The sequence below is a fragment of the Artibeus jamaicensis genome, unplaced genomic scaffold (genome assembly GCF_021234435.1).
Source record: "Artibeus jamaicensis isolate MK-2021 breed Jamaican fruit bat unplaced genomic scaffold, CSHL_Jam_final scaffold_916, whole genome shotgun sequence".
NCBI lineage: Eukaryota > Metazoa > Chordata > Mammalia > Chiroptera > Phyllostomidae > Artibeus > Artibeus jamaicensis.
This window is the reverse complement of record NW_026522059.1, coordinates 46,149,767-46,221,855: the sequence shown is the minus strand read 5'-3', so window position 1 is coordinate 46,221,855 and position 72,089 is coordinate 46,149,767. Positions and strand designations below refer to the sequence as shown.

The 72,089-nt window shown below is 38.9% G+C and overlaps 1 protein-coding gene and 1 pseudogene across 1 annotated transcript; one reads left to right on the top strand and one right to left on the bottom strand.

Moving 5' to 3' along the window:
- Positions 1 to 16,486: 16,486 nt before the first annotated feature.
- Positions 16,487 to 59,392, bottom strand: BPNT2 (3'(2'), 5'-bisphosphate nucleotidase 2). Its single transcript, XM_037167658.2, has 5 exons — positions 58,727 to 59,392; positions 39,238 to 39,400; positions 37,818 to 37,913; positions 23,664 to 23,825; positions 16,487 to 22,198 (listed from the first exon to the last, which is right to left on the bottom strand). The coding sequence occupies exons 1-5, from the start codon at positions 59,111 to 59,113 to the stop codon at positions 21,930 to 21,932; spliced, it is 1,077 nt and encodes a 358-aa protein (XP_037023553.1). The 5' UTR covers positions 59,114 to 59,392; the 3' UTR covers positions 16,487 to 21,929.
- Positions 59,393 to 70,903: 11,511 nt separating this feature from the next.
- LOC119035223 (S1 RNA-binding domain-containing protein 1-like) overlaps positions 70,904 to 72,089 on the top strand; it is a 3,319-nt pseudogene continuing 2,133 nt past the window's right edge.

Here is a 72,089-nt window from a genome sequence, read left to right as displayed (position 1 = left end):
AAACTAATGCAGGCACAATGTCACCCACTTCAATCAGAGGAGTTAGGGCAGAACTCACACCAACCAGGGCTGTGGGCAAAGGTTGCTGATAGACCACTGAGTCCATGGAACTAAACAAAAATATTTATTTCTAAGCAACAACTGATAAGGGGTACCTCTCTGGAATTTTTGGTTATAGATGTGAAACTCAACTTTTTGACCTTCGAAATTGCTAATGCAGAAGTCAAGGATTTAAATAAACACATTTCCGACCAGGTTTTTAAACATGGCTTTTATTTGCTCACTATAATAAAAAATGTTTAGGATGTAGACCACTATTTTTTATTTTTCTAAAGATTTTATTTATTTATTCCTAGACAGAGGGTAAGGGAGGAAGAAAAAGAGGGAGAAAAATATCAATGTGTGGTGGCCTCTTGAGCACCCCTCGCTGAGGACCTGGCCCACAACCCAGGCATGTGCCCTGACTGGGAATTGAACTGATGACCCTGTGGTTCAAAGTCCAGGGCTCAACCCACTGGGCCACACCAGACAGGGCTATTTTTAAAAATCACTTCTAAATGTTAGTATTTTGAAAGTACACAAAACTCTTTGAGTGTCTTAACTATTTAAAGAGTTAACTCTATGGGTGGCTCTTAACGAAAATATCTCCGTTCCCACAGCTCTGCACCCTGGACTCCAGGCCTCCCAAAGGAGGGTTGGCATTGACTCCAGGGCATTTCTTCCCTAGTCTGTTACCTGTCGTCACAGGGCCTTTTTGTGCTTACACTTTATTAGATGAAGGATTGCCCACATTATTAGATGTGACAATTCAGGGACATTTTGGTTTTTTACCACCTCCATCTTCCCTAATAGTTTCTCAGAATGTCCCATCCGAGTGTCATCGCTGCCATATTGACAACCCACTAAAGTACGTCTCCTCTTGCCAGAATGGAGCCAACGGCTAGGGATAAGTAAGCAGGCCTGGGACCTGGGCCCCTGGGCACCAGTACCCATCACACTCAAGCCACAATATTCACCGTCTCCCACCTGCAGTCTGCCTTGCCCACCTCCCTCCACACCAGTGTCCACAGGCCAGTAGGGGGCATGGCCATCTACTACTCAGACGAACAGAGTAATAATGGCTTTGCTTTGACTCCTAGAAACCTACAGAAGAAGAATCAGGGGACTTGATAGGGATGTACATTCATACCACAAAAACAGAGGTGCAGTCTAATCTATAGATTTCCTGTTCATCTCTAGCCCAACACCTCATAGGAGAGTAAGGTGCCAAAAAAGGGTCCTGTATGATCTTGGGCAACAGGGAAGGAAATCTGTGGCTACAGAGCTGAAATGTTGTTGAGACTTGAGCCTTCAATCAGGAAAGAGCAAGTGAGGAGCTTGAGGAGATGATGGCTGTCAGCTGCTCTTGACCAGGGGCACTGACTGGGGCCGGGTGAGGTTCACCCACTTCATCGCCACAGATAAACCCCTGTTGACTGGGTTTTAGTAGCTTTTGTTTCCTCTGTCTAACCTTCCTTCTTTGTTTAACAGGCCCTGCCTTGACTCTTGGACAGGAGAGTGGCAACCAAACCACAATCCTTTCCAGGACTTTCTTGTGGAGTCGATATGAATAACTTTTTCATGTAGGTGGGGTCTGCGAGAAAACTGGATCCAGGATCACTGAGAGCTATAAACCCATCTCATGGAGAAAGACAGTTATAGAAGGGGACAATGAAGGGAACACAACAGCAGAGAGAGAGGAAAAGAGATGACCATGTCATTTAAACAATCGATCTCATCCTGAACCTCACCTTTTTCAGACACTTGAGCCAATGAATCATTTTCTGCTTAGGTTAATTTGAGTTACTTCCTGTCACTAGAAAGCAAGAGAGTTCTGCCTAAAAATCGCACTGTGAGGCCAAGGCTTTGGATCAGACAAGGACTCAGAAGAGAGAACATGCATCTCTCATTTTCAACACTGTGTGGTTTCCCTTATTTTATCTCATATCATCCTCGAAAAAAATACTATGGTTGCTACTATGTTTAGGTCTCTTTCTGGATGATTACCTTGCCCAGGACCATGAAGCTAAAAATAGATAGAGGGCTATTCAAATGCAGACACCGTTCCCTGGAGTCCTGGCAGTGAACTTCCATACTCAACAGCCTCATCTCTGGAGGTTCCTAATTCCTGTCCCCGACAGGGCTCAGTGATAAACCCCTGTTCTTGAACTGTTGAATTTAACACAGCCACTGGTTTAGTGATTCACCCCGTTACTCTCCAGGCGTCCGGGGCTGAGGGTGATTTATCACATTGGTAATTCAGCTCTTACTGCTGGCGGGGGGGGGGAACATTTTGTTGTCTGACAGACCTGAGAATTTTACATGTTTCCTTTTGGTGAGATATTTAATCTGTTGAAGTTTCCAAGATGCATTTGGCTTGCAATCCCAAACAACTGTTTGACACACTGAAGAATGTTTTATCACTTCTCCAGAGAATAAAGTGTTTTTGAGAGAGAACATTTCACTCCGGCCCCATGCCACTCCACCGCTTACCTACCAACAGCTGCTTTAGGCAAAATTACAGCCTCTTTAAAAAATATTTCTCATGACAATGTTCTCTTTGGAAAATTAGGTCTGGTCCTCTGCCAATCGGAGATTTGATGTAACCAAAGATCTTAATCCAGCTAGAGAGCTAAATTCACTAACAACAGAAAGAGAAACTTTCACAAATGTGCTGTTTGCATTCCTACTGTGAAATAAGATCTGATGCCTGTACAAATCTGGGAAGAACTCCCACCAGAGCTGGGGAAATTTTGTTTGGCGATCGGAAACCTGGTTTGGGAGAGAAACCACTCTGCGTTCTGTCCAACAAGATGGACTCCTCCTTTTCCGATGGTCTCATGTGAATCCCCAAAGCACCGTTGGCTGGCAAACAGCGACGGCTGGGAGGAAGGAAGGAGTTCTAGAGAAGTAAACGGAAACTCTGGAAGTGCTGGACTCCATGGATGAATTCACTGTGAATGGTGTTGCTTCCCATTTTCTCCAAGCTTCCAACTGTTCAGCAAGCCATACATTTTTTGGAAATGACAAAACAATGAAAAATCAAATACAGTCTTTGAGATAGCAGGAGGTGGTTGGCATTTACAGTGTCAGGTCATCCCTTTTTCTGGGAAAACTTGAATTCACGTTGAAGTGTTTGGGAAATTCTGTAATAATATTCTTGATAAGATTCACTCAAAAGGGTTAAAAGGGAGGGAAGAAAATAGTCCTTGAAGTTATTAAAGAGCAAAAGCATTGAAAACTTTTGTTGTGATTTCAAAATACTCACATTTTAGAAGCAGTTTTTAAGAGAATGGTCTAGCTCTTCATCTTTTATTAGGGTGTAGAATAGAATGCTTTAACACTGAAATAGAGAACAAGGGGACAGTGACCAGAGGGGAGAGGGAAGGAAATTTAAGGGGGAAAAGGGGGAGGGATTTGGGGGAACAAATGTGAGGGATGCAGGGACGAGGGCTGGGGGGGTGGGGGGAGGTGGGGAGCGCGGGACGGGGGGGGGGGGGCTTGGATGGGAGAAATAGACAAAAAACTGTACTTAAAAAATAACTAAATAAAAAAATGAGAAAAAAAGAATAGAATGCTTTATTATTTTAAATAGGAAAAAATGGAAGCATGAGTTTGACACCTCTGGCAGAGGGATGGGAGCTGAAGGGGAAAGCTGGGAGGACTTCTAAGGGCACTGGCTTCTTTTGGGGGATGGTAGTACTTTAAAAGCAACTGTGCTGATGGCTGCATGACTCTGTAGATACACTAAAATCCCCTCTGTTATGTACTTTAAATGGGTGATTTGGTGTGGTATATGTATTATATCTCAATGAAGCTGTTACAGTGAAAATAAAAATATGACTTAGAGATTTATATTTAACCTTGACTCCAATGTTCTCAAACATGAACAAACGTCAGCATCACCTGGCAAATGTGTTCAGACACAGATAGATAGATGGACACATTTACTGCTTCTGAGTCAACAGTTCTGAGAGTTCGCATACCTACATTCTGGGGTGCGCATGAGGCTCTGGTCTGGGGGCTACACTGTGAAACCACTGTACAAAAACAGCCAACTTTTGAAGCAAAAAGAACACTAGCCACAAACAAAGCTCTGCCTCCCGCCTATCGCTCCACAGCCCACGGATGTTCACAGGTTGATGCCCCAGAGGGTAAAGGAACTCGCAGGGTATCAGACACCAGCAGAATCAGACAATATCATAGGAGGGAATAAAATCCAGCTAGCCTCACACCGAAACACTGCCACACACTAAGGAGAAGCTTCGGCTTTGGGAGTTGTTTAGGAACAGCTGTGGGCAAAGCTGTGTAATGAGTAGTCCCCATAATTGGAAGAACAGACTAAGCTTTTCAGGGAATTTGCTCTCCTGACTCATGAGAGAAGCCCCACTTTCCTCATATTTTCTTTCCAGTAGCCCCACTTCATGAGAGAAGCCCCACTTTTCTTTCCAGTAAGGGGTTAAGGCCTGGCAGCCTTATTTGAACCTTTATTTAATTAAGTATATGTCTAGTCTTAGATTCAAAAATACATCATGGTTTAAAATAACAGCAGGTACTTTGATTATATCTCTCTCCCTCATTTTTTCTACCTTCCTGTGTCGTGGTTCCAAACTTACCAGCTATTTGACTTTGACCTTAGAAGCTCCATGCCTCAGTTTTCTTATCTATATAGTTGGGAGTATGATACTACTTCTGAGGACTGTAGAGAAAATTAGATGAGGTGGAGAATGTACAGTGCTTACAAGAGTGCCTGGCTCATAGCAATACTCAATATAGTAGTTTCTGGAATCTAAATTCCCTCAGGTTCTCCAGATCAGAGAGCTGCTGACCTGTACTTTAACACTCAATTAACATAGCTGCACCCCTCAATTTATATGTCTGTAAAAAACACCAACGGGTGGTTCTGGGAATCTAAGGGAAGTATACATGCTGTCTAAGTCAGTCTGATTGTCACTTGTTACCTCTTGCTCCAATCCAATTGGCTTGCGTTTGGGTCAGCTCTGACTATAATGCAGCCATTTCTCTTTGAACTTAACTGCTTTGCCCAAGGTGCCTTCCTTCCCAGGGCATAAACTGGAAGACAGGAAGCCCCTTAGCAATTGCCATCTGAGCTGGCCTGTTCCTTGAATCTGCAGAGTCCCTGAATAACAGATTAGCAATGGTTGAGGAAGTGTTTGATGGGATTCTTCGCTGAAAATAACCAAACACTCCTTAACACATTTCAACCTAAGAAGAAATTATTAAGGAATAATAGGGAGCTTCCAGGATCTCAAGAAGAGTAGCAATCAGGGTTGAAGGCCACACAGCCAGAAGCAATACCCAAAACACACTGCAGACCCTTCAGTAAAGATCTTAGAGCCACTGCCCCTGGGCACAGAAACCTTAGCTCACTGCACACGGTACGCCAGACGCTGCTGTTCAGAGCTTTGCCTGGGCTGATTGCACACACAGAATATTTCACTGCTACCTTCAATTTTACTATTTCACATCATACTGCCTCCTTCAGGTCACAGCTCTTCAAGTCAGAACCACATGTGAAATCACATATCAGGGTCCCGGTGGCAAAGGAGACTGGAAAGAAGAGTTTCTGCTTCTCCCATATGAAGGTGAAGCCACAAACAGAGGACGTGTGATCCAAAGCTCTGGGCAGCAGGGAATCCAAACAGACAACCCTACACACGCACCGCCTGTCAGTGACTCGCACAGCGGTAAGGTGAGGAGAAAGAAGCAGAGTTCCACACACCTCCAAGTGGGCACAGCAGAGCTTAGCAGGCTGGTGGACCCTGGTAGAAATGGGGGGGTGCAGACACACAGATTGATGGCCGGAGTCCACTGTGGGGATATCAGGACTTCTCAGGCATCAAGAACAAGTGCCAACACCCAAAGACCACAGGCATGGTGGTCTCAGCAGAGACCAGACTGTGGCAGAGGATGGTACTCAGACCAAATGCCCCTCCCCACTGCCAAGGTGGTATTAGAAGCCTTTAGGAACTTGGTCCATCACAGGAAGCTGAAAGCAGAAGCCGGGGAGAACTCTCAAATGGGACAGCCTGTAGACCCTAACAAGCCCAGTCCTACATCAAAAATCACTGTATAGTCTTGTGTGACAAGTGTGGAAACAAGGCAAAACAAGTAAAAAAATCAAAGTAAAGGCTATTTGTTCTGGCTACCATCACTCGCACTTTGGCAGAGATGCAAAGGCAGACAGAGGAGGGGGAAGGCTTTATAGCAGGAAAAAGGGAAGCTTCAGATGTGCCCTTATTGGAGGCTGTGGCCTGGGGAAGCTGTGGGCAGGCTGACCAGGAATGGAGCATCTGTATGTCTGGTTAGAGAAGCACAGTGGGCTTTCTCTGGTTGATCCTAAGCTAGAAGCAGGAACAAAAATTAGGGAAAGCTGGAAGTTATTAATGAACTCCTGGCCCTGTGGGGCTGATTATTACAGAAGTTAGTATTATGCTTCCTGGATTGTCACTGGAGAGACCAAACTGGCTTCCTCCAAGTCTGACTGAGGCCCACTGGCTTCCAGGATGTGTACTGTAGATAAGGGCTGGTTTTCTGCCCAGATGGCTGAAGGTTGTGGGTCAAAGTTCTTTTTTCATGTGGTCTAACCATGAACTGTTTGTATATTCAGTTTGTATATTCAGAAGACGTCCTACGTTGCCCTGTTACAATTTACATTTTTGCACATCAGGTTTATGATCTCAAATTGTAGGCCTTCTCATCTATATTGTTGATATTCTCTGGCCTCGGTGAAGATGGCCTTGTACAGAGTTCCTTGACCCGACTCCTCCAGATCCTGACACCTCCTCGAAGGGTAGAAATCCGCATAGGGAAGAGCCCCTCGGAATGGCTTTCCCAAATAAGAGCAGTGTGTTCCGAAGCTAACTGGAGCTTATTCCTCCGCAAGGCCGCCCCTTCACCAGAGACACTCTCCAGCATACCAGCTTCAAAAATAACCCTGTTATCACGCTCCCTAAAATCTTTCCTCCTACTCCCACTTCCCTCCAAATAAAAATGCCAGGGCTGTTAAATAATCCCCTTTTAGTTTCCTTTATACTTCCAGTACTCTGATTCTCACGTGAATTCTCCTGTTCTGTCTTAAAGAAAAGAGAGATTTCCACTCCTTTCTTAAGTCAAGCCGACTTCTTCTGTGCTCTGGACACTCCCTCTGACCCTCTGTGATCTGGCTCTTCAATTGTTTCCTCTTTTTACTCTTTGTGTCATTTTAGATCAGCAAACACGTCCTGGCGCCTCTCCTCTGAGTCCGGTGCTGAGCTGATCCCTGACCCTCGGTGGTCAGGAGTCCTTTCAGGGAAGAAAAAAAGAACGTCCCCGTGGTTTCAAACATGCTGGGAGAGACAACGCTGAGAGTTTTTCACTGAGGTCGCTGCCTGCCTTTGACCCCACAGCTGGCCCTCACCAGACAAAACCCAACTTTCCGGAACAGCGGCTGCCTGTCCAGGAGAACGATCCCTTCCTTCCCACGACCACCTCTACCAACGACTCCCCAGACCACCTAAACTTCTGCTGGACTTCCCCCTGCTGTAGCCTTGGAAACTGTTCCACTTTATCCCCAAGTCAAATGCTCCCTGAGGTCCTGCCTGTCCCTGGCTTTTTTAGATAAAAGTTTATGTTGATGGTGGTGTTGACTTTCAGTTTTTGGTGCTATGACTTCTACACAACTACCCTGACCTGCAGCATTAGCACCAAGACAGCAACTCTGGAGAGACCGTTGAACCAACTCTCACAGTTACCTACGGTCAAATCCCTATAAACAGGCTTCTTATTTTAGATATACTCACACATTCCTATATGTTTGCATGTCCAATACGTAAATGTGTTCCCAGCAGTTCTGCTTCTGTGGCTGATCTCAGAATGATGCAGGATTTGATACAAAAAATGGTTCCAGAGGAACAGACTCTTAAGGACAAGGTCTTAAAATTGATTCTGGATTATATAGAGCTGGTTTTTTCAACTTGATTAGATTTAAAGGTATTTATGTCCTTGTTTCCAGTGGTAAAAGGTACATGTGAAAAATGGCAAGCACTGCACAGTTACACAAATTACTACTTGTATATCCCTATAACCAAGTACCTATAGAAGAGAAGTCATTGGGAGTTTAAATACTCATCGAGAGCATTGTAGTTTAGGGAGCTGGTAAGATGGGGCAGGTGTGTTGCTTCTAGTGTGCTGCAGGGCTTTTGGGGAAGAAAGAAGTTCAGGGTTTTAAATTCCTAAGTCAAGGTCAGCATGAAGGATCTGAACAGCCACTGGTGAGGCTCCTATGAGGATGTGAACAATCACTGTTATTTAAATGATAAAATGACCAACCTTGGGTTGAGCTGCTGCAGACAGAAAGGATGTTTACACGCAATGTGAAGGGTTTTCGCTCTCTTACAGCAAAGAAACAAAACCTTCTCCTCTGTGATAATATCATGCTGAAAAGTGGATTCTAAAGAACAGAGGTTTGACAATAAAAAATTTTTAAAAATAAACAAAATACAAAAAAAAGAATGGAGGTTCAGAAAGACAACTCTTAAAGTGAAATAGAAGACTACAGGTTAAGAAAATGACACATTAATAATAGCTAACTTTTATAAGAGACTTTATTTTCAAGATTAGCCTTATGGGCTAATCATGCCATCATTATCCTCTTTTTGCACACATAAGGCATATAGGGAATAACTTGCTGTATTTTTTGGACCATAAGACACACTTAGGTCTTAGAGGAGGAAAACAGCAAAAAATTTTTGAAGCAAAAAATGTGGTAAAATATTTAATAACATAAGTAACATAATATTTCACCAATGTAAATGTAAACAGAACCTAACAGCAGCATTAACAACCATTATTCCTCCCAAATTTGGGGGCAGATGATGGTGGTGGCATGTGTTTTACAGTCTGAAAAATACGGTACTTGTCCAAGACCAACTAGATCTGAGTTTCCCCGACCTGATTCTAAGATGTGCGCTCACCACTACACACTCTGCCTCATCAAAAAAGAAAAATCTCTCTGGGCTGCTTTACCTGCCACAAAGGTTTGTTCTTGTTTGAATACTTCTGTGAGAGATAGAATAATAAATTACGTTGAGAACCCCACCACACAGCCTGTATGGTTGTTGTACGTGATTAACATACATTACCTACAACTTGCAAAGTTCTTGATCTACAGGGTAGGGAAGTAGTTCTTGGAAAGCTATTGTTGTTTGCATAAAGTACCCATGGAATCATTCTTGTTATTGTTGCATATAAATATCTAGGGGGTGCTCTTCCTGTGGACATTGTGGAATGAGTGGATCCAGTGCTCAGAGTGGGAGGGACAGGGGGTAGAAGACAAAGGCCATGGATCAGCTGGCTGGTGTCACAGGTGGTTGGCATGTGCTATTCTTTGTCCCGCTGCCCAGAATTCACTCAGTCTTGACTTTTTTGGACTTTGACCTTAACATTTGCTGTCCCAAACATCTTTCCCTGTGACCAGTGTACTCAGGCAGTATTACTCTCTTTCCCTATTTAGGCCAGGAAGTTTTGGTCCAAGAAGTAGCCTTGGGATCTTTGTGACTTACTCAGAGAGGTCTTTTTTCAGGACTTTAATATTTGAACTGCTAGGCATTATTGTCTGTGAGCAAAATGAAGATAAAAAATGGCATTCTTTCTGGGCAAAAATATATTTATTTTTTCTGGCTGGAAACAGTTGTTATTGCCTTCACAAATAATAGAACTAAATTACTAACTTCATTGTTATTTTCCTTATTACCATATAAATAGCCCTCGAATTCAATTACTACCCAAATTCATGCAAATTATAAAAACAGAGGAGATTCATCTTCTGGTAACAAAAACCTACAGTATAAAATATTTTGTATTCCAAGGACTACATACTTTAATGATATGCCTCATAGTCATTGTGATATTTTGATTAGGCTATATAAATTTAATTTCAAAAGTAATATTAATCCTCAAAACAGTGATCATAAAACTTGATTATAAGTCTCCTGATCATTTAATGTCTTAAAGAAAACAAATTAATAAAAAGACTACAATATTTTTAGACTATGCTTTGGTTCTCATAATTTTCTGATGTTTCTTAATAACCAAGTGATAAAATATTGATGTTTAAAAAGATCATTAAAACAATAGTAAATACTGTCTTTCAGAGGTTGTGTGCTCCCTCACCCGAATTTTAAATTTTGTTGAAAACATTTTCATTGCTTAAGATGCCTATCTCTTGAAATCAACAAGCACTAGACATGAAGAACGAGGGGGCCTTGGACCACACTGGAGAGTCTTTGTTAACAGTGTGATTTATGGCGAGGCCCTTGGGCCACACGGTGTCCCCCTGACCTCTGGGGGGTTGGAGACTAAGGCTAGCCATGAGGTGGCTGTAACATTTGCATGACTAACCCCTGGACACCAAAGCCTGGTGAGCTCCCCAGGTTGGCAATACACTCTGTGCATATTGTTACACGTATCTGAGGAGAGAAATAAGTACTGCCTACAGAACTCCACCGGGAGAGGACAATTGGAAGCCGATACCTGGAACCTCCTGGCCCCTGCCCTCTGTGCCTTTTCCTATTGTTGATCTTAGTCTGTATCCTTTGGCTGTAATAAACAACAACCCTGAGTACATCAGCTCCACCGAATTCTGAGTTCTCCCAGTGAATTATTGAATGTGGGAATCATCTTGGAACCTCCTAAATGTGTAACAAGTATGTTAATTGTGTATGATTATGTGTGTGGGGTTCTACTATTTTGGCTGACCAATAATTTTCTATGAGGTCCAGCACAAATAACACCCCTTTTTTATTACAAAATATTTTGTTACAAAATCATAAGCATGTAATTCTGTAACATAACAATATCACACTGAAGCACATCATATGGCATTTTAGGTGAAATGTTCAAATTTAAACTATTAATTATTATGCCCATATTATTACCTTATCAACCATACCCAAGCAGGAGTTACTTCTGTCAGACCCTGTAAATAAACATATATTGCTGATTTAATAAAAATGTACTTATTGTTTGTATCCTTTAAATATGTATATCATTTGATATAGAAGTTTAAGGAAGTAATGACATATGGGTAATCATTGTTGTGTTATTTATAATAACTAAAGTGGAAACTAATCTAAATATACAATAGAGCTTAAAATAAGTAAATGATGTATATTTGTACAATTGAACATGATAATTATTAAAACTTATGCTGTAAAAGAGTACTAATATGAAAAAAAACTAAATTGACAAAGCAGAGTAAAAATATGTAAGTACATTTCTGTTAAAGTATGTATATATAGTCCGTATTTCCATAGAGGGGAAAATCTTACATCAAAGTGTAAAGCATGAATACCTGTGAGTGGTGGAATTGAGATTGCTTTAGTGTTTTTACTTTATGCAAATTTTATGTTTCACCCACATTTTTTGTAAGCATGTGTTATAATCTTTAAAATATTATTTCTAGCCCCACCCCTACAATAAATTGTAAAATCACTTAAACTAATTTGATGATAGAGTCTAAACTTGCTCAGTGGAAATGGAAAAATGAGACAGATTCTTGAAACATTTGATAGGCATATTGGTACGCACTTGAGACTGGGTGAAAATGGGCAGGTAACTTGAAAAAGATGATGAAAATAATTCTGTATTTTAGTTTGTGGGGATTTTGTGACACTGATGTCCTTAACTAAGGAGGCTGCCAGAGGTTATCCTATACTAGAAGTTAGATACAGGATAGTTACATTGGCCAAAAAGGCCATGTTTTTTTCCCACAAAAGATACATTTCTAATTTTCATGAATAATTTCATTAATTTGGGTATTTTGAGTATGTTGGCTATCTACTGCATGGTATAACATTGACTGTTCTCAATTAATGTCTCAATTTCATTGCTATCAATTTCAACTGGTCTACACAACCATGGAGCATCATCCAGTGAGAACTTTCCAGAACAAAACTTCCCAAACTACTTTAGACAAATTTGAACAGTCACAGCATTTTCTCCTACATTGCACAATTTTTTTTGCATTTCAGTTGTTTTTTTTACCTTTCCTGAAATACTAAAGCAAAATATACCAAAATGATGCGTATTTTCTTCCATCTTCAATATTAAAATGGCTACACAAAATTTCAACAATTTTGGTAAGTTTTTTTAATGCATGCTGGTATGACAGCTGTCACAATACAATCTAACAAAATTGTTTTGAATGAAGTTAAGGACAACTAAGCACTATTGGAGCCATTTTACAAGAAAAAACCAAATGGACTTTTTGGCCAACCTCATATAATTAGTTCAGATTTGAATATGCTTAAATTGAGTAGTGTGCAGAATACTCAATTAAAGATAAGCATTTAGAGCTCTGGTTGGTGTAGCTCAGTGGATTGAGTGCCAGCCTACAAGCTGAAGAGTCACTGGTTTGATTCCCGGGCAGGGCATGTGTCTGTGTTTCAGGACAGATTTCCTGTTGGGGGGGTGTGAGGGGCAACCACACTTTGCTGCTCCTTCCTTTTCTCTCTCCTTTGCCCTTTTTCTAAAAATAAATAAATGAAATCTAAAAAAGATAAGCATTTTGAAACACTGGTCTAGAGCATAGAAGATATTTTAAATGGGCACTGTGAAGCTGGGGTCATTAGCAATAGGTCATAGCATTGAAAGGATGGGCAGTACAGAGGACCCAGGAGAGAAACTGTTAAGAAGTAACAGGTAAGAGGAAAACCAGAAGAAAATGGGGGCACTGAGGACAATGGGGTAAAGACCGTTTCCAGGAAGGACTAACCAACCACGGCAAAATCCAAGCCAGACAGGCACTGGCACTTCATTCGCAGTTTGGGAGGTGGGAGACCACCTCCAAAATAGGAATTTGCCTGCCCCTTCAGGGGTTTTCGATGAGACTGAAATAAGAAATGTAAAAATACCACACAAAGTAGGTTATCTAAAAATCAGGTGCACATAATTAAATTTCTCCCCCTTTGCATGTACATATGACTTACTTCCCTTAAATAACTGCTGAAAACACACTCTGTTCTTTTTTCTCCTTTTTGATCACCTTACTTTCCTTGATCTTGACTTTTCCAGGTACATCTTTCCAGGTGCAATCCATGACAAAGCTAGTTTCAGTGCAAGATGTTTGACTGTAAATAGTCTCTCCTACTTTTAAGGAGATGAGGGCTATAGGAAATGAAGCCACTGGCTTATGCTGTTTTCAAGGAACAGAAAGTCTTCTTTTTCATGCCAGGATATGGACACAGCATAGCAACAGAAATACCTGGGAGAGCCACAAAGCTGCTCCAATATTCCATAGTACATTAAAATGTACTATGAAGAGAGATCTCTAGCAATCATGGAAATGCTTGATATTTTCTGATAGATGGCATGAATTTGAAGGAGTTGCCAGGGTTTTAAATTTGAGGGGAGGATAGCTAGATACACAAAATACAACACTCACACCTGCCCTTCCCTGAGCTGAGCACTTACAATAAGTACAACTATTAAGGTATATTTATAGAGTATCTAAGACAAACCCAATACTGGGAAGGACTCAAACAATGTAAAATCAGGTATGTCAGAGTTCTAAAACAAAGAAATCTGCCTCTTTATGTAATCAAAGACCTACTTTCTGTCTCCTATATGAGGTCTGTCCAAAAAAAGTCCAGCCATTGTTAATACAACAATGGTTTAAGTGACATCAATGTAACCTGGCAGCCAAGCAGAGTGGACTGGAATGTGCATGAACAATGATGACTTCACTGTACTAGTCAGTGGGGGTGGTAGATGCCATTGAGTGACCATGCGCACTGTGTGGCCATCACATTCAAAACGACTGAGCAAGCAGAGCAATGAATCTGCATCAAATTTTGTGTTAAGCTTGAACATACCTCCACAGAAACCAAGGCTTTTAGGCATGAGGCAATGAGTGCAGAGCCAATAAAAGCGTGGCACAAATGTTTCAAAGATTGTTGAGAATCTGCTGAAAGTGATTCACATCTGGAAGACCTGCCACAAACAGAACACCTGAGAATGGTGAACATGTATGGGCTTCAATCAATGAAGACTGGCGACTACTGACAGTTCGAGAACTGGAACCTGATCTGGGATTACAAAAACTACTGCGTCTGAGATTTTGATACAGGGTCTTGGCATGAAACGTGTTGTGGCAAAATTTGTGCCATGGCTTCTGCTTCCAGAAGAAACATGGTGCTGCAGGTGCTCATGCCTGATGCAAACCACTACAAAGGAACCAGGTTTCTTCAAGGTCATAACGGGAGATGAATCATGGATCTACGACTATGATCTGGAAGCGAAGGCCCAGTCACCCCAATGGAAGTCACCTGGTTCTCTACACCTGAAGAAAGCATGGCAAAGTCCCAGCAAGACCAAGGCCCTTTTAATTGTGTTTTTTGATTGGGAAGGTGTTGCCTATCACAAGTACACCCCTCCAGGTCAAACGATTAATAAGGAGTCCTACCTTCATGTTCTTTGTCCATTAAGAGATGCAATATGATGAAAATGGGCACAGCTATGGGCAATTGGTGATTGGCAGCTTCATCACAACACGCCCACTCATGCATCATCTTTGCAGCTTTTTGGCAAAACTTCAAATCACCCAAGTGACTCAGCCCCCTACAGGCCAGATTTGATGCCCTGTGACTTCTGGCTTTTGCCCAAACTAAAATCACCTTGGAAAGAAAGGAGATTTCATACGGTCAATGACATTAAGAAAAATATGACAGGGGCAGCTGATGGTGGTTGGGAGCACTCTGTGAGGTACCACAACGCCTACTTTGAAGGGCATTGGTGTCATCGGGCTATGAACAATGTTTCTTGTATCTTCTTTAATGAATGTCTCTGTTTTTCATAGCACACAGGTTGATATGTTCTGGACAGACCTCATATATAAATGTAGCCTAGAGAGAGACCTGCTGGATCTGCAGAGTGGTAGAACACTTCGGAATATGAACCACTTACAAATTCCCAGCCACAAGGCTCACTAGCTTTAAGAGCAAGTCCATATAGCCCTGGCTGGGTAGCTCAGTTGGTTGGTGCATCTTCTCATACACCAAAAGGTTACAAGTTTGATTCCTGGTCAGGGCATATACCTAGGTTGTAGGTTCAATCCCCAGTAAGGGTATGTATGGGACGCAACTAATCAATGTCTCTTTCAAATCAATGTTCCTTTCTCCCTCACCTTCCTCCTTCTCTAAAATCCATAAACATATCCCTTAGATGAGAATTAAAAAAGAGCAAGCCCACAAGCCTATATACCTCCCCTACTCTGCCATTTAAAAATATTATAGTTGACATATGACATACGTATAGTCAGAATATAGTAATAACGTTCTATGGTGACAGATGGTTACTAAACCTATCGTGATCACTTTGTAGGGTATTTCGATGTCAAATTATGTTGTACACTTGAAACCAGTATTTCATGTCACCTTGTCATTTTCATAATCAACTTTGTCAGAGGAAAATGCTAATCTGCAAAAGTCACAATTTTCAATACTCAGACATAACAAGCAAAATTTAATAACAATTATGTAGCATCTGAAAAGAATGCCAATATGTAAGTGTGGCTAATGAACTTAAACATTGTAGCTAAAAGTAACCCAGTAGAGGGTGGAGACATGTGGTTTGCCAGTGATAGAATGAAAGGTCTTACTCTTCTGAATTTTGCTTTATTTTGGCCTTAGAAGAAACTAAATTAAAAACTAAAACACCCTCAGGGATCTGGATGACCTTTTATCTCCTCCAAGACTGAAGAAAACAAAAGCCTTGGATATCTTTCTCATTATACTTTTTTCTTTTACCATCTTTCTATAATTTTGTTCTTTTCTTTTGCTTTTTCTATCCTCTGTTACTTTTTTAAAAAATCTAACAAAGGATTCAAGTTATAATTTTGTTACAGCTATTTTTGTTACATACACACATTCTCAAACATGAATTTTGTGAAAATGGTGAGAAGACAGAAAATCCCACATAACTGAGTTTAAAAGTTGCTGCATTCATAGAGGCAGAAAGCAGGTGTTATTGGGGGCTGGGGAAGGGTTTATTAGGAGTGACTGTTTGATGGGTACAGAGTTTGGGATGAGCAGGTTCTTCAAATGGATAGTGTGACAATTACACATTGTGACTGTACCTGATGTCCCTTGAATTGTATACAAAGTTAAAAAATAAAAGGAAAAAAGCAGATGTAACACAGATTTCAGACATGACCAATTTATTCAGAAAATTCAAATTTGTCTGGCAAAGTATATCCAAGGGCAGAGTTTGAGATAACTGTTTCATTGGAGGCAATCACATTTTCTAGAGCTAATTGGCCAAGAGGTAGTATCCAAAGCAAAACTTTAAAAAGTAATTTAGTGTGTGTGTGGGGGGGTGATAACCATAAATATATGCAGAGAAAATAAAACAAGCAACCAGCTTACTCAACTGAACCAAGAGAGGCTAATGCTAGTGGAAACCCTTTATTCAACTTAGTTCAACAGACATTAAGCACCTAATTTGTTCAAAACATTGGGCTACCAGGGTGGAAGCAGAAACATAAAATTCACCAAGGTATATAATCCCTGTCCTTGAAAGTTTACAACAGCACATCTACAAATGAGTGTGATGCATGAGTGTGATACGTGAGGAACAACAAATCAAAAACAAAACAAACAAATGCTCTAAAAACAAGGAGGGGGAGAGTTCTACTTTCCAGTAGACACTGAAGTCTGAGGTTGAGACCCCCTGTCCCCTTCGATTTGGTGGTGTGGGTGAGGCAGGGCACAGCACGCCCAGTAAACTCGGGTGTCTAAGCAAGTCTTGGCAACAGGAAGTGGCCTGGTTCCTCTACAGCTTTAAATGTGTGAGGGGTAGGGGTGTTCAAAGATATTTTCACTTTAACCCTGTCATCATCAATAGCCCATTATATGAAAGAGACTGACAGAAAGTGAAGGTGATTAAAAACAAAGTCTGAATTGGCAGGAGCATGGACTGGAAACATCATGTCAATTCAACCCCTTGTGTATATGCATCTAGTAGCGCAAGTAACACATCGAACGGGGGAAGCCACCGGCAGCCCCACAGTTCATCACCCACAGTTCGTCACGGCAGGACGTGGTCTCTCCTGCTGGACTGTGAAGCTGACTTTAGCTACTGCCAGTGGTGGATGTAAGGGCGATGAATTTCAAGTGCATATTTTACACATAAATCAAATCCCATAAACATTCTGTCTAACTCAACATAAATGAAGAAGGCTTCAACTTAAGGAGAAAGATGAAGTCTTTGTGAGCTAACTGATCTAATGGTGACTTGGTAATCTATATTTTCTACTTAAAAAATACACAATCTTTCTTGAATAATAATTTACTATGTGTATAACATACACCTCAAAGAGAATTTTAATGAAACATTGTAACAGTCAAAGATCAGTTTCTGCTTTTGTAATTACACAAACTACCTTAATTACAATAGTTTGGGAATCGTTACAACAAACAATATATAACAAGATGTTTTAATATTATCCATCATCCTTAACTTTTGAAAGTTTGGCTTATATTATTTTATCTCAAAGGAAAACTTTATTTCATTTTCCCACAAAATTAATTCACTACCAGAGTTAAAAATTAAACAAAATAGAAAGCTTCCCTGTAAGCCTTTACCAATGACAAATTGCAATGAAAACATCTGCCAGGCTTTGAGGAAATAAAAACCAACAACTTATATAACCAGCACCTCAAAACACGAAAGTAAAACCTCCTTTTGAAGTATGAAGTTTAATTCTTCTTACCCACACAGTAACTGGTAATCAGAACCCACCCCCACCTAGAAACTGCTCTGGTTTGTTATGTAATTCACAACATACACTATTTTTGAACATTAATAAATTACTGATATGGCACAGTGAATAAATAGCTACTTGTTTTAATATCAAAGTGACTCAATACTAGAACATATAATAGCACACTAAAAGTGATTTAAAAGTAAAAACTTTAAAAATGTAATCTATTCTGATCTTATATTCATTGAAATTAAAAACCAAAGGATAAAGTATTATTTCAAACCTATATACCAAGATAGATGTGCTATAAAAATGTATTTTTGTTGTAAATGCTAGATTATGCAAAAATAATTTTATATCAGTTTTAACTTTAATGAATTTTTCCCAACTCTAATGTTAAAAACATTTTAAAAGAACTTAAATTTTAATGGTGAAAAGTTCCTATTTTCCCCATCTGTTAAAAAAAAGATTGTGTTTTCCCTTAACATACAATGCCCTATTGTTAAGGCACAACATTTTTTTAGGATAAAAATAAAACCATAGTTTAGGTTTATTTTATGCAAGTTACAAAATAGACTTTTGTAGGCATATACTGAAAATAATCAAAATGAAAAATCATTGTTCCTATCAGGGAGCAATCAGCACATAACTAAGTAATTGCAGTTAGAATAACCCAAATAGTTTCCATTTCTAACTTGCCACAGACTGTATCCATAAGGCCATTTTCAAGGTGTAATCTAGGACAGGCAAGCTGGGTGTTCTCTTTTCTGAGGAATGGGAGTGCACTCCTGCCTTCCTTTATGCTTGGGCTATCAGGGACAGTTGTCACCGTCAACACCTGAGTGAAAGCCAATACTTGAATTAAATATCTGAGACAAGGGCTTGAGACAAGGGCAAGGTTCCCGATCGCCAGGGTCAGGGCAGGTGCGTGCTTTGCCTCCTCCCTCTGCTACCCTTCCCCTTGGCTGTCTTTCCTCTTTCCCACCCTTTTCTTAGCCACTGACCCTTCCCCACTTCCTCTGCCCCAGTTTGCACAATACTGAGAGGGGGCACCCAGAAGAGTTTGCACAACTGTTACTTAAAACACATACACCAAAATGCTTATTTCATTATACAGCTCTAAACAATTCACTTGAATGTTAAATTTTTTAAAACACCTAAAATTGAGGAAAAGGGGACAACTGAATACCAAGGACAGACAGGACCTATCTTGTAGGTCCTTGTAATCTCAACTGAATTAAGGAAGGATTCAAGCATGAAAACTAAAAGAAAAAGCAAGTTTTCTCAAACAGGCTTATATACCCAACTCTCGTATTTTCTGCATTACCATTCTTTGAAGGATGGGTTGGAAGAATTGCTTTGTAAAGACAGAAGCATTGAATTAGATTTAACAGCACAAAGCTCTGTGGTTTTGAAGTGCTTACACTTTACTTTTTCCGGGAAGTCTGAAAACGGCCAGCTAGGATTCCACCAGGATTGATCACTGGGAACTACTGGAGCTTCAGTTCTACTCCAAGATTACAGCAGCCAATTTTAAGATAAATTATGTCTGTGAAAGAATTCCTGGATAAGGTTTGGGGAAGATTATATTGATTAAGAAAGAAGAGCAGAAATAAAATGAGAACATTAGGGGCTAGGGAGATAGGGAACGAGGTAGAAAGAGAGGGAGAAAAAGGGGATAGCTGACGGCTACTGAGGTTATGATGTTGCTGCTTTCACTAATGTGATGTGTAAAACTCAGTTTTAAGGGAAAATGACCCTCTAAGTAAGGACAAAGATGAGGGAAAGGGAAGACCAGGAGTTGGGGAGATAAGATTCACTAAAAGTAAACTCTAGTTATTTTGCTACATTTTAGAAATAATTTATGTAATCCTAGGAGGCAGTACGTGCCTCACTTATTCATAAAGGTGTTTGGCTATGTGCTGGTGAATAATGTCTTACATAAATAAATATAAATACTGTTCTTTGTAGTTATATTAGTTCTGTGATGTATACTGACTTTCAGAAACAAGTAAATTTAAAGACTTTCTATAAAAGCCCTTGAAAATCATTAGTAACTAGACTATTCCAAATTATAAAAATAAATTTAACTGACAGCCAATATTTTAATTTTTGCACACAATTTCTTCACAAAGTCATTATCTACATGCAATTAATAAAGTTAAAAATAAAACCAAAGCAATCATACTTACTAAAGTTTCCATATAATATTGGGGAGAAATCCCCAACTCCAATTGAAGAAATTCCATTTCCTACTATGCTAGTTCTGGTTCCCGAAGTTTGGCAAATTACACTGACAAAAATGCTCTCCTACTACAGAACTCTGGAAACACTCTGTGTGTTTTTTCTATGTCTCCTGAGGAAAAAAGGATTTTCTCATCTCATTGCAAAGTAAAAAGATGAAGTCTTTAATAATCTGTTCAAAATTCCTAAGTCCTGTTTAAATATCAAGTATTCCAACTACCAAAATTCTTGAGCGAATTGTCACTGAATAAAAAAGCCTATGTAGTGAGGCCTATCAGATTCATGGCCAGTCACTAGTGACTGGGTGGAAACCTGTGCATCATGCTAAATTCAATTTCCTAATGAGGAATTAAAGGGCTTTGGAGAATAGTGTTATATGCAAACCTAAAACCATATATGCACATTCCACCCGGTGAGGCTGGCTGTTCCTTCTTTGGTCAAATTTATCTCCAAGATAGGGAATAAATGGAAAATTGCTTTAGGGGTAAGGAAGGAAGGAAAAAAGGGAGGGAGGAAAGGAAACTGTGAGAAATCTCTCTCCTTATCAGTGTTACAAAATACAAGGACATCAAAGTCACATGAAATCATGGTACTGCTTGCATACATGAATTTTCAGATATCACAATGAAAGAAATCAGACATCCCAATGGTAGTCCACAAAGCAAGGTCCTAATTACAGTGACACGGTGAACAGGCCACAGCCGTTCTTCCAACCAGATCCTGCACACTGACTAGAAAAATGATGCTTCAAAAATTCATTTTAACTTGCATAATTTTAATCTGAAGGGCAATTATAAAATAGCTCAAAATTTACTACTTCGAGTTTGGTTAGGTTAGATCCATTTATTAATGATAACAGTAACCATAACTCATTCTTGATGATGAGAGAATTTTTATATACAGACTTGGCAAATTTTTTAAAAAGTACTTAAAGCTTTTGAAAATAATGAAATCTAGCCCAATTCATGTAGTGTCAAATAACTTTCAATTAATAATAGAATTCTTTATATTTTTGTAGTGCCTTATAGTATATTTTGTCCCTAATGAGAAAATGTACCAAAAATGCAATGCCAACCCTGAAATCTTAATCCAAAACTTATGAGTAAAAGGCTAAAATGTTGGTCAAGGGGGAAAGGATGGAATCATGCACTGTCTATAGGGCAAATGAAAACCAACAGCAAGATGTCAGAAAAGTTGAACCTATGGGTACAAACCTATTGTTCATTGGAGAAACACACACACACACATACAGAAATTACAACACAACTACCATACATCTATATTCTCTACTAGCTGGTGAACCTGCTATTAAAATTTCAAAGAAAAAACAATATAAGCCTTTTCTATTTTAATCCATAACAAATATTCAGGAATGGATAAATAGAGCATTTGTTGCATATTAACGAACATGTGGCTTCTTGTGCTTTCCATCTGAATTAGGGGTTAAAAACCCCAAATTACTTTATTTTCAATGAGATGTAAGTAATATTAAACATCTATATGAAATTAATCCTTTCTTCAGCCCAATTCTACATGAAAGTACTAACAATGAAGATTCATGATGTTGTGTGAACATGGTGACGCATAACAATGTGGACTCAGTTACAGATTTTAATTCACAAATATATATATATGTCTCGTGTGTGACAACTGTACGAAAATAGTCTCAAAAATAAAGACAATACTTGAGACACGAAGCAATCCATCTTCCCTGATCTTGCATCCTATTACAGGGAAAAGAAGTCTCCGATGCTTCATAAATACTTTAAAAAGTTTGGGATGGCCTTAACCATGCATAGTTTCCACTGATCCTCCGAAGCCTCCAGCGTGTTAGGCTGACCATGTCAGCTCTGGAAGAGCTGTGATCTACAATCAACATTGCTCATTAATGTCCTGTCTTCTCTAGATCTGGGAGTTTTCTGACTAGAGCTTGGTGGTTCATTCTGATGCTAGCCAGGAGCCCGCCTTCAATGCCGTCAGAACCGGTATAACTGATTTCTTCACCACTCAGGGTGGTCATGTGCCCCCCAAGGGCTTTTAAGATGGCATTGCCTGCACATATATCCCACTTTTTGATGTACGTCACATGAATATATAGATCAGCTTTTTCTTGACTCTTATCAGGCACATCTAAGAGCGCTAAAACTTTATAACCTAAAAGATAAACACAGGAATTAGGTCATTGTGGAGAAAATTTAAAGAAAATAGCTTAATTTTTTTAGTACATTGTTAAAAATAACAGCACATGGTATACAGGAACTCTTTGTACTATTTTTGCAAATGCTAAGTTTCAAATTATTTTAAACAGGTATTTTTTAAGTAATAGCCCAGAAATTAAACCCAAATGAAAAAATATATAGTGTAAAGCAAATGACTTTAGTTATTCTCTAGTATGACCAAATATGTCTACAATTTTTTAAATTTACATCCACATTGTGGCTGTATTCTATGAAATAATACATTCAGTACATATCATTTCCTATTGAATATTACACTGAAACTAAACACACACAGGTTTCATTTGAAAATGTGGTAAGGCTGGATTTGAAAGAAGAAAATAGAAGATAACACTACTATGTTATGCCCTCTTTGTAGTGAAATAGAATTTACAAATAAAATAATAAAATGACCATAGAAGAAGCTAGATCTAGAACCTAGTTTATCCCATTCCTACTGAGTATTTTGGTCATTATTGTTCTTTACCAACCTAGCAGACAGACTATTACAAAATGATAAAGTCATATTAAGAAAGGCAATTATATGTGATCACTAAAGTAAAACTATTATGCTAAAAGTTAATAAGCATATTTTCCCCTTATTACTGTGCTGAAAAGGCTTTGAAACACAAATGTTCCTGACCATTATTTGCTATTTATTTGCATTAAATCACTTTTATAATATTAAATTGTATTTAAAATAAGGGTGGGCAAAAAGCCCATGAGCCAAATCCACATTTATATAGACTTCAAGCTATAAATGATTTTTGTATTTTGAAAAAGTAGTTTAAAAAACAAAACCAAACAAAGACCTTATGTGGCTCACAAGGCCTAAAACGTATACTATCTAGCCTTTTCTGAAAGGCTAAGCCCAGCTAGCCCCTGACCTGTAACTTGGGCAATACAACACTACAGAATATACATTGGGCTAGCTGGCTGGGCACTTGACTCTCTGGCTCATCCCAGACATGCAAGCCGAGAAGTTCACAGGTGTCAAAAGTCCCCCAGAGATAAGCCATTGTAAGGACCCTTAGGATGGTTCCTGGCATCCTTCTGCCATATGAAGCGTCATGATGTACTTGGAGCTTTCTTTCTCTCTGATATTCCTACAGTTAAACTAGTAGGAGATCTATTTTTAAATCGGATCATCTATTTAAAAAAAACTGACAGTACATCACTGACAAGAACAGAAATCACTAGTGTGAAATCATTTGTTTCTACTAGAAGAGTGTTTCTTAACAAGGCAAGTGTGACTGAAATTTCACTCTAGACACAACCAAGCAGGAGACCATGTCTGCCTTGAGGTTTCCTCCCAAATGCGTTGCAACCAAACCTTTCTCCTGACAGGAGCCTTGACCATGCTGGGAATACTTTACAGGCACCACAGGGGAGAACAAACATACCAGCACCACCAGCCGGGATAATTGTAGTCTGGTTTCCAAAAGTCTGAAGAGCAACCTGCTTGACCATTCCTGAATGGGAGCGAGACACAACGATCCGTGGTGTCTTCTCATTGTAGGCAGTGCGGGCTTTCACATTTGACCCCCCTTCTACCATTGCCCAAGCTGAAAAGCAAACAAAATCCATTAATAGTACCTGAGTTTTTAAAACTACAACTCGAAAGTACCAAGAATGACTGAAAAATTTTTTTCTTCCACAGAGTTCCTTGTATTTTTATTCCAAAACAGAAGTTTTATTTGTTTGAGTAAAGAGATATATTATATTAAGACAAAGCTTAAAAAGTCCATTAAACCCTGCCCAGCCAGAGATTAATAACTACTAACCACTTGGTATAAGAAGTCTGAGGCTCCAGAGCTCCCTGTGGGCTGGTGGCTGAGTCTGCACTGGAGCTGCAGGGCGACTCACCTTCTCCCCGCACCTCATCCGACCTCCTTACCACCCTTCCTAGGCTGAATCCCAAAAGCACCCCCAGAAAACATTCGGCATGCTAATCTCTATCTCAAAGTCTGATTCCTGGAGAACCCAACCTGTGACAACCTATGACATAAGCACAACTAATTACCCTGAATAATTTAAAATTGTTGAAGAAGTAAGGTTTACACATCTGCTTTGTCAAACAGTATAAAAAGTTCTAGATTTCAAAATAAAACAGAAGTTTTTAAGAAGGTGGGGAGACCCCAGAGATGGCTTGAAATGTTTTTCTTGGTTTGGAAGTTTTCTTCATTGTCTATCCACTGTATAAGAAACCCAACTTGCTCAGAATGATCCCAATTAGATTGGTGGTTCTAGCAGTCACTCGCTGTGGGATAAAATATAGTCACCACGGCTAGCAGTGCAAGCAGCTGCACTACTGTATATTCCCGGCTGCAGAAAAAGAAAAATCAAAAAATTAATAGTGTCTGGGTTTCTGAGTTCCTTAAGGACAACGACAGTCTCCCAGACCCTTCTCACAATTCTTTCAGAAAACCCCACATAGCAGCAAGGAGGGAAATACACACGGCCTTAATCAATATCTACAGGTAGATGAGAGAAGACAGCTATCAACCAAAACTTCTGAGGAAGAAGGGGGTCAGCTGAGTAAGTGCTGCAGGGGCCCCAGTGTGGAGAATACAGCAGGAGCCTTGCTGAGGAGCCAAGAGGGCGGAGGATCTCAGTGGGGACAGGATGTCAGACAGGATTCCTTTGCAGGATTCCATCCAAAATCAGAACTGCTGAAAGCAGCCCCAAACCTTGGCAACAGAGCCTGGAGAAGACATGGAACCAAAAATGATGTCTTAATAATAACATACTAATAACATACTGGATGATGTACAATATATTTTAGGATGTCTCTTGAAAACAGAGACAATTTAGAAAGCCAGTAAATAGAACGAAAGATAAGAAAGGAGTTGAAAAAGATTGGATCGAACAAGAAAGAGGAAATGTGAAAACAAAAAAGACACCTGATAATAAAGATAATGCCCTCTTTATGCTAACAAAAGATGGCTCCTAAACAGAATCACCAGCCTCCAACCAATTCCACAGAAGCTGGTCCAAATATGAAGACGAAAACAAAAAGTAAAACCACAATGCCCACTGCAAAATATAAGAAGAAAACACAGAAAATAAATATTATTGGTGGGGGAAGGGTATAAGGAGACTAAATGGTAATGGAAAAAGATACAATGAAGATTTAAAAAGAAAGCAAATAAAGGTTAAAATGTTTCAGGCTACTTGAAAATTTCTACAAAGCTGAGGAAAACTACAACATTCCAACATGATTATAAAAATAAACAAGCAACAAAAATAAAAAAGAATGCTATGACACAAATAATAAACTCAAGAAAAAAATGAATAATACAAAGACATAAAATGGGGACTTATAACACAAGACAGAAAATAAAGACAAAATCAATGAAGACTTAGCACTCAATTATAGAATATATGAAGGACAACAGACTTGTCCAAAAGCAGAGCAAGCAATGAGACAAGCAAAAAGTAAAACAAGTAAACAGATAAAAGGAACCAGAGAGAAAGTGATGGATACAAAAGTCAGTGAAAGGAGTCAACAAACACATATTAGGAGTCCCTGAAAAAGGAAAACAAAATAATGAATAGAAGTAGTCATTAAAATTATGATTCAAAAAAATGTCCCTGAAATAAAAGACCTAAATATTCACACTGAGAGACATACTATGCAGACATCTGTTCAGATGCAAACTCTGAACCTAAAATATAGTATAGCTCTATTACTATAAAGTTCTTTGACATTCCAGGCAAAATAAATCAAGCCCCTTACAAAATCTGATTATCGGCCTTTTTACCAACAAGAATTAACGTGTGCCCACAATTATCACAGCAGTTGGACAGTTTCTATGTTAACCCCCCCAAAAAAGGGGGGGCATACAATGGGTGCGCTGAATAAATTTAACTGTGAATTTTACAGGAAACCAAAGATAGGAAAAAGGTGGGAAAATACAGATGTGGAAATGGTATGTCAAAGTTGAATGGCGAAAGTCAAAAGATACCACCTTAAATCTGAAGAGTTAAGTAACAGAGTAGACGGATAAACATAAAAAAAGACATGACTAATTAAAATGGAATGGTGTTCGATAAGGAGGCTAAAATAAGCTGACTCAATTTCTGCTCATAGGAGAAAACCAACAGATGCTACCTAAAGAAAAGGACCACATAACGGTATACAAGGTTTGTCCAGAAGGTATCCAGCCATGTACTGTGAAAAACAGACATTTATTGAAGATACAAGAAAAAACACTGTACACAGGACAATGACGTCTCAGTCCCCTCCAAAGTAGGCACCATGTGACCTCACACAGTTCTCCCAGCGTCTCTTCCACTGTTTATAACACTGCAAAATCCTTTGTTGGAATCACCATGAGCTGCCCCATTGTATTTTTCTGAATCTCACTGGTGGTCTGAAACCTCTTCCCTTTCAAAGGTGATTTTAGTTTTGGGAAAAGCCAGAAGTTGAAAGGCACCAAATCTGAGATGCTGTGGGGCTGAGTCACCTGGCTGATTTAAAATTTCGCCCCAAACTCTGCACAATATGTGATGCATAAGCTGGCGCATTGTCATGATGAAGCTGCCAATCACCAGTTGCCCATAGCTGCTGCCATTTTCATTGTATGGCATCTCTACACTCACTGCATTATCCCCCAAAGCCTTCTGAATCATCTGAAGTTTCTGCAGACGAATGTTCAAGCTTAATGCAAAATCTGATGCAGATCTGCTCTACGGCTCAGCCATTTTGAATGCGATGGCCACACAGTACACATGCTCAGTCAACAGTGTCTACTGCCACCACTGATTAGCACAGTGAAGTTATCATTATTTACATAAGTGCCTTTCAGTCCACTCTCCTTGGCTGACAGGTTGCATTGAAGTTGCACAAACTGTTCTTATATTAACAATGGCTGGACTTTTTTCAGACAGACCTTGTGTATTATTAAGGTGTTAGTAAAAGTGAAGAACAACAAAATTTTAACTTAAGACATAATAACTCTAGTCTTTGCACTGAATATATAAAAGTCTATGAGATCATAAAGATATATAAAAAAGGAGAAAGCCTGCTCTTTTCCCTGGGCTCAAAATAATATTTGTTCTCATTGGAGATAGTTTCTACCCTAACTCCTTAATTGAAAACTAGTACAGGAAGAGTGAAACATTTATCTTGTAAGAACAACATGTCAAGATAAACAAAATTACTTCTGCTGATGGAGAAATTTCCCTTATAGAAGAATTCTAGCTAGTATATTTAGGGGGAAAAAGGCAATTATAAAGTCCCATTTTACATCTTTAATGGATCATAAAACTACTATGTAAAAAGTTTAATAGAAATCTTGATTTTTCAATGATGCCAAAATCTCTCCCGATTACCCTGTTGGTAGCAAGAGAATTAAAGTAATTTTATAATAGAAATTTGATCATGGCCACCTTAACTATTTTTAGCATTATCGATGAGAGTGTATGTCATGTAATATTATGCAGTAGGAAGTACACAAAGAATATCTACAATGTATTCTTGACAAAAATGCTTAACCTTAATTCAATTAAGGCCCCAGCCCCAGAACTAATTTGCACTTTATAAGAAAAAGATGTAAAACTCAATTAAATGACACTCTGAGGAAATAGAACAATCCGAAAGGTAGGGCATTCTGTAACAATTGACCTGGTCTTCTCAGGGAATCATGTGATGGCGGAAGGGAGCTGGAGGTTGTTGCTCCAGATGGAGAATGTACTGCAGAGACCTAACAACCGAAGGAAATGCTTGACCGGATGTTGGTTTGAAGTCATCAGTTATAAAATTATCTTTTGAATGATGGAGAAAAATGTGAATATTGGATCAACTTAAGAATAATTTTAAATTTTATTATTGTTATATAAATAGCTCTGTTCTTGCACAGAAACATATTTTATTAGAGGTAATACTGAAGTATATCAGGGTAAAATGTCATGATCCCTGTAATTTTCTTTAAAGTACAAAGACCAAAAAAAAAAAAAGACAAAAAAGAAAAGTAAATATGTAAGCCCTGGCTGGATGGCTCAATCAGCTGGAGCATTGTCTGATACACTAAAAGGCTATGGGTGTGATTCTAGTCAGGGCACATTCTAAGGCTATGGGTTCAATCCCTGGTCAGGGCAAATACGGGAGGCAACTGATCAATGTTTCTCTTTCACATCAATGTTTCTTTCTCATGCTCTCTCCCCACTTCTCTCTAAAGAAACCAGCAAAACAATAACAAAATCCCATATCCTCGAGTGAAGATTAAAATAAAAAGCAAATATATAAAAATATTACCAATTGTTACATCTAGAAGGAGCACAGCAGTCCGCTCTTACTGCCCAGGACACATCCCAAGACCCTCACCGGAAGCTTGAAACTGCAGGCGGTAGAGAACCCCTTTTATACTAGGTTTTTTTCCTAGACGCACATAACTAAATTAAGTTTATAAGTTAGGAACAATAAGAGATTTACAATAGTAACTAACGATAAAACAGTACAATTAAAACAATATACAATAATAAAAGTTATGTGAAACTAATTCTCTCTGGCAACCAAGAAGGCTACTAAGTAACTAACAGGTGGGGAGTGTACACAGTGTGGACAAAAAGGATGACTCACCCTGCTGTGACAAAGCAGAATGACGTGAGATTTCACCACACTACTCAGAAGGGAGAACAATTTAAAACTTACAAACTGTTTATTTTTGGAACTTTCCATTTAATATTTTTGGCTTGTGATTAATCTCAGGTAACTGAACCACAGAAAATGAAACTGAGATGAGGGGAGACTACTGCATATAAAAATTTATTATAATTTTATGTTTGAAGTTATTTATAGTAGAAATTTAAAAAGAGAAATGAGAGGAAAAAACAAAATCCTCTAAATTCATTTTAGAAATGATCCAAAAATTTTTTACTAAGAAGTGAATTTACATTGCTGTACCTCTAGAGGTCAGTATTGTGTAAGAGAATAAAGAGTATTATCTCGGTGTATAGACAGCACCAGAATAATTTTAGAGAATTGCAAGTTTAGTATTTTAAAAATATAGTTCATGTTACATAAAGTCAATACATTCAGTCATAACACTTACTGCACAATTTTTCCAATCACCTTAAAAAATATAGGAGGTATTTAAATAAATATTAATGATGGATAATGAGGTAATAGTGATAAGATAAAACAACTATCAGAATGTGTTTATTCTTTCTATAAGATATGCTAAAAAAACAGAAAATAAAAAGTAGTTGGTACTTTGCTCCACAAACTTCAGACATTATAACTTTTTAATAGCTACAAATTATTGAGTGGATATACTACATACACACTTATTATTTCATTAAAATACTACTGAAGTATCTAAGATTTTCAAACCAAATGAATTAATTCTAATTAAATGTAACAAGAATTTTAGTTAGCTTTGCTCTAACTGCTGCCAACAATATCTATGTCCCATTTTTATAGTCAAGTGTTGCTAAATTCTGGTAAACATACAGTATTTGATGGTCGATGCTCTGCCAATATCAATATACAGTCTAGATCCGAAAATATTAATAACAGTCTCAAAACAGGGCATGCCAAACAAATCTTTGATCCAGAAATAGAAGGTCAACCTACACCTGGTTAAGAACTTAGTGAGTCTTACGAATATTCGCTGACCAGCAAGCACCTATGTTCCAGTATGCTGGACCAGAAAGCCACATCACAGGAGAACAGGGCATTTTACTGGTAACATACAAAGACATTTTTGAAACATGACTTATTCATACAAGTTAGAGACTTTGGGCTTTTTTATTTTAAGGAATTAAGCCTATGGGGAGAAATACATATTATTATAAAATATAGATTTTAAAAAATGGGCATTTTATTATCCCAGTTTCACCCCCTAAAATGAACAGTTGTGAAAAATAGGACCCCAAAAATGTGAATCAATTTGCCTATCTGATACCGATTTCCTCTGCATTCCCTTTATTATGGTTCTAATTCTCTTTGAAGCAGCAGTCTCTGTAGCTAAGGGTGACATGTGACATCTGGCCAATGAGAAGAAGCAGAGGGCTGAAGTTAATACAAGGAATAGCTGATGTCCATCTAGATCTTTTGTCTTTCTCCTTTCCTTGTCTTATCTAGAACTGACCTGTGGTAACTGGAAGCACTCACCTTTGAATATACAATTAAAAAGCCATCTTTTAAAAAAAAGCAAAAACAGAAAAGTCAGCTCAACAGTATCATAAAGCCACTAAACAATGCCTACTCTCTGGCCATCTTACTAGGTGAGAAACAATGCCCACTCTCTGGACATCTTATTAGGTGAGAAAATAAACAGCTAGTTTGTTTGACCATCGTAATCAGATTTCCTTTCTATATAGCTAAATGCAATCCTGATATAGAAGAGGCAATGAGAGACATTGTCAAAAAAAAGAGAGGGCTTCAAAGACTTAAGCCCTGTACTTAACTTTTATATCTGTTTTACTTTTTATTTAAAAAAATCACTTTAGTTCCTGTTTTATATTCTTTCCAGAATTATTTTAAGGCTGAAGTGAATTTATGTCAATACACTTCATAAAATGTGAAAATACTAAACAAGTGTGAGATATTAAAAAAGAGATATTAAAATGTTAGCTCTTATAGTAACATTTTAAAATATATGATTTTCATGGTAAGAGCTGGTAAGCCCCTTTTATCATCTATAAAAGACAGTAACATTTTTCCTTGTCACACAGAATTATTGAAAAGTTCAAATGAGACATCAAAATAACTACTGAACACCATCATTCAGAACCACCTGAAATCTAGCCGACTGACCTGAATGGAAAGTCCCACAACTAAGGACATAAAGAAGCCACTTCGGGACTGGTAGGAAGGGCAGAGACTCAGAACAGGCTGATCCCACACCCACACATGGCAGATAAAAACTAAGCAGGAGTTGCAGAGGTTGCAGAGGTTCCCCCTGAGCAGCAAGGGGTCCCAGCCCCACACCAGGCCTACCAGTCCAGGATTCTAGTGCCAGGAAGAGACGTCTCCATAATTTCTGGCTGTAAAACCAGCAGGGATTGTGGCTGAGTAAGATTAAGGTTTCTTAAGTCCCAGGCATTCCTCTTAAAGAGCCCACACATGGACCTGGATGGACTTACTCCAGGTGAGTTCCAGCACTGGGGCAAAAACTCAAGAGGCACCAGGAATATATGGGGAGGAACTGAATTGTCTGACAAAGAAGTGAGGGCTGGAGGGGCAGTCTTTCCCCAGACAGAAGTGCTGGCAGAAGCCACTGTTCCTCTTCTGGGCCTATCCTCCACAGAGCTGGCAGGCAAGTTCTGTATCTATTAACCTGGTTGTCATTGTTCGCAATACCTTGGGGAATCCTGTAGACCCTGGTCCACCCAACTTTTAGAACCACCCACGCTGTTTCCAGTGACTTTTCCATACCGACAGCCTGTCTTTCCTAAAATCTCTCCAAACAAGCAGCACCTGGCCTCAGCATGGCCCATCCTCTTGCTGAGTAAACTCGGGCCTACCAACAGCGACACCAGTTGGCCTTGGTGTATAGCTTGGCCTCTCATGGGCACCCCTAAATTCTCATCTGCTGATCATTCTGTAGTTTATGCAGGATGGCCCTTAGTGGGACACAGGTGGTGCTGACCTTTGCCTGTACCTCCTGGGAGGCCCCAGAGCCAGTGCACTCCATGGACAGCTTCAGACCACATTGAAGCACCATCACCCAACTACCTCCATAAGCAACACACTCAAGGGGCACACTCAGTGAGCACCAGAGACCCACTGAAGTAAGTCCTGCTCTGTGGGGTTTACCCCTGCACAGCTGATCCTCTGTGGGGATTGTAGCCGGTCCTTACAGCCAATTGACTGGGGGTAAAACCCTCCCATTGACAAACCAACAGCAATCAATGGCTCAACTACAACAGGAAGGTGTACACAGCCCATACAGGGGGTTCAGAGGTACAGCTAGAGTACCCAGCTTGGGTGATCAGGAGGCTGTGCCACTGGACCCTACAAGACACTTACTACATAGGGCAGGTGACCAAGCCCAGGAGACACAGTAGCTCTACCTATACATAGAAACAAGCAGGAAGGCTGTCAGAATAAGGAGACAAACATGTCCCAAATGAAAGAACAGAACAAAACTCCAGAAAAAGAACTAAAATGGTGACAAGCAACTTACTATGATACAGAGTTAAAAAAACTGGTTATAAGGATGCTTGGTGAACTTAGGGGAGGAGTAGATGAACTTAGAACTTCATTAGCATAAAAAAGGACATGGAAACCATAAAAAAGAACCAGTGAGAAATGAAGGATACACTAACAGAAATGGAAAATAATTTCCAGGGAATCAGCAGTACAGTAGATTAGCCAAGAATTAAAATAGCCATTTAGAGTATATAAGGAAGATAAAACACCCAATCAGAATAGTGTAGGGGACTGGTTTGTTTTGGTCTGGCGAATGTGACTCAGCTCTGTATGGAAAACCTATAGAATCGAAGTGGTGGGCAGGAGCCAGATCTTCAAACCGAGTTTTCCCATGGGAATCAGGCCTAGAAAATACTTAACAGACTTTTATGGCCTGCTCTTGGTAAAACTCCATCACCCTGGTCTAAAGCAACAAATGTATATTGATTATCCTTAAGGTAACTTCCAAAGCCTGTGTGAGCTCTCCCAAGGACAGAGCTAATCAGCTCATCGCCATCCCCGTTTGCATGTTATTTTTATTTCCTTGATTGTACCTAGAATGTAGACGATAATATTCTATGTGATAGATAATAAATCTTTCTATGATGCAAGACCCCAGGAAAATAATAAAAGCCTGTCTAGGCAAGGGTCGGGGTGCTCCCCTCTTGAGGGAGTGGCCGAGGCACCATAGGCACTCTCCCCTTGAGAGAGTAGTTGTGCCTGTTCCCTTTTTCTCCACAGGATTGTTGTCAGCTGTGCACTCATTCTCGCCATAAGACACAACAGGCGGACTCTGCTGGCCAGGGTCCGCCACATATGGTGCCCAAACAAGGACACAAAGGATATCAGCCACACCTGGCGCCCGAACAGGGACGCAAAGGCTATCAGCCACAGAACAGCAAAAAGAAGAAGAATCAAAAAAAAATTAAGCATAGTGTAAGGAGCCTCTGGGCCAACTTCAAGCACACTATGGTCACATAATGGGGGGTACCAATAAAATAATACAAAAAATTAAAAACCTATTTGAAAAAAATGGCAGAAAACTTCCCTAACCTAGTGAAGAAAATACATACAAGTCTAAGAAGCACAGAGAATCTCTGATCTTAAATAAGTTGAACCCAAAGAAGACCCTACCAAGACAAATCGTGATTAAAATGCAAAAGGTGAAAGACTAAGAATCTAAAAGCAGCAAGAGAAAAGCAGTGAGTTGCTTACAAGGGAGCTCCCATAAGACTGTCAGCTGATTACTCAACAGAAACTTCTGCAGGCCAGAAGGGACTGGCAAGGAATATTCAAGGTCATGAAAAGCAAGGATCTACAACCAAGTTTCCTTTACTCAGTAAAGTTATCATTTAGAATTGAAGGACACGTAAAGAGCTTCCCAGACAAGAAAAGTTACATGAGCTCATTTTCACCAAACCAGTATTACTTGAAATGTTAAAGGGTCTTCTTTAAGAAGAAAATGATTAAAAATATGCATAAAGTGGCAATAAATACATATCTATCAACAATTGAATCTAAAAAACAAAATATAAACAACTAAACAGAACAGAAACAGACTCATAAATAAAAAGAACATTTTGATAGTTGCCAGATAGCAGGGAGATTGGGGATGGGTAAAAAAGGTGACAGGATTAAGAAGTACAAATTGGCTGTTACAGAATAGTCATTAGAACATAAAGTACAGCATAGGGAATAGTCATTATATTGTAACAACTATGTATAGTGTGAGATGGGTACAAGTTTTATCAGGATGATCACTTAATAAATTACACATTGTCTCATCATTGGGGTATACTAATAATATGAAACTAATAATATTGTATATCAACTGTAATTAAAAATAAGTAAAAAATGTAAAAGCAAAATTAATAAATAAAACCATGAAAGAATTAAAAAAAGAAAAATAGATTCAAATGAGATAACATTAAATATACAGCAAATTGCTAAATATTGGGTTGTCCAAAAAGTTCATTTTTTTCCATAAGATGGCTCCAGTAGTCCTTAGTTGTCTTTTGACAACTTAGTTGTCAAAACAACTTTATTAGACTGTATTGAGACAGCTGTCATATCAGCATGAATTTAAAAATAACATCAAAATTGGTGAATTTTTGTACAGACATTTTAATATTGAAGGTGAAACAAGATACACAACATTTTTGGCACGCAATGCTTTATTATTTCAAGGAAGATAAAAACGCAACTGGATGGCAACAAAAAATGTGTGCAGTATTTGGAGAAGGTGCTGTACTGACTGACTGGATGTGTCAAAAGTGGTTTATGAAGTACCATGGTGGACATTTCTCGCTGGATGATGCTCCATGGTTAGGTAGACCAGTTGAAGTTGGTAGCGATCAATTCGAGACATTAATTGAGAACAATCAACGTTATACCATGCAGGAGACAGCCAATGCACTCAAAATATCCAAACAGTAAAGTTACTGGTAAAAATTAGAAATGTGTCTTTTACTTTATAGAAAAAAAAACAAACAAACTTTTTGGCCAAACCAGTACTATACAAAAGTTAGGAATCATGGTTTATTATCATAAAAGTAATGTGCTACACTGATTTGTCTAATATTCCTGGGTTGATTTCTCTTCTAATTTAGATGGATAATTTTAAGAAATAGAAAAATGTTCTGAGTCTCATTTTCTTATCTCTAAGTGGGAATAGTAATTGCAGTTGCGTCCCTCACAAATGAACTATACTGGGTATAATAGTACTGCTAAATTATCCTCCAAATAACCACTTTTACTATTTTCCTTGAGTGACAAAATCCCTGAATTTTAGCTTGGATGGCCAATGAAATAACAAATACATTTCTCAGCCTCCCAGAAGCTATGTTTTGATCAATGTGATGTGAACTGATGTGTGAAACTTACAGATCAAACCCTCAGTGTAAAATGTCCTGTAAGTCTCCCTTTTACCCTCTCCACTGGCGGAATGTGAAGCAGTGAGCCACCCCTAGTCATGCAGAGGAGTGCAACAACTGTTAGCACAGCAAAAGCAAAAGAGAGAATGGTCAGTGTGCCTGGTACCAGGAAGCTGTCATGGTAGCCCTGATCTGCTTATGTACAGGCTGTTAGAGCAATTATATAATTAATCTTGAGGCACATTATCACACTAATAACATAAAACTTTTGTGCTCATCAAATTATGAACATTAAAAACTATTTGAATTATAAAAATGAGATAAAATGCCAGATACCAAAAAGACGATGTGGTTTTGAAATGCAGAGCCAATGGTCACATATTTAGTCTCAGAACAAACAGAATTAGGGATCCAAGGTTATTCTGCACAACAAATAAATTTAGAGTAATCAAAACTTAGCCTTGTCTCTGTTTCTCTTTACTTCACAGTCTTTTTAATCCATGTCAGCCACACCACTGAGACACAAAAAAGATGCTGGAGTAAATGACAGCATCAATTGTAAGGATGCCTGTGTATTGGCTTCCTAGAGCTGCTGTTACAAATTACCACAAACTTGGTGCTTACAGTAGGAAAAAATTTACTTTCTTACAGTTTTGACTGAGGACAGAGGTCACAAATCAAGATGTTGGCAGGGTTTGTTCCTTGACTGGTCTAAGGGAGAATCCATTTACAGCTTCTCTTCTAGCTTTTGGTGGCTGCCAGCACTCCTGGTGTTCACTGGCTTATTTGCATCACTCCAATCTCTTTCTCTACCTTCATGCCATTTATTCCCTGTGTGTCTGTGTAGCCTCTTTCTTACAGGGATACTTTCATTGGTTTAAGGGCTGACCTTATTCCAGGATGATCTCATCTTGATATTTACCTTAATTACATCCGCAAAGATCTTATTTCACATTCTAAAGTCCACATTGTTATGGGCTGAATTTTGCTCCCTCAAAAGGTATGTTGGAAGTCCTAACCTCCAGCACTTCAGAAACTGACCTTATTTGGAAACAAGGTCCTTGCAAATGTAATTAGTTAAGATGAGGTCAGGCTGCAGTAGGCAAGGTTCTTAATCCAACATGACTGGTGTCTTTACAAGGAGAGAAGAGACAGAGTCACATAGGCACTGGGAGAATGCCATGACAGAGGCAGAGATGATGTTTTTACAAACCAAGGAACACCATGGATTGACTGTCAGCAAACTATCAGAAGCTAAAAGAAAAACATGGAAAGATTTTTCCCTTACAGGTTTCAGAAAGCATGGCTCTGCCAACTTTTTGATTTTGGACTTCTAGCCTCCAACACTGGAAAAGACAAATTTGTTTAAAGACACACAATTTGTGTTTTGTTTGTTTGTTTCTTGCTTTTGTTTTTTTTGTGTGTCAGTTCCAGGAAACTAATAATACAGAGTAGACATGAATTTGATGGGGACATTATTTAACCTACTACACCTGATTATTAGGGCTACTTATAATACTGGCAAAGAGGATAGTGTCACCATCAAGAACCTTACCATCTTGGAGAATAGTGGAGCCAAAAGATCATGATCCTTGCCCCACAGTTTTGAAGAGTTAGGGAGTTACCAACAAAAAGTATAATAATTCCCTTCAGGCTGTCAGTAGTATTGCTTACACCAATAATTATTTCCCTCAACTTCTCCACTATGACAGACAACTCCTGGTATCACTGTGGACTTGTGACCATAGTCCATGCTATCACTGCTACCCACATGATCATAACTAACCTCTCTAGAAAGGCAAACTACAGCATAACAGCTGCAGTGACACCAAAATGCACTGGGATGAGGCTCTAGGCAAGGCCACTCCTAAACTAAATGGGAAGCTCTTTGGCATACTCGTCCATACTCTCACGCCTACACAATCATTAAGGATCTGAGCTGCCATGTACAGGAGGCTAACAAATAAGACTGCATTTGTTGGACGGTGAAGAAGCAAGGGTCTGCAGGAGTGCTGAGGAGCATCCAGGGCTACAAAGGGTCAGCCTGATTTTTGATACTTTCACAATGGCACTACCCACTTTTAATCTGAGGTTGTCGTTGCTCTTAATGACCTTAACATACCCTTAACCACCACAAGATCAAGCTCATTTCCTAACATAACAGCAGACTTTGCTAAGGCCAGCTCACGGTGGACCCCAAAATCCACACAGAATCCAATGTGTAAGAGCCCTGGACATCATCCCGAGCAACAATGTGACAGACCAGAGAGCTGCTGGGGAGTACATACCAGCGGTGTTCCTCCATATACTAAGAATTTCTCATCTTCACTCAATAGCTGCTATCCCCTAAAGGTAGTCTGGAAAGCTCTGCTGTCAGGTAGTCTGAGTGCCAAGAATAAAATCCTCACTACGTCCAGTGAAGAGGTGAGGCAGGGTGAGGGAATAACTCTGATAGTTACTGACCTACAGTAATTATTCTGACAGGGCAGTTTTATAGACAAAAGATTTAATAACAGTAACTTTTGCTCTAACATATTTCTTACCTGTATATTCAGAAAATGGCTTATGTATTACTCCTAGCACAGGTTTACCATTTACAGCCACACAAACCATAGTAGTGACATACTTTCGAAGATCCTCTATGAGAAATAAACAACAAACATAACTGTAAAAGTAACATATGTAAATTCAGGACACAATGTTATACTTTATTTTGTTAAAATTGTACACATATTTTATAAAATGTCTTTCATAGCCAACAATCCCCTTAAGTGAACACAGTCTAGCAATGAGAATCAGTTTTAAGGAAGCAGCTGAGTTTCGGTTTTATAAGCAAAGTACCTGGGTTATTATCCTCGTCTACATTAAATCCTAGCTGCATTTCTTTGGGCAAATTATTTACATTCAGTTTCTTCATCTGTAGAGTACAGACACTAATTAGGTATCCACTTTTAAATATTAAAATAATTTTTACTTTTACTGTTAAATTTTAAAAAATGAAGTACTTATAATAGTCTCTGCACAAGGGATTAACTCACTAAATATTATCACTATTATATGATCAGGCCAAGCTCAGTTTAGAAAAAACTTTTTATAAACAAACCCCTCAATATTCTCTATTTCTATTATCTACTCCAGCAATATATTGTCGTATAATTTCAGTTACTACTAGATAGACAACCTAGTGTCTTCTCCCTGTTCTCCAATTAGTTTCCTTGAGCGTCTATTAAGGCTCAAGTTCAGGGCTTAAGCACTAGAATACCAAGATGACAAAGCAGAAGTCCTTCATTCAGAGAACTTATCGTTTAGAAGGGAGACAAATATACAAGCAACCTATTTCAATATATATATCTAGAAAACAGAGAAAAGGCAAGAATTAGATATGTCTGGGTAAGAAACAAGGCATGGAGAGGATCCATGGAATTGAAATCTGAACTGAGACTAGGTAAAAAAGATAATAAAGGGTGGGGTGGTAATTCTCTGTTTTGCTAATTACATGTTCTCTGGGTGACTAGGGTTTACTATTTTGAATTCCAACGATAGATGTATATGCACTAAAATAAAAATTCCCACTATAATGGATATTATATTCTGACTATACAAATAAATACCTCAATAAAACATACCTTGATATATAAACACCTCAATAAATAGGTGTCAAATAGAGACCATTTTGTGGTAACTGCTAAAACTTTCTTTCACGGAAGAATCAGTAACATAATGAGCCACTATCACCATTACAAATATGGCATAAATACATTGCGGGGGGGATACACTGAGAATACAGTGTAAATGTTTCATACAACACTGCATTACTACAGCTCTCTGTCTTAAAACCTAATGGGTAAGTTGTCTGAGATTGGTAAAATACCTACCACCATTATATATCACCTGCCCTCATTCTAGTTCTTTGCTATGTAATGGTAATCTAAAGCTTAAGATCAATTTTAATTTTAAAATTACCTGTATACTCCTGTGTAGCATCCAGTGGGTCGATCCAGACAGTAACACTTTCTGCTGGTACCTCTTTAGAAGTGGCTATTTCCTTCAAGATGTCCTCAGGAATTTTATGATCCCATAAGATAACTTCCTGATCGGTTGCATCCACATGTTCCTCTGTATTTATCTGTATCAAAAATACATGACAATTGAAACATTAAAAAAAAATTACTACCTGAGAAACCACAAAAGAGAAAAACATTTCAGACAAAATCACATAAATGAAAAGTAGGTAAAACAATATTTTTGTTTATTTTAAGGCATTTCATTACATAATAAAATTATATTGTAAAAGAAATTCCATCAACATCTTCTATTTGAGGACTTTCCAGTCAAATATTCAAGCTCAGCTTGTCTAAGCAGGACAAAGAACCCAAATATAAATGGTCATTAAAGAAGTTAAAAACAGTAATATTCCTGAAATACCTGGCCACTTAAATAAAAAGTTTATTATATTTACAAATTTTTATTGTATTTTTTCCATTACCATCTAGTTCCCTTATGCCCCCATCCCCCCAGCAATCACCACCTTGTTGTCCATGCCCATGAGTCCTTTTCCTTTTTGCCTAATCCCTCCACCCGCTAACATCCCCCCAGAGTTGTCAGCCTGCTCTCCATCTATGAGCCTGTCTCTATTTCACTCGTTTGTTCAGTGTGTTTATTAGATTCCATATACAAATGGAACCATACGGTATTTGTCTTTCTTAACTAGCTTATTTCACTTAGCATAATGTTCTCCAGGTCCATCCATACTGTCAGAATGAGTGAAATTTTCTTTTTACAGCTGAGTAGTATTCCATTGTGTGAATGTCCCATAGTTTTATGGACTCATCTACTGATGGACATGAAGGCTGCTTCCATGTCTTAGTGATTGTAAATAACACCACGATGAACATAGGGGTGCTTCTGTTCCTTCGAATTAGTGTTTTGGGTGCTTTCAGATGTATATTCCAAAAGTGGGATTGCTGGGTTGAAAGGCAGATTTTAGTTTTCTGAGATATCTATATAGTTCTTTCCATAGTTACACCAATCTGCATTCCCACCAATAGTGTAAAAAGGTTCCCCTTTCTCCACATCCTTGCCAGCACTTGGTGTTTGTTGATTTATTGATGATGGCCATTCTGATGGGTGTGAGATGACATCTCATTGTGGTTTGAATTTGCATTTCTCTGATGATTAGTGACATTGAGCACATCTTTTTTTAAAATTTAAGTTAATTTATTTGTTAAATTATTTTTCAACTATTCTTTTACTCCCTTCCCAGCCACCCCCCCCGTGCCCCCCACTTCCCTCCCCTTTCCACACCCCTTAGTTGTCCATGTGTCCTTTATGCTAGTTCCTGTAAATCCTTCCACTTTTTTCCCTAACATTCCCTCCCTGCGCCCCTCCAATCCCTGTCCCCCTGTTCTAGATTTCAGTGTGGTTGTTCTTATTTTGCTTGCTTGTTTTGTTGTTTAGCTTCCTGTTAATGGTGAGATCATATGGTATTTGTCTTTTACTGCCTGGCTTATTTCACTCAGCATAATGCTTTCCAGTTCCATCCAAGCTGTTGCAAAGGGTAGGAGCTCCTTCTTTCTTTCTGCAGCATAGAATTCCATTGTGTATATGTACCATAACTTTTTGACCCACTCATTTACTGATGGGCACCTATGTTGCTTCCAGCTCTTGGCTATTGTAAATTGTGCTGCTATGAACATTGGGGTGCACAGGTTCTTTTGGATTGCTATTTTAGGGTTCTTAGGATATAGTCCCAGCAATGGAATTGCTGGGTCATAAAGCACGTCCATTTTTAGTTTTCCTAGAAAATTCCTTACTGTTTTCCATAATGGTTGTACCAGTCTGCAATCCCACCAACAGTGAACTAGGGACCCCTTTTCCCCACAACCTCTCCAACATTTGTTGTTTGTTGCTTTATTTATGATAGCCATCCTGACTGGTGTAAAGTGGTATCTCATTGTGGTTTTAATTTGCATCTCTCTGATAGCTAGTGATATTGAGCATCTTTTCATGTGTCTCTGGATCCTCTGTATGTCCTCCTTGGAGAAGTGTCTGTTCAAGTCCTTTTCCCATTTTTTAATTGGGTTATTTGTCTTCTTGGAGTGGAGTTGTGTAAGTTCCTTGTATATTTTGGAGATTAAACCTTTGTCTGAGGTATCATTGGCAATTATGTTTTCCCACACAGTTGGTTGTCTTTTTATTTTAATACTGTTTTCTTTAGCCATGCAGATGCTTTTTATTTTGATGAGATCCCATTTGTTTATTCTTTCCTTTATGTCCCTTGCTCTAGGGGACATATCAGTAAAAAGGTTGCTGTGTGAAATATCTGAGATTTTCTTGCCAATGTTCTCCTCTAGGATTTTAATGGTGTGACAGCTTATATTTAAGTCTTTTATCCACCTTGAATTTATTTTGGTGTATGGTGTAAGTCAGTGCTCAAGTTTTGTTTTTTTGCATGTAGCTGTCCAGTTCTCCCAACACCATTTGTTGAAGAGGCTATTTTTAGTCCATTTTATGTTACTGTCCCCTTTGTCGAATATTAATTGACTGTAGAGAGTTGGGTTGATTTCTGGGCTCTCTGTTCTGTTCCATTGGTCTATGTGCCTGTTTTCATGCCAGTACCAGGCTGTTTTGATTACAGTGGCCTTATAATACAATTTGATATCAGGTATTGTGATTCCTCCTACTTTATTTTTCTTTCTCAAAGTAGCAGCTGCTGTTCAAGCTAGTTTATGGTTCCATATAAATTTTTGAAGTGTTTGTTCCATATCTGTGAAATATGCCATTGGTACTTTAATAGGTATCGCATTGAATCTGTAAATTTTTTTGGGTAGTATGGACATTTTGATGTTAATTCTTCCAATCCATGAACACGGTGTATGTTTCCATTTGTTTGTGTCTTCCTTGATTTCTTTCTTCAGTGTTGCGTAGTTTTCTGCATACAGGTCTTTTACCTCCTTGGTTGGGTTTATTCCCAGATATTTTATTTTTCTTTTTGCTATATCAAATGGTATTTTTTTTCTTGATTTCTGCTTCTGCTGATTTATTGTTAGTATATAAAAATGCCTTTGATTTCTGGATATTGACTTTGTATCCTGCTGTTTTACCAAATTCATTTATTAGTTCAAGCAGTTTTGGGGTAGAACCTATAGAATTTTCCATATACACTATCATGTCATCTGCAAACAATGACAGTTCTGATTCCTCCTTTCCAATTTGGATGCCTTTTATTTCCTTTTCTTGTCTGACAGCTGTGGCTAAAACTTCCAATACTATATTGAATAGAAGTGGTGAAAGTGGACATCCTTGTCTTGTTCCTGATCTTAGTGGAAAAGCTTTTAGTTTTTGCCCATTGAGTATGATGTTGGCTGTAGGTCTCTCATATATGGCCTTTATTACATTGAGGAATACTCCCTCCATTCCCACTTTGCCGAGTGTTTTTTATCATAAATGGGTGTTGTACCTTATCAAAAACTTTTTCTGCATCTATTGATATGATCATGTGATTTTTGTCTTTGCTTTTGTTTATGTGGTGTATTACATTTACTGATTTGCGAATGTTGAACCATCCTTACATCTCTGGGATGAATCCCACTTGGTCATAGTGTATGATCTTTGTCATGTACTGTTGGATGCAGTTTGCCAATATTTTGTTGAGAATTTTAGTGTCTATGTTCATCAGTGATATTGATCTGAAGTTCTCTTTCTTTGTTGTGTCTCTATCTGGTTTTGGAATCAGGATGATGCTTGCTTCATAAAAGGAGTTTGGGAGTTTTCCATCCTTCTGGATTTTTTGGAATAGTCTGTGAAGAATAGGGGTTAGCTCTTCCTTAAATGCTTTGTAGAATTCTCCTGTGAAACCATCTGGTCCAGGGCTTTTGTGTGACTGGAGTTTTTTGATTACTGCTTCAATTTCTTTTGCTGTTATTGGTCTATTCAGGTTTTCTGCTTCTTTTTCATTGAGTTTTGGGAGATTATATTTTTCTAGAAATGTGCCCATTTCCCCTAGGTTTTCAAATTTCTTGGCATACAGTTCTTCATAATAATTGCTTACAACCCTTTCTATTTCTGTGGTATCAGTTGTAATCTCTCCTCTCTCATTTCTGATTGTGTTTATTTATATCTGCTCTCTTCTTGATGAACCTACTTAAAGGCTTGTCTATTTTTGTTTATCTTTTCAAAGAACCAACTCCTGGATTCATTGATCCTTAGAATTGTGCTTTTAGTCTCTATGTCATTTAGTTCTGCTCTGATCTTGGTTACTTCCTTCCTTCTGCTTGCTCTGGGCTTTGTTGTTGTTCCTCGAGTTCTTGCAGGCGTAGAGTAAGGTTGTTTGTTTAAAATGTTTCTGTCTTTTTTAGGTAGGCCTGTATTGCTATAAACTTCCCTCTCAGGACTGCCTTGACTGTATCCCATAAGTTTTGGGTTGTTGTGAGATCATTTTGTTTCCAGAAACTTTTTGATTTCTTTCCTAATTTCATTCTTGACCCATTCGTTGTTTAATAACATACCATTCAGTCTCCATGATTTTGGGTGTTTTGTGTTTTTTCCTTTGGGGTTGGTTTCCAATTTCAGTCCCTTGTGGTCAGAGAAAATGCTTGGTATGATTTTAATATTCTTGAATTTGGTGAGGCTCCTTTTGTGTTCTATCATGTGGTCTATCTTTGAGAATGTTCCATGTGCATTTGAAAAGAATGTGTATTTAGCTTCTTTCGGATGAAGAGCTCTGTATATATCAGTAAGTCTATTTCATCTAGGGTGTTGTTTAATGACGCAATATCTTTGTTGATATTTTGTTTGGAAGATCTGTCCATTTTTGATAGTGGGGTGTTCAAATCCCCTACTATAATTATGTTGCTGTCAATATCTTTTTTGAAGTCCTCTAAGATTTTATATATTTGGGTGCTCCTATGTTGGGTGCATATATATTTACGATGTTCATGTCTTCTTGGTGGATTCTTCCCTTGAGTATTATGAAGTGACCTTCTGGATCTCTCTTAATGGCCCTTTTTTGGAAGTCTATTTTGTCTGATATGAGAATTGCTACCCCGGCTTTTTTTTTTTTTTTTGTCCATTTGCTTGGAAAATTTTTTTTCCAGCCCTTCACTTTTAGTCTGTGATGGTCTTTTGTCCTGAGGTGGGTCTCTTGTAGGCAGCATATGTGTGGGTCATGCTTTCTTATCCATTCAGCTATTCTGTGTCTTTTGATTGGAGCATTTAATCCATTTATGTTTAAGGTTATTACTGATAGGTACTTATTCATTGCCATTTTTGTACCTGTGTTCTTCTCTGTCTCTCTTCCTTCCTTTCCTTAAAGCAGTACTTTTAGTATTTCTTGTAGGGCTGGTTTGGTGGAAGCATATTCTTTTAGACTTCTTTTGTCTTGGAAGCTCTTTATTTGGCCTTCTATCTTGTTTGAGAGCCTGGCTGGGTAAAGTAGCCTTGGTTGTAGGCCTCGGGTTCTCATTACTTGGAATATGTCTTGCCATTCTCTTCTTGCTTGGAGTGTTTCCATTGAGAAGTCAGTAGCTAACCTTATTGGGGCTCCCTTGTATGTTACTTCTTTTTTCTCCCTTGCTGCCTTTAAGATTCTCTTTTGTCTTGGAATTTTGCCATTTTAATGGTGATGTGTCTTGAAGTGGGCCTCTTTGGGTTCCTCTTGATTGAGACCTTCTGTAATTCCTGGATTTGTATGAGTTTTTGCCATGAAATTAGGGAAATTTTCTCTCATTACTCTTTCAAATACGTTTTCCATCCCTCGTTCTTCTACTTCCCCTTCTGGTATTCCTATTATTCGGATATTATTACGTTTCATATTGTCTTGCATTTCTCTTAATCCTTCTTCATTCTTTCTGAGCCTCTTTTCCCTTTCCTGTTCTTTCTGTGAGATGCTTTCTACTTTGTCCTCCAACTCACTAATCCGATCTTCTGTCTCATCGACTCTACTTTTAATACTTTCTACTGTGCTCTTCAATTCGGAAATTGTATTCTTCATTTCCTCTTGACCCTTGCTAATAGTTTCCATTTCCTTTTTCATGTTGATATAGTTTGCGGGGAAATCGTTGCAGCTCCCTTGTAGTTTCTGGTAACTCATTGTGAGCTCTTTGAACTTCCTGATAACCAGTGCTTTGAATTCAATATCTGATAGCTGACTTGCCTGTATTTCATCCAACATTCTTTCTGAGGGTTCCTCCTTCCCTTTCATTTGGGGATTGTTTCTTTGTCTTCCCACTGTTTGTGAGACTCTTCTTGTTAGCCTCAGCTTCTTAGATTGATCTTTTTTGACTCCCTGGGTTTATGGTGTGAGCTTCTGTGGTGGAATGCCTGTGAAATTCAGTGGTGCAGTCTCTTTAGGTTATCCTGTCCTTCTCTGCTTCCACCTACTCAAATATGCTGCAACTTGTGGCTTCTCTCCTACAGCAAAGTGAAATTTGTCTCTCTTCTTCTACTGTTGGGAGGCTTCTTCTATGGGTCCAGCTCTGGTCTTTTCGTATTTTCAAGTTGTTTGTGTCTCTTGAGGGTAAAAGAAAGAAAAGACAAGGAAAGAAATAAAAGGAAGGAAAAAAAAAAGGAAGGGGAATGGAAGAAAGAGTGATAAGTTTGGAAAGAAAGGAAGGAGGAATAAAATGGAAAATCCGAAAAAAGAGGACAAAGGTATTGAAAGATAAAACAGTAATAAAATTTAAAAGAAATAATAGATTACTTTAAAAAAGCAAAAAGATAAAGAAAAGGAAAGGAAAAAGAAAAGTAAAAAAAAGAATAAAAAGAAAAAGAGAAAGAAAAAAATAAAATAAAATAAGATTAAAAAACATAAAAAGAAAACAAACAAACAAAAAAAACAAACAAAAAAAAGTCGCTTGGCCAGAGGCCTACAATGGGGAACTAGGACTTCCTCACAGTGCTCTTTTCCCAGGGGTTACCATTGTGGGTTGGGTTGCGTTGAGGGGTGCATGGGCACCTGCGCCAGCCAAGTTGTCTGGTTCCCATTGGATCGAGCACAGACCTGCCCCTCTTCTATTGGGGGACTCCAGGCCCTCTGCCCAACCTCGGGTTCGCTGCCAGGCTGGGTGTGGAGCAGAGGGGGAAGTTGTGTCTACTGGAGTCAGAGCCCCACACTGTGCCTATCAGATCTCCGGGGCTGGCGCCCACAGAGTCCTTGGTTGGGGCCCTTTGTCCTCAGCACCCTCTCTGCAAACTCTAGCAAACAAGTCTCTCCTGGCACCCAACCTTGCTTGTCCAGAAAGGGAGGGAGTTGAAGATCTCAGCTCTTTCCCAAGGACCCCTCGGGAGGCCCAGGGCTTCCAAATAGTCAGAGGCAGATGAACCGGAAGCCGGGAGCCAATCTGAGGGCTGGGCGCCGACCTAGAAACACTGGGCACACGTCAAGGCGCACTGCGCGGTGTGCACTGATCCCCCGAACTCTGCGCTGCCTGAAATCCCTTCTGCTCCTCTCTTTGTTTAGGTCCCTTGGCAGGCCCCAGCCAAAAAATCCTAGGGAGGGAGCAGCACGGGGTACTGGTCTGGGCACTGAACGTTGGCCCAAGCTAGCCAGGCAATTGCCCAGATATAGATACAGTGCGCACGGGGTGCTGGTCCCCCTAACCATGTACTGGCCAAAATCCCTTCAGCTCCTGTCTTTGTTTCGGCAGGCCCCAGCCTTCGGACGAATCCAAAATAGGGAGTTGCACAGGGAACTGGTCCAGATCGCTGCGCGCTAAGCACTGGTCCCCGGACTGTGCCCCCCCCCCCCAGATCCCTGCTGTTCCTCTCTTTGCTCCGTCCTGGAGACTCTACTGTACCGCTGCTCCCCCCTACCTTCTGGTTCCTCCATGACTGTTGAGATTTCTGGTCCCTTATTTTCATATATGCTGGGCAACTGCTGGCTTCCTGGCTTCTCCTCCACCAATCAGACAAGTTTCTCTCCCTTGTGTACAAGGAACTGGAATCTGCTGTCCTACTCCGTTGCCATCTTGAAACTCTCTCATCACATCTTTTCATGTCTATGGACCATCTGTATATCCTCTTTGGAGTAATGCCTATTCAAATCCTTTGCCCATTTTTAATTGGGTTGTTTGTTTTTTGGTGTTGTTTTGTTGAGTTCTTTATAAATTTGGATATTAACCCTTTATCAGATGTTTTGGCAACTATGTTCTTCCATTCTGTGGGTTTTTTATTTTGACAATTTCCTTTGCTATGCAAAACCTTTTCGGTTTAATGTAGCCCCATTTATTTTTTCTTTTGTTTCCCCCACCTGGGGAGATATATCCAATAAAATATTGCTATGAGCAATGTTCAATATTTTTCTGTCTATATTTTCTTCTACAATTTGTATATCAGGTCCGTCACTTAGTCTTTGCTCCATTTTTAATTTATTCTTGTGTGTTGTGTAAGAAGGTGATCTAGTTTCATTTTTCTTCATGCAGCTGTCCTGTGTTAAATATTAATTGACTATAAAGGTGTAGGTTTATTTTGGGGCTCCCTATTCTGTTCCATTGGTCATATTTCTGGGTTCTCCCCTTTGTTCCATTGAGCTATGTGTCTGTTTTATGCAAGTACCATGCTATTTTGACTACTTTGGCCTTATAGTATAGTTTGGTATTAGGTAGTATGATTCCTCCAACTTTGTTCTTTCTCAGGATCTCTGTTGCTATGGGGGGCCTTTTGTGGTTACATATAAATTTTTGAAGTATTTGTTCTAGTTCTGTGAAATACATCATTGGAATCTTGATAGGAACTGCAATGAATCTATAGATTGCTTTGGGTAGTATGGGCATTTTAACGATATTAATTCTTCCTAACCATGAATAAAGTACATGCTTCCACTTATTTGTACATTCCTGAATTTCTTTCTTCAGTGTCTTATAACTTTCCAAGTACAGGTCTTTTACATCCTTGGTTAGGTTATTCCTAGGTATTTTATTCTTTCTGTAGCAATTGTGAATGGGATTATTTTCTTTTATTGGCATGTAAGAATGCAAATGATTTCTGGATATTAATTTTGTATCCTGCTACTTTCCTGAATTCACTTGCCAGTTCTAGTAGTTTCTTGGTGGAATCTTTTGAGGTTCCCTATATACAGTATCATGTCATCTGCAAATAAGACGGTTTTCTTTCTTTCTTTCCAATCTGAATGCCTTTAATTTCTTCTTGTCTGATTGCTATAGCTAGGACTTCTAGTACTGTGGTGAATAACAGAAGTGAAAGTGGACATCCTTGTCTTGTTCCTGATCTTAAGGGAACACTAGTAGTTTTTGCCCACTGAATATGATACTGGCAGTGGTTTGTCATATACAGCCTTTGCTATGTTTAGATACATTCCCTCTAATCCCACTCTGCTGAGAGTTTTTCATCATAAATGGGTGCTGGATTTTATCAAATGCTTTTTCTGCATCTATTGATATGATCATATATTTTTTGAAGCTTTTATGTATTTATTTTAGAGTGGGGAAAGGAGGAAGAAAGAGATGGAAACACCAACGAGTGCTTGCACCTCACATGCCACCTGCTGGGGACCTGGCCCACAATCCAAAAATGTGCCCTGACTGGGGATCAAACCACTGACCCTTTGGTTCAAAGGCCGGTGCCCAATCCACTGAGCCACACCAGTGAGGGCTGATCATGTGGTTTTTATCCTTCATGTTGTTTATATGGTGAATTACTTTTATTGATTTGTTAATGTTCCCAGAATAGATTTCAGCTGATCGTGGTGTATGATCTTGATGCATTGCTATACTCAGGTTGCTAATATTTTGTTGAGGATTTTATAGCATCTATGTTCATCACGGATATTGGCCTATAATTTTCTTTTTTTGTAATGTCTTTAATCTGGTTTTCGAGTTAGGATAATGCTGGCCTTGTAAAATGAGCTTGGGAGCCTTCCTTCCTCTTGAATTTTTGAAGTAGTTTAAGGAGAGGTGTTAGCTCTCCCCAGAATGTCTGTTAAAATTCACCGAGGTAGCCATCCATCCATCCAGGGCTTCTGTTTGTTGCAAGTTTTTTGATTACCATTTCAATTTCACTAGGTGTAATCTGTCTATTCAGATTCTCTGATTCTTCCTGATTTAGTTTTGGAAGCTTGTATGTTTCTAGGAATTTTTCCATGTCATCCAGGTTGTCCAGTTTGTTGGCATATAGTTCATAATGTTTTCTTACAATCGTTTGTAGTTCCTTGGTGTTAGTTGCTATTTCTCCTCTTTCATTTCTGATTTTAATTATTTGGGTTCTCTCTTTTTTTATGAGACTAGTTAAAGGTATGTCAATCTTGTTTATTTTTTCAAAGAACCAGTCTTGGATTCACTGATATTTTATATGGTTAAAAAACCATATAAACTCTTGTTTATTTTTACTCTGATCTTTATTATTTCCTTCCTTCTACTCATTCTGGACTTTGTTGTTCTTTTTCAAGTACCTTTAAGTGTAAAGTTAGATTGTTTATTTGACTCTTTTCTTGTTTTTTTTTGAGATAGGCCTATTATGCTATGAATTTCCTTCTTATGACTGTTTTCTTGTGTCCTACTGATTTTGGATTGTTGTCTTCTCATTTTCACTTGTTTCAAGGTACCTTTCAATTTCTTCCTTGATCTTGCTATTGACCCATTCATTGTTTAATACCATGTTATTTAGCTTCCATGTCTTTTATAAAATATTTTTAGTAGAGTGTATAGTGAATACCCTAGTCACCCATTCATTTGTTCCTTTATTAATTTAGCAAATGTTTGCTGATTGCTTACTATATGCTAGACACAGTGCTAAGTCATTATATACAATGGTGATGAATGTGAAAAAAAATCTGTCTGCAGAGCTTAGATTCTAGTGAAGAAGATAAACAATACACAAGATAAGTAAGCAAACCATGCTGTAAGCTGGAGAAAAGAAAGTAGGGCAGAACGGAAATTGTGTTGTAGGAGAGTAGAGGATTTTACTTTAAGATAAGGTTGCTAGAATTATTCATAATGGCTCCATACTGGAAAGTACCAAATGTCCATCAACTGATGGATGGATCAACAATGGAATATTAATTAGCCACAAAAAGAAATGAAGTAGCGATTCACACTGTAGTATGGATGAACCCCAAAACATTATACTAAGTGAAAAAAAAGACACAAGAGACTATATACTGCATGATTCTGTTTATGCAAAAAGTCTAGAACAGGAAAATCTATGGAGACAGTAGATTTGTGGTTACCTGGTACAGGGTGTATAACAGCCATCAGCATAAACAGGCACAGAGATAATATTAGAGTGATAAAAATTATCTGAAACTGTTAATGATAATGGTTGCACAACTATGGAAATTCACAAAAAAATACTGAATGGGACATTTGAAATGGGCAAATTATATGATACGTAAAATATGCTGCAATAACGCTGTTTGTTTTTATCTAAAAAAGGCAACATGGGAAAGGTGGTATTAAAGTGAAGATTTAAAGGAATGAGCCTAGCAGGCATCTAAAGGATGCACACTCCAGCCCATGAAATAAAAAATAAAGGAGGCAAGCATGGCTAGAGCAAGTGAGCTAAGAAAGGAGCCAGAGATGAGGTCTTAGGTCAGGAGTAATGGAAACCAGGCGATGGAGGGCCCTGCAGTAATGACACAGAGTCAGCTGTCCTCCATCATAATCACTATTAACAATGGCCAGGGTCTTAGCCATTGTGGAAAAGCTAAAGAAGGGCAAGGGGAGAGGTACGAAGATTAGAAAGGAAGAAGCAAAACAGGCAATTGACATTTGATCATTGGAAGAATTCAGAAGAAATTGTGGATAAATTCTAGAACAAAATGTAGCCAAGTTGCTAGATATAAGGTAAAAAAATTATCAATGTACTGCATTTTTATATATCAGCAACAAATATTTAAAATATTTAACATAAAAAAAGAAAACCACTTACAATGACAGCAGAAATAAATTACCTGGCAATAAGTGTACCCAAGATTTTCAAAAACATGATCAAACAAATATATTAAAGACATTAATGCTTTTTTTTTTCTCCAGTGATGTGCTATAACTTGACCCTCTAGCTCCCAGAAAGGTACTCTTGTCCATGAGTAACATCCAAAATCTATTTTCTGTAAGGGCATAACAGTAGAAAACTCCTCTTCTGCCATCTTGCAGACATCACTTTAAAGTATTTTGGTTTTAGAGCCCACACTTTTAATGAAAATGTTAGGCCAGTCAGATGAATGAATGTAAGAGTAGTAAGAGTATCACTGTGCAAAAACCATAGAATAAACTATGTGCCAGTATACTAAGAAAATTCTGGTTTAAACTGCCATCTATCCCTTACTTGGATTCCTATAATAGCCCTTGATTGTTCTTGCCTCCTAGTGCATTCTGATTCATTCATTCATTCATTCATTCATTCATTCAACAACTATTTAATGACTATATATTCTGAACTGCTTTGGGTACTGGGACATAATAAAGAACAAACCAGACAAAAATAACTGCTTTTATGGAGCTTCCCCTCTCAACCCGGCAACCCACCATCTTCCTGAAAGAGATTAGAGAGATTATAGACTCCCTACTTAAAACCGCCTAATGATTTCTCATTACACAGGGAAAAAATCCAGGCTGCTTACTATCGTCTACAAGGCAAGTCCTGGATGATTTGACCCCAACAACCTTTCTCTATCTGCACCCTTATTTACTGCACTCCAGATGTACTTGTTTTCTGGTCACTCCCTTGACCTCCAGGCCTTCATATGTGTACTATTTTGGTCGTATACCATACTTTTCCATGTATAATGTGTACTTTTTGCCCAAATTTTTGCAGGGAAATATAAGGATGTGCATTACACATGGGTAGTACTTGAAATATCTTGTATCTGTTCTTGTATTTTGTAACTACTTGTTACATAAAATTTCTTGTATCATAATATGTTCAAAAATAAATGCTAAAATTCCTTTATAATACAAAAAAGTAGTTAAATATAAATAAGTAAATAATCAAATTAAAACAAAAGATTTTCCCCCTAAATGTTTGGTTGAAAACAGGAAGTACATTATACAGGAGAGCACACTGTACAAGGTAAAATATGGTAATACTTTTCTACCAAATCTCTGCATGATGATCTGCCTCTTATCATTCAGCTCTCAGCTGAAATGACAGACAGTGCCTCAGAGTGGCCTACGCTGACTACCCATGGCCACAGCAGGATCTTCCCACATGTTCTTTTTTTTATTTCTTCAAAGTCCTTATGAGTATGAAGTCAACTCATTTGTTTACATGTTATCTGTCTTGATCAACTGGAACACAAGATCTGTGAGTTCAAAGACACAGTTTCTCCTTCATTACTGTGATAGCCCCATCCCTACTGCCTAAACCAGTGCCTTAACAATAGATGCTAAATAAATACTTCTTGACTGACAACATTATTCTTCACTAATGTAGTTTCATTTTTCTCCACTACCTTTTCCACTTAAATCTACTCTCCCTCCCACATCACTACTGCCTATCTGTACCAGCCCTCAACAAAGAATTAAAGAATAAGAAATCAATATTCCCAAACACAATTAATGCTCTTTATATGACAGTTAGGTTACTTTGGGGTTAAAGAGGGTTTTGGTTAATACCTTAAGAAGGTACCATTCACTGCATTTCTTCATAGATTATTAGATCTTAATAAATTTTGGATATAATGCTTTACACTGCAGGTAGTCAATAACTATTTCCAAAATGGGTAACATTGCTCTACTTGTCTTATTCTTTTACCTTTTCAGAAGCCTTTACTATCAACTGCTACCTCTCAAATATAGCCTTACAAATGATTAAACAGGCTCTAGTGTCTCATATCTTAAAAACAAACATACCAAAAAAAGAAAAAAGTCCATTGAACCTTATTTTAACCCCACATAACACCCTAGCCAAGTTCCTCAGGAGCACAATTTTTGAAAGACTTACTGTCTCCCTTTCCTTCCTAGCATCTTTTTTAATTTTGCTTCCTTCCCATCAAGCCACCAAGCAAGCTCTCACAAAGTTCACCAATGACCCACCCACATATAGAACCATTATTAAGAATATGTGTACTATCATCAGACTCCAGCTCCTTGATTTACAGAGCATGTGACTTCCCTAGGATAGTCACCTAATCTTTCTGAGCTGTAGTAACCCATTGCTAAAACTGGATGGCAAATATATCTCCCTACAGGGTTCTCTGGATGAAAAAGAAAATTTACTTTTCAATGAAATAGAAAAGTAAAACAGTACAGTGCTTAACACTGTAGGGTAAGTATTTAATAAATGTTGGCTGCTATTACTCTTGTTAAGTGATTCCTTTCAAGTCTTTTTTATCCTCAGTCAAAGGTCCTTATCTTCTACTTTCACACATCCTTTCACTAAGCAATCCTGTCCACAACTGGTTTCAATTAGTATCATAACACTGAGGACCTACAAATTTGTATTTCTAATTCAGAAATCTCAGGAGTTTCAGACCCACCTATATTCAACTACCTCCTTAACATGTCCCCTTGATCATACCAAAGGCATCTCTAAATTGACCCAGCACTCTTAATCTGCCCCCTGGTACTTGTCATGTCATCCCTCATTCTCTTTCAACAACAGCAAAACACCAGTTGTGAAAGTCAGAAATGGAGGAGTCATTTTTGACTCTTCCCTGGACATTTTCTCATATCCTTCCACATCTAACTTCTCTACAATGATAACTCCAATTCAATGTATCATCTCTCACTTGAAAAAGCCTCTTAACTGATCTACCCCCCTCTAAACTATTGTAAAGCATCTATCCTGAGTCCTTCCAATCCTTTGAAAAACTGTTAAGAGTATACTTCAGTTATACCTTTTATAATACCTTATATATAAAATTAGACAGACCTGAGATGATTCTCAGGGTATTAAGTAAATCTCTATGAATCTAAGATTATTCTCTAGCTGTATATCCTTCCATAAATTATTTAGCCTCTACAAGCTTCAATTTATCTGCAAAATGGAGGCAACGGTGCTCACCTCCTGTCTTTTCAAGAATAAATTAACAGTGGCAATAAGAAACTTAATTAAGTGCTTGCCACTTATTGAAGACTAAGTAAGTGTTAGCTATTGAAACGAGCTGAGTATAACTTTTCTATTGCCCAAGTTCTGGTGCTCATGTCTCATCCAGCCTATTTTAAAATTATCCTAACCAGTCTCACACACCTTCAAATGCCCAAAGCCAAAACAAAGTATGGCACACTTTACCTGACTTTTATTATTGAAATAATAGTCAGGTAAATCTTTTAGTACTCTAGGATTAAACTAAAGATCAGGCCCAAACTTCTTTAAGCTTGGCATATGCTATAGCTCTGGTCTACCTTCCTAAGTTCTTCATGTGCTTCTGATTCAGACTCATCAGGCTACTACCGCAGCAACTTTACTACTATTGTAGTAGATTCATACTACAGTACCACCTCAAATAGATCTGCCCATATAATTTGGGATGTTCTTCCTCTGCCTGCAATGCTTATTAATGCGCTGATTATCATATACTAGTCATCTCAACTTTAAAGAAGAGAAAACTGTAACTCAAAGAAGATAAATGACTACTCAGAATCACCTAGGCTAGAGACTGGACAAGATATCAAAGCAAGTATCTGCCTTTTGACTCAGCAATTCCACTGCTAGGATTATATCCTAATAATCCTGAAACACCAATCCAAAAGAACCTATGCCCCCCAATGTTCATATCAGCACAATTTACAATAGCCAAGAGTTGGAAGCAACCTAAGTGCCCATCAATAAATGAATGGATCCAAAAACTATGGTACATTTACACAATGGAATTCTATGCAGCAGAAAGAAAGGAGCTACTACCCTTTGCAACGGCATGGATGGAACTGGAAAGCATTATGCTGAGTGAACTAAGTCAGGTGGTGAAAGACAAATACCATATGATCTCACCTTTAACAGGAACCTAAACAACAAAACAAACAAGCAAAATATAACCAAAGACACTGAAATAGAGAACAGGCTGACAGGGACCAGAGGGAAGAGGGGAGGGAATTTCAGGGGAAAAGGGGAAGAATTTACAGGAACAAGTATAAAGGACACATGGACAACAACAAGGGGGGGTGGAAATGGGATGGAGGTGGGGAGCACTGGGGGGGGGGGGGCTGGGATGGGAGTAAAAGACAGAAAACTGTACTTGAACAATAATTAAATTAAAAAAAAGAAGTTAAGCTCTTCTAGTGAGTACTCCCATCCTAAAGGTCAAGGAAGGCACAGATACAAGCTGCTCCTATCAGCCTGGAATACTATGCTTTATCTTTAAATCACTGTCAGAATTCTTTCTGATGAAGTTGAGGACAGGAGCCCCTCAAACACAGAATTCTCTTTTCTTTAAATCAAAACTATAAGTTTGTTCTGTGTTTGCCTGCACCACTCTAAGAAACTATCTTCAGCCTTCATTTTCATCATTATCCACAAGGATATGAGATACAGGTCATACCAATGCCATAGTTACTATTATGGTCATACAGTAAAATCAAGCATAGCTAATATGTTTAGAAAGAGAACTGTTGCACTGAGGACTCTCCCAAGCTTCCTAACATGAGAGGTTGAAAATAAAAGGAAATCCAAAGATCCTAGGCCAAATTTGATTTTTCTTAAGACAACATTCACTTCTCTAGAGTACGGCTTCTCAATAAGGGCACAAGTTGTAAAATTAGGGCAGGTAATTTCTTGTTATATGGTTCTTTATATGCATTGTGGGTTGTTTACCCTTTACCCACTCGATGCCAACAGCATTCTAACTCCCAGTTGTGAGTTAGAATCACCACACTGCCAAATGTCCTCTGGGGGCAAAACCGTCCTCTGTTTAGTGCTCTAGAGTAACACCTGGTATGTCATTTTTTCTGAGAGGGGAACATTAAATTGGAAAGCTTCAAGCACCTTACTCAAGGAAGTTATGGGAGAAAAGAAAAGAGACCTCTATCCATTTGCACAGGACACCATTATAAAAGAAAAGAGTAGCTGTGGCTTCTTGATGATAATTTTCCACAAGGAAATAGAGTAGGATTCAATGTATGTTCTTTACCAAAAATTTCAAGTGAGGCTTCAAAAACAACCAAACATTTTAGACTGTGCTTTTGGATGTGGAGGAAGGGAGTGAAGAAAAGAATCTATGATTGCCCTGGCTGGTGTGGCTCAGTGGATTGAGGGCCGACCTACAAACCAATGGGACGCTGACTCAATTTCCAGTTAGGACACTGGCCTGGGTTGCGGGCCAGGTCCCCAGTGGGGGGGGGCGAGAGGCAATCACACTCTGATGTTTTTCTCTCTCCATTTCTAACTTCTCTAAAAATAAATAAATAAAACCTAAAAAAAAAAAGAATCTATGACTGAGTCTCTACTTATACAGCTATGACTTTTGGCCTCTAGTGTAACAACCTAGTGACAAAAGGGGGATAGTTCATCATGACACTATCCTACATTGCTATTGCTATTGTATAAATGAACATAACCGCCACTATTTCTTCAATCACCATCCAACATGCACACTAAAGATATACATGCAAATGTTCAAACAATCCCAGGAAAACAAAAAGTTATAAAAGACAGACTTAAACAGCTACAATGCCAAGAGCTTAGCTTTAATGTTTCATAAAACACAGCTCACTACCCTTGGTGGCTATTCCCTTACTGTTTGCTATTAAGTGAGAAAGCAAACAAACTCAGGATCCTGTGGTAATTACCCAAGACAAAAGCTTTGGCAGAGGAAGAGTGGGGTGGTGTTTGCATGTGAACACACATCAACATCCAGATTTACACTTTCAATATAAGAATATTTTTACCTTTACCTTAACTTAAACTCTGCTTGCTATATTTCACTATTCTTGGTTTCACTTTTTCCCTAGGAAACCATAAGTTCTGTGTTAAATATTCATCTATGCGCCCTGGCTGTGTAGATCAGTAGGTTGAGTGCAGGCTGTGAATCAAAGGGTTGCGGGTTAGATTCCCAGTCAGGGCACATGTCTGGGTTGTGGGCCAGGTCCCCAGTGGGGGGCATATGAAAGGCAACCAGACATTGATGTTTTTCTCCCTCTCTTCCCCCTTGCCCCTCTCTCTAAAAATAAATAATAAAAATCTTTAACTAGCCTCCTATAAAAATCGAGCTGGGATGAAAAGTAGATAGTTGATATAAACTGTAAAGTGTCATAAGCATCAGATTTCCCATCTGTAGAGTGGGCATAAATAAAATTTACTTAAAAGTTGCTGTGAGGATCTAATAAAGTCCTGTGTGGCCCGTATTTGGGCACCTAGCATACACTCAGTACATTGTTACTATTGCTACTGTTACAACTATTATACATCAACCCCTCTGAAACTCTTGTTTATTACAAAATATCTAGGGAAGAATGCTGAATTTTAGAAGAGAGAAGCAAACACGTATTAGTCTGTGATAAAGTGGGGTATGGTTAAAAGAAAAAGTAAAGATGTGTGTTTTGTTTGAGAATTCTTCTATCAATCACATCTGTATTCAGCAGTTAATATGAAATTCAATACTCCTTGCCACTGCAAAAAAAGAAGAAAAAAATAGAGGAAGAAAAAAACACACAGGAATAATAAGACAGACCAGAAGAAGGGTTACTCATGATATGTAATTCTACAATGACAATACTCTCCTAACTCACTCAAGAACAACTGTATTAAGGTCAAATACCTTCCAGAGAAGCCCAGAGTTAGATTTCACTGTTTATCTAACTAATTAAATTCCACTGGAAACAATTTTTCTTCCAAGTAGTTAAAATGTCTGAATTTCCCTAAGAAAATATCAATTCCTTACCAGAAATGTATCCAAGGGCAAGTACTTCTCAATTTTTATTTTATGGGGCAATAACAGATAGATGGTTGAAATGAAGTTGCTGAGAAATATACTTCCAAACACTGCTTTAAAGGGCCTCCAAAATGTGTGGTATTAGGAGGATCCTGATAATGACAACTACAGTTAATTCATAAGCATCCAGCCCACAGAGGCCAGGCAGCAACACTTCCACAGTTGCTGGCCTTCAGTTGGCTCCTGGTAGGTACATCGGCCAGAAAACATGTATTGTACAGTCACGAACGTTCCAGTACTTAAATCAATGAAAGCTAGAGGACCTTGGGGGTTCTAGTGCAATCCCTTTCATTTTACAGAAGAGCTTAACCTTAGCATTTTGATGTGAAAGCTCTCCCACACCCAAAGCTCCTGATCCCAGGTGCATATGCCAGAAGAGACCAGGGGAGATGGACCCTGGGTCACACTGCCTGCAATCCCACCTAGCTCTTCCAACTGACTGTCTGTGTGACCTTGAACACCTAAAGTTCAGCGTCTCACTCTCCATCCACATCTGCAAAATGGGAGCCAGAACCCCAAGATCTAGGGCGGTTGGGAAGAGTTTCCGTGATGAGCCACGTTCCAAAGCTCCCGAGTTCCCGGGCCTGAGCGCTCGGCCCGCTGTCCCCCTGGCTCGGCGCTCGCGGCACCCACCTGCACATTTGGGAAGGCCGTCTTGAGTAGGTAGTACATCTTGCGGTTAGACAGTACGTCCCCGCTGGTCATCTTGTCGTCGGCTCCCTCGCGCGTCTTCCCCTTGGACTTCTCCTCCAGAACGTTGCTTTCGCGGACTCGCCTCACTTCGTCGCCACCACGGACGGCAGCTAGCACGGACACAGCCAGCATCTCCCGCAGGTCCACGGTGCCGCCCTCAGCCACGGCCACGGGTCCCGCCGCACCACCTCCAGGCTCGCTGCCCAGGCCGAAGAGACTGAAGCGACCGGCCAGGAAGCCCGAATAGAGGTGGTAAAGGACGCCGAGCCCCAGCAAACAGAACACGGCCACCCCCAGGGGGGACAGGCGGATGCCCATGGGGGCCATGGCGCCAGAGGCTGGGCGCTCTGGACCGCGGCCTTCAAAGGCCTCCCCGCGCACGCGGCCGCCGCGCTCCCGGACCAGGCACCGCGCGTACTACACCGGCGTCCGCTCCCCGGAGCCTGCGCGCCCCATAGCTCCTTCCCGGAAAGATGAGCCACGCCGCGAAGCACACCTTCGCAGTCCCGCGCGCCCAACTCCCCTGGGCGGCACAGCCCCGACTCCACTGCTAGCCAGCGGGTGTCCAGTCCACGTTACCCAACTGCCGGGAGGTGAAAGGGTAGCGTGGGTGTGTATCCGGGTTACGCAAAGGGGCGGAGTGAGAGTAAGGGGCGGGGCAAGAGGGACTTCTCCCTTGGAGCGGGGCAGGCGGCTACGTGCTCTTAGAGACGTTTGACTGGCTGCCGCTTCGTTGGGATTCCGCGTTATTTCGGTTTTCAAATCACTTCTGGATGTGGCGAAGCTATGCTCCACGCAGGAAAGGATAATGAGTGCCTTGTGAAAATGTAATCTACCTTTGAAAGCTAATGTATGGCTGAAATAAAGCCACATTGACAGTCTTGACAGTTGAAGAACGAAGGAAAATTAGTCATATTGAAAGAGAGCTGTAGGCTTTTTTCTTCAGCGCTTGCCTTTTTAACCGCCTCTGCGCTCTTGCAGGCAGAACAGGAGGTGAGAGGTGACCTGAGGAATTTTACTTGCTTCTTTATTCTGTTGGCATCTCTTGTAATCTAAATGCTTATGCATTTATATCGTTATGCATAGATATCGTGCATTACCTCCACTTGACAGTATCAACCATCCTCTATGTCAGTGATTTTTAACCTTTTTGTGTGGCACACCAAAATATATATTTTGCGGATCTGACCCCCCCAAAAAGTTTAATTTTGATTCATTGACATCGAACGGCTATCATTGTGTTGGCTGTTGTCATTTTTTTTTTGTATTTGACAGTTGAGGGGAAAAGAGGTCAGTACTTGAGTAGTCTCTGACTAAAGGGGCTTTTTAAATGTTTTTAAAAGTATTTGTACCTGCGAACCAAAGAATTCCCGTTGGATTCCCAGTCAGGGCACACGCCTGGGTTGCTGGCCAGTTCCCAGCAGGGGACGCCCCAGAGGCAATCATACATTGATATTTCTCTCCCTCTCTCTTTCCCTTCCGCTCTAAAGATCAATAAATTAAAAAAAATCTTTAAAAAAGTATTTGCAGCCCACTAGTGTTCTGGGGCGCACCAGGTGAAAATCACTGTTTTGTATAGCTGAAAAACATGCCCTGATGCTGGGCATTCATAATGAAAACAATATTCTGGCCTCTTTTCACTTCTAACGGTTGTTATACCTTTTCCCCAGAGGTTGAGGAAGAAGAATTGCCTGAGCAAGAACATTTGCTATCAAGTTTATCCCAGGATGTTCATTCAAGCTAGTATACATAATCTTTGAGTGAACGTAGACCTTCCAAATGTACTTACAGAAGCATTTAATAGAAATTACTCCCTTCTACTATGCCACTGATCTTAGCACAAATAGTGAATACTTAAATTTTAATTAGTGTTATAATTAGTATTGTTAAGTTTATCTTCCATCTTAAAAGCGAATGTTTTGAGGTGCAATATCATTCTAAAATGTTAGAACATTTATATAAAATGAACTTAAACGGCAGCCTATTTTAGTAGCCAAAAGTCATTCATTGGTTTGAAGTGGGCTTTAATACTAACAAACCAATTTAATAGTTCATGGATCCTGAACTTCCATTGCTAAGCAAGTCATTAGTGATAGCTTGACCTTTACCACTTCCTTAGAATTCTGGGCACCTGTAGAATTTGCATATGGTTATACAGATAAATAAACACATGGTTATACAGATACAATAAACAAAGACTATTGATTGCTTGGTTTCCCTGGCAGCAATCTGTAACCAGCTTAAAAATAATCACAGCACAAAATCCAGTACAAATACAAATCAATGAACAGTTCCTGGAATGTTGGTAGCACCAGATCTTAGGAAACTGGTACTGTTTTGTCAGCTTTGGGAGCATCTTCAAAATTAAACAAAGCTCCTTTAAGAAGGAATCTAAAAGTGAAAGTCACCAAATCCAAGAATAAATATAAGGGTTAAGGGTCAAAGTATAAAGGCAGGAGTTCAAAAGAACCACCTGAAACTGCACTATGAGACCAATAAAACAGATACGAGTTGGGTAGTAGCTATGAAAATATTAAAAACATCATTGGAAAACCATTCAGTAAAAATAAACCAAATATTGTTCTCCAAGGATATTGGAAAGAAACCGTAAGCCTTGGTCACTGCGACGCTATATAAACATCAGTGACACAACTTGAGAGATACTAAAAGCTCTGGAGCATTAACACTACAATAACAGGATTTAAAAATTGAGGGAGAAAATGTCAGGGTGTGTGAGAAGAAAGAGTGACTTGAAAGATCACAGTTTTAAGAGGTGCTCTAATACTCAGGTAATAATTGATAAAAGATAACATGTAGCCACGGTTGGTATGGCTCGATTGGTTGGAGTGCCATCCTGTAAGCTGAAGGTCTCAAGTCCAACTGCTGGTCAAGGCACGTGCCTGGGCTGCAGATCTGGTCTGTGGTCAGGAGCATATGAGAGACAACGAATCGATGTTTCTCTCTCACATCGATGTTTCTGCTCCCCTCTCTCCCTCCTTTCCCCTCTCTCTAGGATCAATAAGCATGTCCTCAGGTGAGGATTATTAACAACTTCAGGACAAGAAAAAGTTTAATTAATTACATGTGAGACAGTGATATTGTCTTAAAGCCTCCAGAGGAATTTAGAAGAAATTTGCTTTTTCAGTAACAAGTTGTTAGAACCTTCAAAAATGTATTTATGCTGATGAAAATTATATGAAAGTAAAAGTAAAATAATTTGCGAATGTGTGGTTCATGAATTGAAGCAACCTGGTCTTTCAAAAATAAGCTTTTCTCTAGTTGTTGAAGGAGATGAGGACAACCTAATATTTCTTCTGTGTAAATACTGATGGCAACAGAAATTGACATACAGTAGAAACTTCTTTAACCACCTTCCACTGATCCGGCTTGCCAGATGTTGCTCCCACTATTTGGGTGGCCACACCTAGTAAGGTCAGGTGTTTTTCGAACACCTGCCTCTTTTCACTGTCACTAATCAAACTTTATATACTTTTTGAGTTAGTTTTATTTCAACCTCACTTTGCAATTGGGGTTATTATTATATATAAGTTAAATATTATGTACAATAACTAAGTATGAGTGTAAATATAAAGCTGACAGCTTCAGATGACTTGATAAAGGCCAGTTGGTAAAAACAAAAACTGCCATCAAATTAGGTTTAGAGCAAACATTTTTGCTGATTGTGAAGAAAATGATTCAAAAGTTCAAACTAATGTGAAAAGCAAATTCACTTAAAACAACCCAAATTTGCTTGACTTAAAGCAGCCCAAGCTGGTCATTTTAAATGATGTATTACTTATATGATTGAAGTAGATGAAAGAATAAAAAGATAAAGAAGGTGTGATATATACACGTGGAATATTATTCAGCCCTAAAAAAGAATGAAATCTTGCTACTTGTGACAACATGGATGGACCTTGAGGTCATTATGCTAAGTGAAAAAAAAAAAGAGACAGGGAAGGATAAATACCATATGATATAACTTATTAAGTGGAAACTAGAAAAACAAAATATGAATAAAACAATACAGATGCAGACCCATAAATATAGCAAACCAGCTGATGATTGTCAAGTAGGAATGTGTAGAATGGGAATAAAAATTTGGGGGGTCACATATTGAATAATTCCATTTATATTAACATACAGAATAGGTAAATCCACAGAGAAAAAAAGTAGATTAGTGACTGCAAGGAGCTGGTGGGTGGGTGGTTGGGTAGGGAACGGGGTGTGACTGCGAATGTGCCCAGAGCTTCTTTGTGAGGTGAAGAAATGTTCTGAAAATAGAAAGTGTCTATGAAAAAAAAGGAACTGCAAGTAGTGAATATACTTAGAGAAAAGTACTTGCCTTATATTATAGATAGGCAAATGATAATATGTGGACATCCTTCACATGTTTAAGATGTGTAGGTTTCCCATAATTTCCCAGGTTAATTGTGTTTTCTCAACTAACTGACCACACTGTAGTCCTGATTGCACCCAACAAAGGACCTCTCCTAAGTGGGTTTTGCTACCTTTCTACAAATAGCATCTTTCCTTATGCTCTCCCTATTATGTGAAATAAATAGTACCCATTAATGAAGTTATTAATATCTTAAATGATGAAGATATTTTGGTTTATCTGAATGATTCCTGACTCCCAAATTTACCTTGGAGAAACTGTGTGTGTGTGTGTGTGTGTGTGTGTGTGAGAGAGAGAGAGAGAGAGAGAGAGAGGGAGCTAGAAAGGCAAAAAGAGAGATAAATCTGCCAGTTAGTTTTCCTGTATTTTTTCCCCAGGTGCTTTAGGAGGACAATATAATTAATTAAAGGTTCAATGAACCGATGGCGTTTCTTCATGTTTAAATAATAAACTTGCAAGAAGAGTATTTGTTGTCTTCCCTTAAATGATTCAATCCTATAAACACAATAATTCTGTTTTAATAGATCAGTGATATGGTATTTGGTTCTGTCATTACAGTTGTATCTTTGGCAGCACATACAATTTTGGGGACAATGGCTTTCGTGTATTAACATTGTGGATGTTCTATTTGTAATATATGACCTACATACATTCTTAAAATTGTTTCCCCCCAAGATTTAGAAATATTCAATTAAATCAGTAGTTTTTTTCAATTAATATAAAATAATTATTTTTGCATTATGAAGTTTTATTGTGACCCTGGCCTTAGCAACAATAAGAGTGAACACTTATTAAAAAGAGGCAATGTTGTAGGCACATACAATAGAAAACTACATATAATTTTTATTGAAATTATAACCACTCTAAGCTATATAACCAACATGAACTCAGAGAGGTATTTTATATATCTTTATATCTCTGACATGACTCAGATCCTTTTTCATATGCAAACACAGTAAATACTTATTGAACTGGACTTTTAAAACTAGTTTTAACAAAATTTTGTCTATCATGTAAAAGGTTCTTAAAAATATTGAACTTAACAAATGCATTAAAGATCCAACATTTATTTTGTGTATTCAAAACATTTGTTTCAAGTCAGCATTGCAGCCATGAGGATGTCAAATATTTGTTAATTTTTGTGTGTACTTTTTATTCAACTCAATTCTTTACAAAACATCAATTAATTCAGTCAGTAATGTAAAATTTTCCACATTTTATTCTCTAAGTGATATGAATTCATATTACACATTTTGAACACTATCTACCTTAAACCCAACTTAAAATTGTGTTCTTAAAACTCCATTAGGTTCAACAATACAGCACAGTATCTAAAATTTTCTAGTCTTCAAAGAAAAATACTCGAATGGATTCATCAACCATGAGTAGAGTATGTAGTCTATGGAATTATGTTCATAATTTATAGGTGACCCTTCAACAGCTGGGTTTGAATTGTAGGTGTTTATTTACATGTGGATTTTTTCAACACATATATTAGAAAATTTGGGGGGAGACTTGTGACAATTAAAAAACTGGCAGATGAATTTTACTGTTTTCTTAATAACATTTTCTTTTCTCTAGTTTACTTTATTATAAACATAAAGTATATTAATACATATAACATACAAAATATATGTTAATCTACTGTCTCATGCTATCGGTAAGGATTTCAGTCAACAGTAGGCTATTAGAAAAGTTTTCAGGCCCTGGCTGGTATGGCTCAGTGGATTGAGCACTGGTCATGGCACATGCCTGGGTTGTGGGCCAGGTCCCCAGTAGGGGGCAGGTGAGAGCCAGCCACACATTGAGGTTTCTCTTCCTCTATTTCTCCCTTCCCTGATCTCTAAAAATAAATAAATAAAATCTTTAAAAAAAGAAAAGTTTTTGGAGAATCAAAGGTGGATTTTTGACTTCAAGGGGCTTGTTCAAGGGTCAACTGTATCTTATAGAAGGACTCCAACATAATATATACTGCTAGTGCATGGATTTGGGTATGTGAGCCATGCCATTTTGCTCAGAATATAAGAACTAAATATATTTAGTAATATGTCAATGTTTCTTAATTTTTTGCCGATGTAAAAGATAACAAAATTTTCTTACATGTAGGCATAACAAGGAAAAACTTCACTAAACAATGTTTACCCTTACAGCATGAAATATACGTTTATATTTTATACTCCCCAAGTTCAGGAGAGAATTTTCTGTGTCTGTTTCTGTTTTTTTTTTTTTTTTTTCAGCATAGACACTCCCTTTTCAAGGATGTTGTATTTGCAAGAATGTTTGCTATACAAACATCCTTGAATGACAGAGATGGTATCTCCCTCCAGAGGAAGGGACACGTGTCTCATGTATATCAGGCAAACTTACCACAATCGTAAAAGATTTAAGGTCCCTATGCTGAAGGTTCTTCTCCTGGAATGCAAGCCACTGCGTGCATGAGTCTCAACCCTTTTATACCCTGTGGGAATTGGGGCTTGAGAGCCAGATGCAAATGCTGACACCGTGAATGCCACAGTTGCTTTGTCTCTGAGCCAGGACACTCATGTCTTCTGCCAGCATCCACACAACTGACAGGCTAGTGTGTCAGCTGCAAGTAGGGTAAAATCTCAGACTATTCAGAGCTCTCGTCAGTCACAATTCCCATATCATCAATTAAGTCATAAAGCCAACTTTCCCAATTTATTTCTTCATCTTAATTGCAAACCATATAGAAAAAAAATTTTTTTGCCGCTTCAACTTACTAATACCTTATTATGCAACCAGGTTTTCTAGAGGCACATATTCTTATAGCAGAATGAAGTCTCTTCCTCATCTGTCTTTACGCATGAGCATGATTCAGTTAGAGCCTCCTGCCTGTCCTTGAGGTATTCATAGTTAGAAAAGACAAAAGGCACCCAGATTACTCTAGGTGATGAGCATTTATTTAAGAATGCAGGCTGTAATGAGGAGCCCTAGGAACATACTCAGCAACTTAGAGACATTCTGTGTCTCAGTGCTTCTAAAACTGTAATGTTCAGCAGATCGCAATGTGCTTCAAGATGACTCATAGTCATATAGAGTACAATGCAGCTCCAGTGACCCATTTTCTCTTTCATGTCTCATGTGCACACCACCACTAGGAGCTCTGATTGGGTCACACATACTGGCAGTGTTTCACCCTGAGTTACTTGTGTCATCCTGCAGTTCTTACATACATCTATGCGGGTATCTTTGGCTCTCATCAAGTCATTTCGGCCAGGGTAGCAGGGTTACTTTCATTTGAATTCTCTACACGTGGTAAAAGCCATAGCTACTGAGGAAGAATAGCCTGATGTTGTTTTCCTTTGAAGAGCTCCAGGGCAGACACAGGCATCATTGTCCCACCTATTTGAATCCCTCAAGTAACATCTTAACATCCTCGTACCTAATGACAAAGCTACAAATACCTGCCAGGTGAACAATAAATCAACAAATTCTAGAGGTTAAAGCACTAGAGAGATAAGTCGGCTCCATCTCTTGACTTTATTGGTGAATAAACTGAGTTCTCCAAAGCTGGATTAGGAACCATGGTCTCTCGCTTTCTGCTCAATATAATTCCCACCTCATGCTTGGGTATGGGCAACATAACCCTGCTTGGGAAGGCAGCAGGAGTGCTGGCTTGGGCTTTCAGCTCATGCCAAGTGTCTGTTCCATGGCGTGGCACATTTTTTCCTCTCTCTCTCAATTGAATCACTTTAGATTTGCATATGATCTGATTCACATAGCATTTTTAATTTTTCTTACTTCTTGAATGTTTCTGAATAATCCCACTTAATTTTAAATATTCTCTCATTTCTACTTCATGAATGACTTATGACCATGAATAACTCTGAGAAACACATTCCCAGGTTTTATATGCTGAACATTTTTTAATCCTGGTCTCAGATCACCATCTCCAGGTGGCATCCTGACCGAAGAATAGGCTTCCTGATTTTGCATATGCTCCCAGAGCAAACAGTCCTTGTGTGTATCCCATGATATTGTCACTACCTGAATATTTGGCTGCCTCTCGTATTGGGCTTGTGGGCTCCTTGTGGGCAAGACCCACATCTTATTCTGGTGGGTACCCAAGAACCTGGCACTATTCTTGACCCACGTTCAAAAGTGGTTTATAATTCATTTTGTTCACCCCACCATATCCACAGTGCCATTGCCTATCCCCCATACTCTTATCGGAACCTCATTCATTACTTTTTATCTCTTCTTACTCCATAGGTTGATAGAATAAGTGTAACAACCTTTCACACACAAAACCTTATCAAAGTCTAGCTAGCCAAAGGTATTGGAAGAAAAGTAGGAGCTAGAGATTACTATGTACATTTAGTTTCAACTGTGCCTCTCTTTTTCTTTTTCTTCTGTCATTCACCCTCTGAAAAGATATAAATGATAGTGACATATCTTTGGAAGCATGGAATAAATACATATTTGATATACATAGAGCAAGTCAACAAAGATAGTGAGTCCAGCTGATGGCTCCTAGTAAGTGGGCAAAAGGGAGATGGATTTTAATGATTTATGATTCTTCAGGATATGTAGTAGGAAATAACCAGAAAGGTGCAATTACTATAGATTAAGAACAAGAAGCCCATGGGGACATTCATATGCCTGTGCTCATATCCTGCTTCATAATGAAGGAAGGGACCGACAGAGCAGAGGGGAGGGCGAGGAGGAGGGAGCTGACGTCGGGGAGCCCTTCCATAGCATGATTGTGGGACTGCGGACCTGACTCTAGATAGCAGACAAAATTCAGCAAACAGAACAGTTAACATTCGTGAATTTTATTATATACAGATTACACCTCAGACTGATTTTTAGAAGGAAGGAGGAAAGGGGAAGAAACCAAGTCAAGAAATAGATCCACATATAATGTTAATGAAACTCTAGAGACAAAACCAGGTAGTTGGGCAGAGAAGACTTTTGTATCACTGCCAAGATCATGATCTGCTATAACTGCATGTCCCAACAAGATGATCCTAGTGCAATGTTTTAAGAAGGTGAGAAATGCCTTCTATTCCTATTTGGCACAGTCTGCAGGCCCATTCTCCCCCACTGACTTGTATAAATATCAAATAAGGGAGAGAAGATCACCTTTTCACTGGACCGAGTAGAATGCAGATGACTAGGGAACGGCGAACTGATGTACCTTGGAAGGAGTACGTGGCAATGAGCAGAAATAATCAGGATCAACTAAGTTCCCAGTCTGGCTACGTTTGTGACCTAAGATCCTTCAAAGAATTACCTGGATAAGGGGAAGTAGAGTGACATTTAAAAGTGAAGTTACATGTGGATGTCGATCACAGCAAGGCTGCAGTAGAAGGAGGGACAAATGCACACTTTCTAAACCACAACACTTAAGGCAGGCTTCAGTCAAAGCTGAGGTGTCCAAGAAAGGGGTCCAGTGATTGTGGCTGAAGAAAGAACAAAGATGCAAAAGAAAAGTCAAGTGTTTTGTTTTCCCTTAATTACAGTTCGAGATTGTAAGCAATGGGTGCTTCTTTTGTTTGCCAAAGCTGTTTTCCCTTCTGCTGTGCACCCTGCTGCCCTTCTCTGCCTGGCTAAGTCTAAGCAGTCCCCCGAGCCCATGAAGTTGGCCCTCTTCCCATGCCAGCCTACTCTGGCATGGTGCATGCCATGAGTATGCACCATGCCCATTCTCTGAATGTCTATCATGCTCCAAATCTTTACTGTTCAGTTTAGCATTGTGCTGTCTTCCTAATTATTTATGCACAATATTCATTACACTCCTCTGACATGCAATAAAACAAACACAGTCTAGCAACCGAAAGGTTGTTTTCCTCAAATGCTCATTCTTAACTTGCATTTCTCAGACACTGTGAAGGCCACACTTTTCTATGTACTTTCCCCAGACACTTGGTACATATTGTGTTCCCTATGCTAGTTTGGTTGAGGAAGTCCCTTTCTCAAAGATAAGGGACTCTGGGTCAGGTTGCCACTATCCATTGACCTTGCACTGGCTGAGACTGGGAGGCTTCTTGAATTTGCACACCAAGTTACCCTGCAGGAAGGAGCAGGCTGCCCCCTATTTCCTTTCCTCATGCTCTCTCCCTTTGCACGGCTTTTGTTTTTGGCCTCTGGGCCATTGTCCTGTGGTTGTTGGGAAATTCTCAATAATCAAGGATGACATCACCTTCCACCACTTCCCTCCAGGGGCCCTGGCCTCAAAGCCAGCTCCCCACCCCTGTTTACATTGTCTGGCCTGACCCGCCTAACTGGACAGTGCCAGCTGGCACAGGTTTGCTTTTCACTAAATGTGTTTTAAATGAACGTTATTTGTTTTATTTATTGGAATGATTAGTTAGTTCTCAAGCTAGTAATTTAGTCTTTCTTTATAACTTCTGCAGCACCTAGCACAGACCTGACCAGATGACTGATTACATGATGCCTTGTGCCTGGGAAAACAGAGAGAGAGGCAATGCCCAGTTGCATTAACTGTATGTAATAGGGCCATTTAAATGAGGATAGTGTTAAAAAATGAAAAATTCATACAAGCATAAACAGCCATAAACCCAGACTTCTGGGCTGAGGCATGTGGTGTCTGTACTTTTAACCCCAAAGTGGTCCATTTCATATTCAGGTAATTTTTAACCAGGCTTGAGGTCCATCCTGTCACAGCTAAATGCCATTATCAGTTCTTCGTGGCTGGCATCCACTTGGATGTTTGGAGCACATGGCATGTCAGTTGTTAAATATTTTAAATATCCTCACCATTTAGAATGATCTTTCTTTTATGAAACCAATTTATAACTTAACCATTGGTCCTAATGTTCTCTCTTTGAACTATGCAAAGGCAATTTAATTCTCCAGCACACATTAGGCACACATAGCATTCACTTAAATATTGAAGATGACTATTTGGTGAAGGCACTGCTAAGCTTGAAATGAAGCTTTAGGCAATGTAAGATTTTGAAAATATTGTTATAGCTTAATTAAGAAATTAAATGTACAAACCCCCTGGAACTCCAAAAAATAGAAGAAGATATCACTGTATATTTATTGATCCTTGAAATTAGAAATAATTTTCTTAGATTAAAACACATTGAAAAAATAGAATAATTTAAAAAATTTTAAATACACTAAAATTTAAAGCTTCTATTAACAGAATAATGAATAATAACAAAATAAAAAAACATTTGGCATAATTATGTCATACAAATCCATACAGAAAACACTAAGACAAATTGGCCAACTTATGTAAAAAATAATTCACAAATGTGGAAATATAAGTGGTTAATAAACTTGGAAAAATGGTCAACCTCACTAATAATCAGATATGCAGATTAGATAAAACAAGATACCAAATGCTAAAGGTTTGATAAAACATGGATTCTTAGGCATTTCCTGGTAGCAGAAAAATATTAAAAAAGGATTTAGCATGTGTACGAGGAGACCATACCTGTAGATAGTGCTTTGATTAAGTGAATTATAAAAAAGGCTTCTGCATACAAATCTATATCCCAGTGCTATTTACAATATGGAAAACTTGGAAGCTTTCTAAATCTTCAGCAGTAAGTGAGTCAAAGAGCATTTCTAACAGACTATTTTTCTTCTCATTCAACCTTCAGCTCTGAGGACCAAAGAGCTGAAAGTTGGTGAAGAAACCAACAAAGTCAGCTGCTTCAAGAGTGAGAGTCTCACACAGAGACACCACCCACAGGCACCTGCGGGAAGGGGTGAGCCAGATGGAGGAGAATGAGGATGACTGTGTAGCTGGGCATTCCTCTTTAAAAAGTGAAGACTGAAACGTGTCCTCAGAAACCTGTCGGTTTTGTGGGTAATGCCAATAATGAGGAGGTGGAAATGAACTAGGTCATAGCACAGGTTTTATCTGAGAGAACTAATATCAAATCTTGGAGTTTGTGCCAACATCACTCATCTCTTTAATGATGATAACACAATTCCCTTCATTGTACATTATTGAAAAGAGCTCATTAATAATGGTGGTACTGATTACTTGAGAGAAGTTTAACAAGCCCTAGAGAAGCTATGGGCTGTTGCAAAGATTTGTAGTACAATCCAGAACATTAAGAAGGAGTGGAAGATGTATGAATGCTTGTTAAGAGCCTTGCTGAACTGCAAAACTTTTGAAGAACTAGAAAGTGTCACCGCCCTATACAAGGGGGTATCCCCTAAAAGCCACAATGACCTTCTGGAGGCCAGGACCCTTGTAGCACAGGCTTCTGCCACTAGGTAAGTGTTTTGGGATCCCAACTGCATCAGTGCACCAGCTGGAATTGTTGTGAGAGGCTACATCTGTCTTCAGTGTATTTGTTTGAAGACTCTTTCAATGAGCTTGCCCATTTCATAATGGGTGACTTAGAGCACACCTGCCCACTCTGTGCAGAGTGTCCAGCAGTTTTTGACCAAAACTGGCATGGCCCCCATACCCTACCCTAGCCTTTCTATTCACCCAATCTCATCCCAAATGACTTCTTTTTTGTTTCCTTGGGCAAAAAAAAGTCCTCAAAGGGAAGCAGTTTGCTGATGTGGAAGAGGCAAGACAAAGCATGGCAGAAGCACTAAAAGGCATCAAAAACGATGAGTTCAAAACTTTTTTGAGCAGTGGAAAGAATGTCTGGATAGGTATATTGCATCAAATAGAGAGTACTTTGGAGATAACTAAAGTTTAAACATGTAAGACTAAATACAAATTTTTTTAGTAAATAAATTATCTGTTTTTTAGGTCCCTTCTCCTTGTAAAACTGGGAGCAAATGCACCAAAGCCCAGTAAGAAAGGCAGTTTAGATTAGAGAAAGCAGCCAGGACACTGCTTGAGAATCCATAGAAGCTCAATCTGCTGTCTAATATTCAACCCAAGGTATAAGGGCTTTGACACTCCAGGACATTGAACCAGGAGTGCAGCATGTT

Excerpts from the sequence above, each read along its gene's own strand:
- BPNT2 (XM_037167658.2), bottom strand. The coding sequence starts at position 59,113 with ATGGCCCCCATGGGCATCCGCCTGTCCCCCCTGGGGGTGGCCGTGTTC. Across the intron at positions 39,401-58,726 it reads CGGCCTTCCCAAATGTGCAG|ATAAATACAGAGGAACATGT; the intron begins GTGGGTGCCGCG and ends TTTTTGATACAG. Across the intron at positions 22,199-23,663 it reads TATCCCGGCTGGTGGTGCTG|GTTATAAAGTTTTAGCGCTC; the intron begins GTATGTTTGTTC and ends TTTATCTTTTAG.